Here is a 72,089-nt window from a genome sequence, read left to right on the forward strand (position 1 = left end):
AGCCTTGTAAGAGTTATCTAGACATCTCTCCAAAGGGGTTGGACCAATTTACATTCCCATCATTAATTCAGGAGGGTTTATTTGTCTACACAATCTCTCCAGCATTTGTCATTACTATCCTTTCTGATGTATGGAATTCTTACAAGGGTGAAATGGTATCTCATTGGTGTTTCTATTTGCATTTGTCTGATAATCAATGACACAGAGTACTTATTTATATTTTTATTTATATGATGGACATAGATGCTAAAATACTGAAGAAAACCATTGTCAACTGGATACAGCAGTATATTAAAAATATTGTTCATCTGGGGGCAGAGCCAAGATGGTAACTTGGAAGCAGCGGCTGGTGTGAGCTCCAACAAGCAGCAGCTTGTGACCTGGGATTCTCTGGATAGGGCAGGATACTGGGCTGTAAGCAGAAGGGTGAATAAAAGGTCCTTTAGGGTGACACCAAGGAGGAGTCCTATAGCTAACATTTGGGTTAGAAAATGGAGGCCAGGGGGAAAAGAAAAAAAATCTTTTGATAATTTCTGAAGCTCACCCCTCGCTGCCCACCCCCAAACCAGCCCCCCAAGAATTGGACAGCCAATCCTAGCAGGCTTCCTGCTGAGCTATTTTTTTACCAAGATTCCTGGCTCACCAGGAATGTCATTCCAAGTCTTTTCTATTTTGTTTTCTCTCTCTATTTCTCTCTTTCTCTCTCTCTTTCTTCTCTCTCTCTCTCTCTCTCTCTCTTTCTCTCTCTTTCTTTTATTTCTCTCTCTCTCTCTTTCTCTCTCTCTTTCAAAGTGGCTGAAGCTCTATTTGAGTGACAAAATACCTTACCAATGGAAACCTCAATTCTGTCTAGGAAAGAATACCTGGAGTTTTCTTTTTTTTTTTTTTTCTTTCTGAATAATTCTTACAATTGGTTGTCTTTGTGCAGGCTGCCCACAGCCAATCTGGAGTGGTCGAAGCTGCAGACTGACTGTTAGAATTGTTTTACTCTATTCTATTATTACACACTAGTGCCCCTTTTCCCTATCCTTCTTCAAGTTGACCAAAATTAACTGTTGTTGTTTTTTTCCACTGCTAGGTGACTAGGTGTCCTATCCATTGTGAAAGAAACTTGTTTTTCTCTACCTCTCCTTTTTCCCTTCTCCTAGCTAATTAAAAAAAAAAACAAAAAACTTTCCTTTCACTGCTTTTTTTTTTCTTATTCTTGTCTTCTTTTCTTCCATCCTCCTTCTTTTGCTTTCTGAATTCACTGATAGTCATTTGTGAATTATTTTGGGAAAGAAATATGACTCAGAGTGGACTCTATGTGTCTCTCTTCTCTACTTCCCTTGCTCTTCTTGATGTCCCTAGAATTTACAGTACACAGTATATTTGAATAACTGTCTACTCTTGTTTCCATTTTTTCCCCTTCTCTTTCTTTTTCTTTTAGATATGTATATATTTTTTCTTGGACTGGAGTTGTTGTTTGGATAACTGGTAGTGGTTGAACTGCATGAATCCTTGCTGCAGTAACTATTGTTGTAATTTCAAAAGTTAGTGACTGTATTTGTCATAAAGGTATCTATAGTGTAGCTTGTACTCAAAACACAACAATTGAAGAACGACAGAACAGAAAAATTTAAAAAAATCAATAAAAAATGGTTAAATCAAGAGCAAATAAAACTGCTACCACAATGAATCAGCACATGAACCCAGAAGAAACTCCAAATCAGCCAGAAATAACCATAGATAAAAAAACTATGCAAGCTATAATAAACCTAATAATCACATAAATGAAGATAACTATGGAGGAAAGGGCTATCAGAATTAAAGAAAAAACAGATGAGACCCTCAAGGAAAACACAAGCTATCTCAAGGTAATTAGGAAACTAAAAGCTGAAATAGTTGAATTAAAAGGTCAATTAGCAGAACAAGCTAATTCTATAACTGACCTGAAGAAAGAAGCTGAGGGTAGGGAAAACAGGCTAACAGAATTAGCCAGACAGAGGGTGAGCTAGAGAAAAATAAAAAAGAGGTAAAAAAGCTGAAAAAGAGATTGAGAGACACTAAAAAAACAACAGAGGCATATAGGGTGATCTCAAAAGAAGTAACATTTGTATAATTGGCCAACCAGAGGAAGAAATAGAGGAAGGGGAAGTAAACATACTAGAGGAAATAATAGAAGAAAACTTTCCAGACCTAAACAACAAAAAGTACATTAAGATTCATGAGGCTCAGAGAGTCCCAAACAGAATCAGCCCAGACCTGAGGATACCAAGACACATCATAATTGCAATGAAAAGAAGTAAGGGAAAGAATCCTAAAGCTGCAAGAGAAAAAAAAAGTCACATACAGGGGAAAACTTATAACACAATCAGCAGAATTCTCTACTGAAACTCTAAACACCAGAAGAGAATGGTAAGTTATCTGTTGAGCCCTGAATGAAAAAGGTTTTCAGCCAAGGATAATATATCCTGCTATAATTTCATTCAAACTAGATGAAGGGATCAAAACCTTCTCAGACAGACTATAGTTAAAGGAGGCAACCATCACCAAGCCTGCCCAGAAAGAGTTTCTAAAAGACCTCTTATAAACAAGAACATCACCGTAATACTTGCCATATATCAGAGCAAATTAAAAATTGTTTAATAATGGCATTATAATACATTAAATTCATAATATTAATAAATTTCAATGGATTAAACACACCTATTAAAAGCCACAGAGTGGGAGGATTGATCAGAAAACAGAAACCAACCTTATGCTGCTTGCATGAATCCCACCTGAGCCAACAAGACAAACACAGGCTTAAAGTGAAGAGATGGAAAACTATCATACAAGCTAAGGGACCACAAAAAAGGCAGGAACAGCTATTCTCATATCTGAAAAAATAGACTTTAAATTAAACAAAGTAATAAAAGATAGGTAAGGCCATTACATAATGATTTGAGGATCAATCAACCAAGAAGATTTAATAATTATTAACATCTATGCACACAATGAGGAACCATCTAAATACATCAAACATCTACTGAACGAACTACAAGCATATACCAATAGTAATACAATTATAGTGGGAGATCTTAAGTCCCTACACTCACACTTAGACATAACAACGAAGCAGAGAATCAACATAGAAACAGGATAAACAGACAGACTAGACTTGCTGGACATTTTAAGAATTATTCACCCCAACAGACTAGAATACACATTTTTTTCCAATCTACACAGTACATCCTCAAGGACACCACATGTTAGGCCACAAATACAGTATCAACCAATTGAAGAGCACTGAAATCATCCCAAGTGTCTTCTCAGACCACAGTGGAATATAGCTAATATTCAACAACAAACAAACAACAACAACAAAAATACTAAAAGTCACAGAATTTGGAAACTAAACAACATACAGTTTAAGAACCTCTGAGTCAAAGAGGCACTCATGCAAGAAGTTCAAATGTTCCTGAAAACAAATGAAAATGAAGACACAAGCTAAAGCAGTACTGAGAGGGAAACTCATAGCCATACAATCACATATTGGAGAACAAGAAAAAGCTCAAATAAATGACCTTACTGCACACTTTAAGGACCTAGAGGAAGAGGAACAAAGGAAACCTAAAGCAACCAGAAGGACAGATACCACTAAAATTAGATCAGAAATAATCAACATCAAAAATAAGAGAAATATAAAAAAGATCAAAGAAGCCAAATGTTGGTTCTTTGAAAAATAAAACAAGATTGAAAATACCCTAGCCAGACTCACAAAAAATAAAAAGAGATTCAAATAAAAAGAATTGTAAACTATAGAAGAGATATCACAACTGACCACACAGAAATACAGAAAATCATGGGAAACATTTATGAAGAACTAAATGCACCAAGGTAGAGAATCTGGGAGAAATGGATGAATTCCTAGAAATATATACCCTTCTAAAACTGCACCAAGAAGAACTACAATACCTAAATGCACCAATCACAGACAAAGAAATTAAAACAGTTGTTAAGAATTTCACCAACAACAAAAGTCCTGTACCAGATGGCTTCACAAACGAAATTTACAAATCCTTCAGGAAACAGTTAATACATTTACTTCTGAAGATTTTCCACAAGATTGAAGAAACAGGAACACTCCTCTCCACCTTCTATGAAGCCAACATCACCCTGATACCAAAAGCTGACAGGGACAAAACAAAAAAAGAAATCAACAAACCAATATCTCTGATGAACATAGATGCCAAAGTATAAATGAGAACCTGGCCAACTGGAGACAGCAGTATATCAAAAAGACTGTTCATCATGACAAAGTGGGATTTATCCCAGGAATGCAAGACTGATTCAACAAATGGAATTCAATCAGTGTCATTCACCACACCAGTAAAAGCAAAACCAATACCACATGACTATCTCAATAGATGTAGAGAAAGCCTTTGACAAAATCCAATACGCATTCATCCTCAAAACACTACAAAAAATTGGAATAGAAGAGAAATTCCTCAAGATCATGGAGGCTATACACAGCAAACCTACAGCCAACATCATACTCAATGGACAAAAGCTAAAAGCATTCCTTCTCAAATCAGGGACTAGACCAGGCTGCCCACTATCACCATTACTCTTCAACATAGTATTGGAAGTTCTTTCCATAGCAATCAGGCAAGAGAAAGAAATCAAATGAATACAGATTGGAAGGGAAAAAGTCAAGCTCTCACTATTTGCAGATGACATGATAGTATATGTAGAAAAACCTAAAGAGCCCAGCAGAAAATTACTGGAAGCTATTAAGCAATATAGCAAAGTGTAAAGCTACAAAATCAATGTACAAAAATTGGTGGTGTTTCTTTATGCAAACAATAAATCTGAAGAAGAAAAAAATCCAGAAATCAATGTTAACTGTTGTTGTAAAATCAATAAAATACCTAGGAATAAACCTGTCCAAAGAAGTGAAAGACATCTATAATGGAAACTATGAGTCACTATTCAAGAAAATAGAAAATGATACCAAGAAATGGAAAGACATCCCATGCTCATTGATTGGAATAATAAACATCATCAATCAGTATGAATATTCTCCCCAGGGCCATACGTGAACTTAGTATGATACCCACTGAAGTTCCACCAGGCTTCTTTAAGAGAATAGAACAAAATTTACAGTCATTTATCTGGACACAGAAAACACCTAGAATTGCCAAAATAATATTGAGGAACAGAAACAGAAATGGAGGCATCACATTTTGAGATCTCAAACTATACATTAAGGCCATATTCATCAAAACAGCCTGGTAATGGAACAAAAATAGGCACACAGACCAGTGAAACAGTACTGAAAGCCCAGAACTAAAATCTCACACCTATAGATACCTAAGCTTTGATAAGGGGGGCCCAAGTATTCAATGAAGGAAGGTGGCTCTTTTCAATAAATGGTGCTGGGAAAACTGGGTGGAAGCATGAAAAAGAATGTAACTGAACCACCTTATCTCACCAGAAATAAAAATCAACTCCAAGTGGATCAAGGACATGGATATTACTTGGAGGAAAACATTGGTGGAACACTTTCCCACCTAAACCTCAAGGACATCTTTGATGAAACAAACCAAACTGCAAGGAAGACTAAAGCAGAAACAAACCAATAGGACTACATCAAATTTAAGAGCTTCTGCACAGCCAAAGAAACTGTCACACAAACAAAGAGACCCCTCAAAGAATGGGAGAAGATCTTCACATGCCATACATCAGACAAGAGACTAATCACCAAAATATACAAAGAGCTCAGCAAACTTAGCAACAAAAAAGCAAATGCCCCCATCCAATAGTGGGCAGAGGAAATGAACATAACATTCACTACAGAGGGGATCCAAAAAGCTAGCAAACACATGAAAAATTGTTCCAGGTCGCTGATTGTCAGAGAAATGCCAATACAGACAACACTGAAATACCACCTCACCCATGTGAAAATGATATACATCAAAAAGGACACCAGCAACAAATTATGGAGAGACTGCGGGGACAGAGGAACCATTCTACACTGTTGGTGGGAATGTACATTGGTCCAGCCTCTGTGGAGAGCAGTCTGGAGAACTCTCACAAGGCTAGACATGGACCTTCCATATGACTCAGTAATTCCTCACCTGGGGATATACCCCAAGGACCCCATAACACTCAACCAAAAAGATGTGTGTACTCCTATGTTCATAGCAGCACAATTCATAATAGCTAAAACCTGGAAGCAACCTAGGTACCCAATAACTTATGAGAAAGCTGTGTATATATACACAATGGAATATTACACAGCTATTATGAACAATGAACCCACCTTCTCTGATCCATCTTGGATGAAGCTAGAAGGAGTTATTTTAAGTGAGGGAAGTCAGAAAGACAAAGATCACTATGGGATGATCCCTCTTATCAACAGAAGTTGAGAAAGAAGAACAGAACAGGAAACTAAAAGCAGGATTTGACTAAATCTGGAGCAGGTCACCAAAATAAAAACCCTGGGTTAAGGGTGAGGGTAGATGTTCAGCTTCAGGGCATGGAGGAAAGGGAAGCAGAGATAGGATGATACACAGTCTTTTTGTGGTGGGAGTGGTGTTTATGTACACTCCTATTAATTTCTAGGAGTGTAAAACACTAATTAATAGAAGAAGGTAAAAATTGATTGAATATCTCAAACTTTTTAAATCACTGACTGAGTCTTTTTAAAACATAGGCTCAGTCATTGATATGTTGACTCTCTTAAAAACTTAGACCAGGGAAAACAGAAGCAACCTATGTCATAGCTATATACAAATGATGTCAAAAGACATAAATTATTCTGGTATTATGTATGATAGAGAAATCCCATCAAAAAGATATTTTAAAGCTAACCCAATTGCCAAATAATGTGATTATAGCAATAACAATCTATTGTTTTCTTAAACCCTAAGACAGCAGGAACCTCCCACTTCCTCTATTGAGCCTATATTACCCCAAGCCCTGAAACCTCTGGGGTAGGGCTCACTTCACTGCATGCTTCCTTCAAGTCAGGCCAAACAATTTCATCTGCTGATTCCAAGCAAATCAATGCAACGAGTACCATGTCAGAATGTTTCAACTCAGACTGTGTACAGAGACATCAGGTATGGATTGACAACCCTTCCCCCTCATCACTCAGGTGAAAACTTTCCTTTCATTGTATTCTGTAAGTCCATTCGAGGAGTTTCACTTCCTAACAAAATCTCAAAACCTAGATATAGTCCAGGTCCCATAAGATAGAGCATATGTTCACATGTATCCATAAATTAGGGCAAAACATATACCTGAAAGCAAAAATACACAATATTTTGTGGTGAGTCAGTATAAACTTTATAATGAAATAGTGTCTACTTAGACTTAGATACCCTTCTCACCTACGTCCTATTACAGTTCTCTCATTCCAAAGCTAACCTTAGCAAAGCAAGGACTGCAAAAGCTAAATAAGGACAAAAGACAGGAATACTTTAGGATGACTATTTTGTCACTAACAGGACACCCCATCAGCTGGGGCTCTAATCCTGAGCTCCCAAACAGACATGATGGGCCTAGACCTCCAATAAATCCCTCTCTCCTTTGTAACTGGTCATTTCTATCAGGAACAATACAATAGACGCCTTTGTGGGTCTATGCTACACCTGAGGAAGATGTTGCTACTCATGACCACAGAATGTGAGCTCAGATCTACAGGGATGCATAGGTCACATAGGTTCCTAAGCTGAATATGGGCCCCAGATCACATCAAATCAATGGGGTTTATAGTCAACATTATTTATTACCCTTTCCCATATTAGGGAGCTACTCTCTTCCCTGACCCAGCTTTCTGGTCCTTTTTCCAACCATGGCATCATCTCCCCAGACAATAACTTGGATTCACCTGCATATCAGATTTCAGGCTCAGGGGAAAAAACAAAAATACAATAAAACTAGTATAGCCACAGACCCTCTGTAATATAACTAAAATATGCCTACTAGATATCTACAAAATGGACAACCCCTAAACTCTTCATCTGCACTATTCCAGCCTTAGGTCCGTAATTGGTCATCAATTTGTTTGGCTTTGCATGTTAACTCTCTTTTCAACCACCAGATGCTAGCATGATTCCAACCAGACTTCCTTGGACAGACCACCCCACCAATGTGTCCTGGAGCTCAGCTTCCTCAGAGCCCTTCCCCACTAGGGAAAGAGAGAGACTGGCTGGGAGGATGCATTGATCTGTCATCGCCCATGTTCAGAGGGGAAGAAATTACAGAAGCCAGACCTTCCGCCTTCTTAATGTGTTTTTTTTTTTTTATCTTCTGTTCCTCAGTTGTTGTGTTTTGTGTACAAGCCATGCTATACTAAATACCTTTATGAAAAATGCAATCACCACCCTCGGAAATTATAATAATAACTGAAGCTAGGATTGAAGCAGTGTAACCAATACCAGTTAGCCCAATAATGTCTCCAGTTCAAGAAAAATAGCAACCAAATCCAAAGGAAAAATAAAGAGAAAGTTTAAAAAGGGATAGCAGGAATACACAATTATGCAAATATACTGTCCACTGTAAATTCTAGGGGTAGCAAGAGGAGAAAGGTAAGTAGAGCAGAGACACACACAAAAAGAGTTGACTCTGAGTCAGATTTCTTCCCTGAAATAATTCACAAACGAGTATCAGTGAATTCAGAAATCTGAGGGAGGAGGAAGGAAGAAAGGAAGACAGAAGGAAAAAGAGAGAAAAGACAAAAGAAGAAAACAGTAAAAAAAAAAAGGAGAGTTTTTTTAAAAAAAAATTTTTATTATTATTTTTTTTTAGCTAGGAGGAGGGAGAAGGGGGAGAGTGGATAGAGGAGGTATGAAGAGTGAGACAAGTTCCTCTCACAATGGGTAAGATACCCAGTCACCTAGCCTTGGAAAGTATAATAAGAATTAATTTTGGTCAACCTGGGGGGGGGGGGCAAAGGGGTATGTGTATATATAATAGTAATAATAAAATAGAACATAATAAAAAGCCCTAGCAGTGGGTCTGCAGCTTGGACAGCTCCCAGTTAGCTCATGCACATTGAACCTAGACAACTAATTGAAAAAGCAAAAAAAAAAAAAAAAAATCCAGGTGGGGTGAGGCTTTGCTCGATCAGATAATTGTCACTCCAATTGGGCCTAAGTCCCTTACTCAGAGAAAAAAATATAGCCAAGGTATCTAGAAAGGAGCAGGATTGGAATGGCAACCCTGGTGAGCCAGGAATCTTGGTAAAGAAAGAAGGTCAGCGGGGATCCTGCTAGCAGAGGCTCCCTACACCCAGGGTCTGGCTATGGGGAGAGAGGGGGAGAGAAATAATAAAAAAATTTCCTTTCTTTCTGCTTTATTTTCTAACCCAAATTGAGCTATAGTTACCTCCTTGATGTCATACTTAGAACACCTCCTGAAGGCCAAGATCCTAACACTTTCTAGCAGTTGCTGTCAGAGCTCATGCCAGCAGCTGCTTTCAAGTTGTTATCTTGCCTCCGCCACGACCTTCTACCTTCTGCACCCCATAATGACGCTGGGCCCATACTCCCAGAAGGATAAAGAATAGGAAAGCTATCAAGGGAGGGGATGGAATATGGAATTCTGGTTATGGGAATTTATGTAATTGTATCCACTTTATCCCATGGCCTTGTAACTGTTTCCATTTTATAAATAAAAATTTAAAGAAAGGGAACAGATGAAAAAGTTCTTAAGATAGTGGAGTCCATATACAACAAAACCACAGCCCAAATCATACTCAAGTATTTTCTACTTATGCCTCGATATGTTCCCCACCTAATTCCTATTTCACTTCCCTCAATCACTCTATGTCTAACCCTGTTAGACAAAGTAAGAACTACAAAGGCTGGATAAGAGCAAAAGACCAGAACTCTTTAATGGAATATATATATATTCCATTTTGTTACCCTTGTTGATTTTATTGTTGTTGTAGTTATTGATGTCATCACTGATGGATAGGACAGAGAGAAATGGAGAGACTAGGGGAGACAGAGAGTTGGAAAGAAAGATAGACACCTGCAGACCTGCTTCACCACTTGTAAAGTGACTCCCCAGCAGATGGGGAGCTGGAGGCTGGAGCCAGGGTCCTTACACTGGTCCTTGTGTTCCACACCCCATGTACTAAACCCACTGCGCTACTGCATGATCCTCAATAGCCCTTTTGAATGCTACCAGGCTACCCCATCATCACCGTCCCAAGTCAGGGAATCCTGGGATTCCCACACAAATAAGGCCTTATATTTCTAACATCCCTCTCTCCTCCATTGTAGGGAAATCGTGAGGATGTGGTTGATCTTGGCAGGGCTCACAAAGCACCCTGCATTCCTGATACTGTGGCCTATCTACATAACCATTGTTTTGCCTGAATGATCCCCACTCATTCCATTCCTTTGATCTATCTTCTTTCTTCCTTCAAAACCCTCCCTGCCTCCAGGGTATTATTAATCCTACCAGTTAAAACCTTTGCAACAGTTGCTAAGGAAATTCTTACCTTTCCAGCCACATTTAGCCTTTCTTTGCCCCTTTCCTAGCCATTTTCTGTTTCGACTTGCCACTTCCAGGTCTGTCTTTTAAAAGCCGTGGCTCTCTGATCAATAAAAACATTGCATTGGTTCACCACCATGTCTTTGGTTCCTGAGTCATCTCTCTCATGTTGCTGAGTGAGTAGCAGCCCAGGCTGGCTCTGGTTGAGTTCTCTCCAACTCAGAGAGTACGCACCTGGGAAGAGGCACCCCGCGCTAGTCCAGCACACTATCTCTGGTCATCTCCATCAGGAACATCATAAGCCCTGTTGTGGCCTCTCTAGGACCTTGCTCTGAATGTAGAACAACAATGGTAGGGACTGCACCACTCCCAAAAGGGAGGCTGGGTTACCATACTCTGCCACTCAAGGAAGACTGTCCTGAAATGTGTGCAAACCTAGAATGTTCCTAGCTGTGACCAAGGAATGCAAGCGCAGACTGACAGGGATGCAGAGGTTACACAGCCTTCTGTGTTAAATGTGAATTGATATGAGGCCCAAGTCAGACTGATGGGGTATATTGTTTATGATATTTATATATTTTCCCCATATTTGGGATCTACTCTCTGCCATGATTCAGCTTTCTAGTTCTATTCTCAACTCTGACACCATATTTCTAAACAATTCTTTTAGTCCACCTGTCTGTTGGGGCAGATGTTAGTTGTCTTTAGTGGGCAGGCAAAAATTAGTAAAGTCATGGGCCCCTTGGAATATACCTAAAATAGATTTACTAGCTTATTCCCACATAAAGACCCTTAGTACTATCTACTCTATCCTTACTTTTAGGTTCCTGATTATTAAACAATTTGTTCTGCTTTATAGCTTAATGCTTTTCAGCCACCAAGTTGCATATGCTACCATGACACCATCCTGACTTCCCTGGTCAGATGACCTCCCCTATGTGTCCTGGAACCCCACCTCCCCAGAGTTCTGCCCTACTAGGGAAAGATAGAAACAAATTGGGTTTATGGATAAACATGCTAACATCCATGTAAAGTGGAAAAGTAACTATAGAAGCCAGAACTCCCACCTTTTGCACCCCATAAAGTTCTTTGGTCCAGGCTTCCAGAGGAATAAAGAATAGTGAAACTTTCCATGGGGGGGATAGAATATGGAACTATGGTGGTAGAAATTGTACCCCTCTTATCCTTCAATATTGTCAATCATTATTGAATCACTTATAATAATTTTAAAAAGGTACTAAAAAGATAATACACATAGAAATTGAGCAAATGGGGATATAGTGACAAGAAAGAGAGATAGCAGCAAACCTGCTTCTCAGTTCATGAAGCATTACCCTGCAAGTGTATATAGGGGCTTGAACGCAGGTCTCTGTGCATGGTAACCAGGTATACTACCACCTGGCTCCTGAAAGCTTCTCTTTTTTTTAATTTATTTTTTTTATTTTTATTATTTTTTTAAAGAAAGGATTAATTAACAAAACCATAGGGTAGGAGGGGTACAACTCCACACAATTCCCACCACCCAATCTCCATAACCCACTCCCTCCCCTGATATCTTTCCCATTCTCTATCCCTCTGGGAGCATGGACCCAGGGTCATTGAGGGTTGCAGGAGGTGGAAGGTCTGGCTTCTGTAATTGCTTCCCCGCTGAACATGGGCGTTGACTGATCTGTCCATACTCCCAGTCTGCCTCTCTCTTTCCCTAGTAGGGTGTGTCTCTGGGGAAGCTGAGCTCCAGGACACATTGGTGGGGTCTTCAATCCAGGAAAGCCTGGCCAGAATCCTGATGGCATCTGGAACCTGGTGATTGAAAAGAGAGTTAACATACGAAGCCAAACAAATTGTTGAGCAATCATGGACCCAAAGCTTGGAATAATGGAGAGGAACTGTTAGGGAGGTACTCACTGCAAACTCTAGTGTACTTCTGCTTTCAGGTATATATTTTGCAGTAGTTTATGGATACGTGTGAATATAAGCGCTCTCTCACAGAAACTGGTGTATATCTAGGTTTTGGGACTTTGTTAGAAAGTGAACCACCTGAGATGAAATTAGAGTGTACTATAAAAGGAAAGGTCTCACCCGAGTAATGAAGCTGAAGGATTGACATCCCACACGTGAAGTCTCTGGACACAGTCTCAGGTAAAGCATGTTGAGGTGGCAATCGTTATGTTGGTTAGGTTGTGATCGGCGGATGCAATATTATTTGGTATGGATTGGGAGAGACATACGGGAAAGTGGGCCCTATCCAAGGGTTCCAGGACTGGGGAAGTAGGGGCTCTATAGTGGAGATGTGAGGTTCCTGCTGTCTTAGGGTTCAAAAAGACAATTGATAGTTAATGTTATCATCACATTATTTGGCAATTGGGTTAACTTTGAAAAGTCCAGAAAGCTTCTCTTACCTGACTTAAAAATATTTATTCTGGAGCAAAATATTTATGGGTAATATACTCCTAGAAATCAGGACACAAATAACACTTACCCCCAACTCTCTTCTCTAAGAGACTTTTTATTTAATTTTTTAATTTATAAAATAGAAACATTGACAATACCATAGGATAAGAGGGCTACATTTCCACACATTGCCCACCCCCAGAGCTCTATATCCAATCCCTTCCCTTGATAGTTTCCCTATTCTTTATCCCTCTTGGAGTATGGACCCCATATCATTGTGGGGTACACAAGGTGGAAGGCCTGGCTTTTTTAACTGTTTCTCAGCTGAAGATGGGTGTTGGCAGGTCATTCCATACCCCCCAGCCTGTCTCTCTCTCTCTCTTTCCCTAGTGGGGCAAGGATCTGGGGAGGCGGGGCTCCAAGACACATGGTGGGGTCCTCTGCCCAAGGAAGTCGGATTGGCATCATGGTATCATCAGGGACCTGGTGGCTCAAAAAGAGTTAAGATGTAATCTGCATTATATCTAAGATACTTTTATGACCCTCATTTCTCTTGCAGAAATGTTGAGTCACAGTGCAGATTTAAATACATGTGAAATTGTTAGAGAGTTTTGTAAAGGGTTCGTACTATTTTGCATTCCATCTAGCAATCTATAAGAGTTCTTATAATTGGCCAAGTGTAAATTTCATCCCTTTAAGGAGTGGTTATATTAATAGACATTGAATTGGGACTTTTATTAAAACTTAGTGAACTCTAAGTGAATTCAGATCTCACAGACTCTCCAGAAGAGCTATGTACTCAAATGTTGTGTTTCTATTAGATTGCACTGCAGTAAACTCTCAGGTCTGCTAGTACTTGAGGCTGCTGGTTGGTGAGATGACTAGATCATTAATCTACTGGTCCAAGTATTGTAAAACCACAATGCAACAGTGCTGCAAGTCTTTAACATCATGAGGACTCAATACCACAAGAGGGTGAGATGGCAATTCACAATTGTGAACTGTTTCTCTTGCTGTGGTTAGATCTTTAATTTCCCCAGAAAAATTTTCATGAAAGAATATAATTAAAGAGAAACAATATAGTCTACTATTTGGCAAGTTGCCAAATTCAAGTCCATCAATCTATCCATAGGTTTCACAGCATTTGGTTATTTCTCTTCAGTTGGGTAAAGGTCACCCCATGTTTTTCTGAGACTTCCCACATCCACTTCTAACCTTGATTAACCAATTATGGAAGTTAGGGATATGTTTTCAGAGGAAGGCACCATCATTAGTAGAAAGTATCCAGAAGAGAAATGGGGGCAAGATTTCCAACTAAGTACATCCCGATTGGTCAGGAGAGACTATATTTCAAAAAGGCTATGAAAAAGTTGAGTCTTGTGGGCAAGGAAATGTTTAAAGTGGGTACTCAGATCTATCAGCTCCACCAAGCTGCCACTAAACACCTAAACTGAAAGGATGAATGAATGAGGTACATATGAGTTGTGTACATATGTGTGTTGGTTTGTGTTTGTCTTGAATGTCATCACTGGTGTTGGGGGAAGGTTAAGCTAGGACAGAGGCTGTGAGAGAAGGGTTTCCAGAATAGGATATCAGCACCCTGTTTGGGATAAAACTGACTATTATGGGTACATAATACTCTTGTATAGTACATAGAGTACAATACAAGAGTACAATAGACTCTTATGCTAATGACCGTATGGAATGACCAGTTACTGCTGGATGACTTCATAGGCCAATAGCAGAAGGGACTGGAGTTACTGTCTGTGGTTTCCTACATGAGCATGCATCTCTGCATGTCTTCTGTTTTTTTCTCTGTAAATAAAGGTTGATTTACCTGGTTCGATGGATTCTTCTAGACAGACCCAGTGCTAAGAAGCTCACTGGGGTTTCCCTAAGACCTTTAGCACTCTGCAAGATCTGAATACTTGCATTCTAGTGCCCAAAAGTCCATCAGGGCTTCCTTAAGAAATTGGGTGCCTACTTCCCTTAAATACACAGAGATTCAGTGCCTGCAGAACTTTACATTCCCAGCAGCCATTTTTAAAATTTTTTCATTTATATGATGAACAGTGTGCACATACACACACACTCACATGCACACACACACACACACACACACACACAGAAATAAAAGAGTGAAAGATATAAAAAGAGAAAAGAAATACCTGCAACATTGCCCCACTGTTCTAGATGTGTTTCTCTAAAGAAGAGAACTGGTGGCTTGAACCCATGACCATGTTAACATATGTGCTCTACTAGGTCATGCACCACCCATCCCCCCCACTACAATTGTATATTAAAGAATATAAACTAATCATTTAGTGTTGAACACAACATAATAGAAAGAGGTGTTGATTTATAATGCTGTATACCTGAAATGTGTATAATTTTAGAAATTAGCATCACTTCAGTATATTTTTTAAAAAGTGAATGTAAACTCTCTCATTAATAACTTATATACTGATAAAATTTTCAGATTATAATATTTCAGGGATATTAAGTTAAATGAAATATATTGTTAACATTGATTTCACCTGCTACTTTAAAACTTTTTTCTCAAATCAGCTGCCAGAAAATTTAGTCATCTTTGTGGTTTGCATTCTATTTTTATTGGATAGTTCTGGGCTGCAGTGATGCAGTGTCAGAACATGAATGGCCCTAAAAGTCATCATGAGGTGTGTGAAATAGGAATATGCCCAGGTTGGTGTGCCGGGATTTTAGAAGGTTAATAAATATCTTCAGCTTTCCTGACTTCAGAATCCATTGAGAATCAGAGGCAAAAGTCAGACGGATGAAAATAAATAAGCTTGTTTATTACTCATAAAAGTGGGGTAGGAGAATGAAACTTACGATCTATAGTTGCAATGAGCTTGCCAACCATTCACCAGAGTTAAGTTCACCCACTTAGAAACTGGAAGAGATGTGACAGCTGCAGGGCAGGTTCCTCTCATTATACATAGTGGAAATGCATGTTCTCTGCAGACAGAATGTGTCCGGACAAAGGGTCCCTGGCCTCACACTCCCGCCCTGGGGCTTTAGGTAGAGCTGCCTGCTGTGGGAGGCCAAGAGGAAGTACACAAAGTACAGAGGCTTGCTGAGAACAGCCTGACCTCTTGGAGGCCCACGCTTCCTGGCAGAGCCAACCGCAAGTTCCGCATTCCCATGCCCTGAAACAGTATAAGTAGCTGGGACAAGAGAAAAATAAAGGCTTGCTTACTTGCTCCATGAAGTGACTCTGCTGTTCTGTTAATCCCGACGCCCTTCTCCTGTCTCGCCGTCACCGTCGGGCTGGACGCGACAAGAATGACCTCAAAGAATAGAGGGGTAAGACTTTCCAGGTCGTATGTTCTTGTCTTTTTGGGGAGGAGAGAGATGGAGAAATATGGAGCGAAGTATAGATCCATGCATGTTGCATAGCTTCTTGATGGTTTTGCACTAATGGTTAGTTGATCCTGAAATATGTATATATATCCAGTGCAAATCACAAAGCATATCTGTGATCTCAAAGTTGGTGAGGTAAGAACTTTCAGGTTGGTACCATCGATCTTTGGATTTGAAGACTGAGATATGGCTGGCAACTAGACAAAGCTTTTCTCTTGGAAGCATAGGAAGGATTTATGTCCAAGTTCAGTTGTCTTATGAACAGTATCCAGTTTCTGGTGGTGTGGAATTGGGGTGTTTTCTGGATATTTGTCTCTGGGTCAACATATCTTCTCAGAAGTTTCTCTACTTTAGAGCTAGCAGTTGTGCTGCTACTCTTGTTGGAATCTATGAGTTCCATTTTGGCCAAACCTGTTTTTTTTTTCTCTTCTTTCTTTTTTTCTTTGTGTGTTTTTAAGATAGAAAGATTTGTTTTAAGGTAAAGCAGGAAAGGAGTGAAAAAGACCCTCTGAAGGTCATCACATTGACACTACAATATATATATGTATGCATATGTATATGCATATGTATATATTCCTATACAACAACATCAATAACAACAACAATAATAATTACAACATGCAAAAAAGGGGAATAAATAAATATACAAATATTTATTTATTCCCTTTTGTTGCCCTGGTTGTTTTATTGTTGTAGTTATTATTGTTGTTGTTATTGAAGTTGTTGTTGGATAGGACAGAGAGATGGAGAGAGGAGGGAAAGACAGAGAGTGGGAGAGAAAGACAGACACTTACGGATGTGGTTCACCACTTGTGAAGCGACTCCCCTGCGTAGGGGAGTCGGGTGCTCAAACCAAGATCCTTACTCAGGTCCTTGTGATTTGTGTCACATGCACTTAACCCGCTGCACTACTGCCCCACTCCCTAGTTCTGTATATTTATGTTTCCAGTGGGTTGGCTGACTATATTTTTATCTAGCTACTATAACCTGGTTTAGACTATATGGACATAGAGACACCTGCACATCTGTCGCTCAAGAACTAGTGGGCTTGAAATAAAATTTGTGTTCTCTGATGGATATGTAAGTTTGAACAGAGAGAGGAAATAGAATTTCCCATCTAGGGTCAATGCCAACAGAAGTGAGTGAAAGTGGCATTTTGGGGGAAAAGTGAGTGTTCCTAGCACACAGTTCTGCTTAAGGGAAGCTAAGTAGGAGCAGTCATTCACCTAGAAAGGTGAGGTTTGGGTTTTGGTGAGGCAGGCTCTGTGGATGCACAGAAACCACAAATCTCAGACATCTAGCTGCAGTTGGGAGATTGAGAAGAAGGCAGAATTGTGGAGGCAGCTCTCAGAAAAGAGTGATAGCAGGCAGCACTTGGGATTGAAGCTGAAAACAATATGTCAACAGCTGTATTTACTGTAAAACATTAATCCTCCCAATAATAATAAAAGCTGAGAACAAAGAGTGAGTCCAATGAACCTTACTAAAATGAAATCTATTCAACTGTATTTAACTGTTTATGAGGGCCAGTAAGATAGCTCACCTAGGAGGGCATATGTATTCCCATGTGCTCAGCCTAGGTTTCAGATCAGCTCCCACACCCACTAGAGGAAATTTTATCCTTCCCTCTGCCCCTCAGTCTTTCTTTCTATCTGAAAAAAAAGAGAGAGAGAACACTGAAACCCTGGCATTGACAAAACAAATTAAGACAAGGAGTTAAAAATTGTTTAAAAAACAAGTATTGGATTAAATAGGGATTTAAGTCCTTGATAAGGAAGATAGAGAATATATATATATATATATATATATATATATATATATATATGTATATTCAGAGAGTTTTCAGAGAGGTTAACTTCAACCTGGTTAACAAGAAAGTTTCTATCTGTGAGTTAAGAGACATGAAGAAAGGGAGAGAGGATATGGATGGCTTTGTGGAAGTGAATAATAAGTAAGGGACTTTTATTCATTGAATCACTCCACATGTAATTACTAGTCATCTGTTTGATGCACAAGCTTTTAAAATATATTGTTATTTAATATTGATTTACAAAATTATAAAATAACAGAAGTATAATTACACACTTTTCCTACCACCGGAGAAACACTTCCTCATTCCCTCCATTGGAACCTGCAGTAGTTCTCCACCATCAAAGATATGTATTGAATACTATTTCTATATCTATCTATCATCTATCTATCTATCTGTCATCTATATATCTATCATCATCTATATCATCTATCATCAACTATCTTCATCATCATCTATATTATCTATCTATATCTGTCATCTCTATCATGTGTCATCTATATTTTTGCCCATTTTTATATGGTTCTGCCCTTTCTTCTTTTCTATGTCACACCTACACCTACTGCTACTTCTTAATGCCCTTCCTTTTTTTCTCTTTTCTCTCAAAGCACTCTAGTCACCTTTCCCTAACATTTTACCCCTTCTGGGAGTATGGACTAAAATTATTTTGAGGGTGCAGAAGGTGGGAGTTATGGCTTCTGTAACTGAGTCTCCATTGCATATGGATGTTGGCAAATCAATCCATTCTTCTAGTCTGTTTCTGTCTTTCCCTAGTGGGGTAAGGCTTTGGACAGGTAAAGTTCTGGGATACACTGTTGAGGTTCTCTGCCCAGGAAAGTCAGAATGGAATCATAGTAGCATCTGCAACTTGGTGTCAGAAAGACAGTAAGATATATAGCAGGACAAAGTGTTTAAGAAAAAGGATCCAAAAAGGAATAGAACAAATTAGAATAGGGATCTTAGGGTGGAAAGAAGCTAAGAAGTTTAGAGGTCAAGGTCCATCATATTTATGGGGGACACAAAGGATTACCTGACTATGGCACCAGATGATGGGGTATGGCAGAAACATTTTTGATGAGGAGGTGGGAGAGACTATTAGGGAGGTGTTAAGGGTGGGAGAAAGACTGATTATTTATTTATAAAATGGAAAGACCGACAAAACCATAGGATAAGAGGGGTATAATTCCCACCACCAGAGCTTTGTATCCCCTCCCCTCCCTGATAGCTTTCCTATTCTTTAACTCTCTGAGTGTATGGACCCGGGTCATTATGGAGTTCAAGAGGTGGAAGGTCTGGCTTCTGTAATTGCTTCCCTGATGAACATGGGCATTGACAGGTTGATTCATACTCCCATCCTGCCTCTCTCTCCCCCTAGTGGTGCAGGGCTCTGAGGAAGCAGAGCTCCAGGGCACATTGTTGGGGTCATCTATCCACAGAAGTCCGGTTGGCGTCATGGTAGCATGTGGAACCTAGTGACTGAAAAAAATTAACAAATTGTTAATTAATCATGAACCTAAAGGCTGGAGTATTGCAGACGAATATTAGGGGTCTCCATTTTGGAAATAGCTAATAGGTCTATTTTAGGTATATTTCAAAGGGCCCATTCCTTTTTTTTTTTTTTATAACCAGAAAGAGACTTCTCAACAACAAACTGAGCAGCATTGTGATCTCAGTTTTTTATTTTTTGGAAATGTGTGGAATAAGTATCTATTATCTCACTCACACAGTCTATGGTATTTTCTGTTGTTGCTATGGTAACTTGAACTGTGTATACTATAGTTTAAACATGTTTGTGAACATCTAATGTTTGACCCTACTCCCAACTGAGCTGGGATATCAGTACTGTGATGTCTTCTTTTTCTCCCTCTGTGTCTCTAGCCTTACCTTTCACTATCTGAAAAACTTGACTTGGAGCAATGAAGTCCTAATGATGATAATAATAATAATAAATAATAATGACTACTATTATTATTCCATGTGCTCATATGATATATACTGTTTTTTAGAAATTTTTTGCTCAAGAAAGAGAGAGAGAACAGAAAACTATATCAACACATGCAGAACTTGCAATTAAACTGGGAACCTCAGGCAAACAATTCTCTCTACCATTTGAGATATTTTCCCAACTGTTTTATTATTTTTTTATATTTTATTTTATCTGAGCCAAGAACTCATGTATGCACAATTTCATTGCTACAAATCACTTTTTTTTACTATGATCAGATATAAGATACATGATAGATATATGATAGAGAAAAATTAGAGTGATAGATGATAGATAGATGATAGATAGAGGATATATGGCTAGATGATAGACAATAGGTATTGTTATATAAGCTATCGCACCACAGCTCTCTTCAATATCACATCACCTCCCAGGTGGTTCTAGAACTCCTACCTGGACTGCAGACATGGCAAGGAATACACTTTATCCAGTAAGCTATAACTCCAACTCTATCTTTATTAATTCATTATTATCAGTTGTATTTGGGCCATGATGCTAGTAATATTATTTTCCCTTAATTTTATTTTTTAGATGTCCTGCAAATATTCTACCACAAACATGCATTGTTAAATAAAGAGAAATAAAGATTTTTCATACACTTATAAGCCAGAAAGTTTTATCAATATCAGTAAATTCAGGTTGGATGCTTTTGAAACTGAGCACTAATTTTAAGGTCCAGTGCTAAAAAGACTAAATCAAAAGGAAATATTTTTTTCTGCAGCAAAGATTTTCTGATCAAGGAATGCAGAAAATAATAGCAATAACTTTGCTGCTAGAAAAAAACTTGATGGCACCTCTAGAAAAAAAAATCCACATAAATCTTGATGTAAGAGACAAGGACTAACACAACAGGTTATTGCTGTGGAATGGAAATAAAAATGTTTTCAAATGGGCATTGCTTATAGTTTCCTTAGATAAAAGTTGAGTAAGTTGTGTTATAGTATGCTAAATATCAGGACATTTTGCAGAATTTATAAATGTGTTTATGAGTTAAGAGGGAAAAATGTTTTCTGAAGGTTTAGCTCTATCCACAGAGGACTGCAAGAAAATAGAAGAATGAGCAGTCAACACAGATGATCTCTGAAAACAGTGAAATCCTCAAGTGAGTAATTTTTAGAATGAATCTCTTATCTATTGCAGGCAGAAATTTCTGGAAATTGACCAAATAGAAAAGAAGATCCCTCCTCCAGACTCTATGTGAATAAAACTGGACAAGTCTTCTCAATTTGTTCCTAGTATCTGCTACAAGGTTTCTATGGCAGAAAACCACAGCTTTGGTCACCTCCCAGAACATTTCATGTTTTAATTCTAACCAGGATTTCTTAGATGTTGACCCTCCAGTAGGAAGGAAAAGAGAGGAGCGGAAGACAGATAGGAGGAGAAAAAGATAGACACCTGCAGACCTGCTTCACTGCTTGTTAAGCGACCCCTGCAGGGGGGTAGCTGGGGGTTCCATCTATCTCTATCTCTCTTTCTTTTTTCAATAGGTTTTCTTCTGGGGCTCCATGCCTACATGAAAAATCTACTGCTCTCACTTGTTATTTCTTTTCTTTCTTCCTTTCTCTCTCTCTCTCTCTCTCTCTCTCTCTCTCTCTCTCGGACAAAGGCAGAGAAAAATTGAGAGGGTGGAAGGATATAGAAAGGGAGAGAGACCCTCTCTGTCTCCTCTCTTCCTCTCAATTTGTCCCTGTCTCTATCCAACGATAAAAAACTATTTTTTAATTATTTTTTATCTTTATTTGTTGGATAGACAGTCAGAAATTGGGAGGGAGCAGGGTGATAGAGGAGGATGGAGATGGAAGGACACCAGCACTGCTTCACCACTTGTGGGGCTTTCCCACTGCAGGTGGGGACCAGGGGCTCGAAGCTGGGTCCTTTTGTACTGTAACATGTGCGCTTGGACAGGTGCACCATAGCCTGGCCCTCAAAAAAACAAACTTAAATAGGGAGCTGAGCAGTGGCGCAGCGGGTTGAGTGCACGTGGCGCAAAGCACAGGGACTGGTGTAAGGATCCCGATTACAGCCCGGCTCCCCACCTGCAGGGAGTCGCGTGAAGCAGGTCTGCAGGTATCTATATTTCTCTCCCCATCTCTGTATTCCCCTTCTCTCTCCATTTCTCTCTGTCCTATCCAGCAACAATAATAACTACAACAATGAAAAAAACAAGTGCAACAAAAAGAGAATAAATAAATAAAACATTAAAAAGAAAAGGAGAGAGAAAATGACACCTGCAGATCTGCTCCATCTATCTTGAAGCTTCTCCCATTGTAAGGAGATTAGGGGCTTGAGCCTAGAAGTCCACAATCAGCTCAGTATTTACCCAAATCATTTTCCAGAAAAAAGACTAAACTCAAGTTCACCCCTCAGTCTGTTTCCCCTTCCTTCCTTCCTTCCTTCCTTCCTTCCTTCCTTCCTTCCTTCCTTCCTCCCTCCCTCCCTCCCTCCTTCCCTCCCTCTCTCTTTTCTTTCTTCTTTTCTTTCTTCCCCTTCCTTTTTTCTTCCTTCTTTCCTTTCTTTTTTTTATTTCATATTTTTTTCTCTTCTTTCCACCAGAAAAAATTTCATCTTGGTTATAGTGATGCCTAGGATTCAGTTTGATACCCTTGAGCCTTAGACATGAAAGTGTTTTACTTATCTGTGCTACTCTTCCCTTCTCCACCTCCCCACCCAGGCCCTGAGTTTAAAAATATGTGTGTATCGGGGGAAGTAAACTCAGGGAGTTTTAGCCTTCAGTTCTTTGTGTTCAAGGCCTCTTCTTGCTATAGTTTCTTTCTAATACCAAATGACACGTACTACTGGGTAGTTTTACTCTTATGTGCAATATAAAGAACAGAAATTCATGAAGTTGTAAAAAAAAACTAAACTTTCCATAAGCCTTTGTGAAAAGAATGGAATTATTCTGTGTGTATATAGGGGGGAGGGGGGCACAGAACTTTGGTAGTAGTGGAAACTGTATACCTAAAATATCATAATCTTGCAAACTATTATTAACTAATAACTAATAAAGATAAATTTAGAAAAAGATGAGATAGAACTCAGGATATGACATAATTATAGTATGGTGCTCTCAAACAATAAGAGGGAAATCAGTCTGGAAATTTGATGGCTAGTAAGATGTGAACACATGTTTATATGCAAAGCTATGCTCTTGATACCATATAATTTTGTAAACTAATATATATATCTTAGACTGTTAGGAATGTTATTTCCTCAATGATATTCAAAGTTTAAAGATATGAGTTCCCAGAGAGGAACCCTTCTTTTCCTCCAGGCCAAGTGAGGCAGCTGCCATAGTGAAAAGCAGATTTGGGACTCATCAGTATTTCGTCATTCATTGCAATTTTTTTAAGCTTTATCTTTCCTTTATTACATGTGAGAGAATTTCACAAGAGACAGAATCCAAAGCAGCACTCTAGTACATGTGGTGCCAAGAATCAGACCAGGAACCCCAGACATGTATGTCCAAAGCTCTACCAGTTGAGCTATTTCCATGACTGCAATTAGTGTAAGACTATGATAACATGCGCTTTACCTGGTGGAACAATACCTGGCCAGTGTGAGATGATCTGAAAGTATTTCCATAGGTCTTTTCTTCAATTTCCTCAAATGCAAAAAACTTATGACAATGCAACAATGAGAAATACTGGCAAAGTATCTACAGAAAAGTATGCCATAATTAGCACATTTTTTATTGAGGTACAGAAAGTGAGAAATCCAGCAATGGAAACAGGGGTAGGAGCTTATCTTCCATCAAAGTTGATCTGAGAATATCTAGAGAATAAATAGGTGAAATGTAAATCTGTATAAGTTCAGAAGAAGTTTGAGGATCCAAAGAGCTAGTTCACTGGGTCAAGTATATGCTTTATCAAGCACATAGCCCAGATATGAATCCCAGCACAGTATGTGAGGTATCATGGAACTGGAAGAAGATCTAGTGCTCTTCTCTCTCTGAACAAAAGAATGTTCTGGGGACAGTAAAATTGTATACTCACAAGTTTATAACTTCTCCCAAAACAAAACAGATAAGGTTTTAGAGAAAAAGGGCATTATTTGAAGATTTGGTGCAGAGGAAGCTTGAACTGCCCTTTGAGAATCTGCGTTTAAGTTGTGGTGATAATGACACTAGAAAAGACCTTCAGAAGCTCTCTTAGAGCTGTGAAACAATTTTCCTTCCCTGATGACCCACAGATAGGTAGACCAGACACCCATTTAAATCCTAAAGTTACAGAATACTGAGAAACAGTCAACACTCCAGGCAGCTCCAAGCTTCTTCACCAAATTGATACACTAATTGGAGTAAGCAAAGCCAGTAGAGTTTATTTCTCTCCCACTGCCAGCCATGAAGGTTAGGCAAGGGTGACAAACTGGAGGAAAATGAGATAAGAGAGTGAATTCTTTTCTGACAGAATGGAAAAAGAAAGCTGTGCATGGATAAAAATTTATTTATCCAAGTAAACACAACCCAGGGTATTTTTCTTATAGATCATATTCATTTAACAGTGCTGAGAAAAATCACTTTTTGTCACTGTTCCCATACCATAGGTCACTTTCACAATCTCTTTATCAAGAAGAAAATCTTTATCAGGAAAAATGAGCTGGGGATAACCCAGGAAACTTGCCAGCTCTCTACATGGTGGACGCTCTGATGGAGGGGGGCAAATCCTCCGCAGCAACTCCATTTTCTGCCATGTCCAGCCTATGATAGTGAACTTCTTGTATAGGTTGCATCTTTATGGCATCCATCTGTTGTCACAAAAAGGCCATGAACTTGTTAAGAATTATAGGACCTACTGTGAGCAGAAGAAGTAAAACAAGCAAGGGTCCCACACTGAGGGTAGCCAGGTAAGGAAGGGGGGATTTATCCATTGGTGTGAATAGGTGGGATCATATCTCAAGTCTAAGGGAAGCAGTCAGTGGATGTGATGTCTAGGGGAAGAAACACAGCACGTCTGGTCCTCTGGTGGTCATCAGCGCCAACTGATAAAATTTTTCTTCTTCATAGAGGGTCAGCTGTGGAACAAGCAAAACTAGGAGGCAAGGACCAGGTAGAGAAGAATTGGCATGAAAATATAGGGTGCTGTTGTACCAAAACACAGAGGAGGTGCATACACATTAGAAGTCAAGGTGAGGTTCTTTGAACATGAGGAATATTGGGAGAAAAGTGAGAGGTCAATAAACATGTAAGGATGAAGTCAGAGCCAATGGATTCTGTATAAAGAGGAATTGAAGTCAGCAGTGGTAGGTCAGAAAGAGAAGACTTGGATAGGCTGGTGAGGTTGGCTGGAGTATATGATGCCATGGCGTCCTTTATGGTAAGGACTTGTCAACAGGGACTCTATGGATTTTGCAAGAGATGTAATGTCATCCACCATAATAAAAGGAAAACAAACATGGACATCTAGTGTTGAAAAAAAGAAAAAAGAAAAAAATATATGTCTCTATGACTGGAAGAGTGTGTGGCTTTGCCAATGAGATATAATAAATGGACAATACAAAATTTTGTAAATATTAAGAAGGTTTAGTATAGTTACTTCATTGACACTTTAGCCAACTGAATATTGGGGGGTGCATTCCCCTTCTTTTTTTTATTAATTGAGCTTAAGGGTTATAGTGTAGGGAATTCTGTAATGAGTGTAATGTTCTAAGGGAAACAAAAATACATGGATTGGATGTCTATTGAAGCAATAGGAGAGCATATGGCTCATAAGGTTTTTGAGCTTTTTATTGTTTGAGCTGTAGCCCAAATAAATTTGGAAAAAGTACCAATTGAGAAAAAAAAGTGTTTTTATTTACTAAACATGGGCAGGTGAGTTACATCAATCTGCCAGAGAGCATTGGCTTTTATCAATGGGGATTAATCTTAAAAGTCTGATAGCAGGATCTTAATTAAGCAATGCAGGAGCCAGTAAAGTGCTCTCACTATGGCAACTCAAGTGTTAAAATTTAAGAGGCTTGTAAAAAATGAGAAAAATTTTAGGATATGAGTGACTTTAGGAGTCATCACACACCCATAAATAAAAAAGAAAAATTTTTAGTTTTGAATCTTACCATATGAGCAGTCGGTCATTTACTTAGGAAGAAAACTTGTACCAAGTTAGAAGTTTACTACAATTGATGATCTAATGGTTAGAATTGGCTTGAGTTCCTTCATATGATTTTAGAAGGCTCTTTATTAAAATATACCAGTATGTTATAGAAAGTCAATACCTAATGTGTTGACATGATAAAATGTTTACCATTTTTTAGCATTATTTTAAACTGCTTAGACAGTTTAAGCACACTATTATAACTTAGTTTACTAAGATCTTTACTCATCACAAAGCTATCATGAGAAAGCGTAGGTATAAAACTCTTAATAGATTTTGTCCCTTATAACTCTAATATGGCAACTTAAAAGGCTAAAATAAAACCTCATAGCTTAAATGTTCAAAATAATAATTTTGTTAAATCAGGATTTGCCAAAACAGATCTATCAGACCAGAAACACCATGTATTAACTTAATTTATCAAGAATAAAGCTCTGACAGTGTCTTAAAACAAGCCAGATAATTTTTTACTCTCTAAAAGAACTAATTAAAGTTTGACATGTAGAATCTGTACTCTCAAAAGCCAATTATTTGATAATAATTTTTGTAGTCTTTCTAAATAGGGGAGTTATCTCAGTAACAACTTTATCAGAAGGAGTAAGTTACTGTAAAAGCACAAGTAACTAACTCATGAGTAAGATAAAAATCTCTTAACAGGTTTCAAAGTAAAAAGTTTTAACCAGAACATTTTTATCTATATCATACATAAAACTCTCTTAACTTTTTACCTAGTCTCTCTTATGTTTTAATATCTAGAGTTCTTTATCTGGGAAACCAGGGGCACACTTTTTGAATAAAATGTAATAAAAGGTTATCTATATAGCTCTACAGTTAGACAGCTCTATATATATTTGGTAAGTTTTATTAAAAAAATTTTACACATCTCATTTATATTAAACTTCATTTATCAGAGCAGCATCTTCAGGCACAAACATAACCATTGTGTTATCTTTCACTCACCCAGGTCAGTTTTGCCTCTTTAGTTGAGAAGGTATTTGAAAACTTTTACATATCAATAGCCTTTCTGCCATTTGCCACACAAAAGACATATCTTTAATGTGTGACACTTAATTTAAAGAGGCTCTGTTTGAAAGAGCATAAATTTAAAAGTTATCTTTCTAACCTCCTGTAGCAATTCCTATAACCAGGATCTTTAAACCAAATTCAGTTTAACTAAATGTTTCTTTAAACTTTAAACTAACTCTAATTACTTAGAGAGTTAATGCACATTAGTGACAATGTTTCTCAAAACATCTCCAGTGTCAGACAAATGCCAAATTTGCTGTAGACCAATATCCACAAAACAATTCACAGGGCATTTTGGGGGCCCTCCAAAATGTACCAGAACTTTTTCAGTTAAATACATATGAGATGAAGAATTGTCATGTTAAATACGTAAGACTTTTACTTTAAATCTTTAGCTGCCTTAGCAAATGAATTTTTACCTTTATGTTACCACATAAGAACTGTGTTGGAAACTGTTTTTTTTTTTAAATCGCTTAAACAATTTTAAGTAAAATATTAAACTTTTTTTTTAATTTATTTTTTAATTTTTTTTTCCCACCGCCCAATCTCCATATCCCACCCCCTCCCCCGATAGCTTTCCCATTCTCTATCCCTCTGGGAGCATGGACCCAGGGTCATTGTGGGTTGCAGAAGGTAGAAGGTCTGGCTTCTGTAATTGCTTCCCCGCTGAACATGGGCGTTGACTGGTCGGTCCATACTCCCAGTCTGCCTCTCTCTTTCCCTAGTAGGGAAATATTAAACTTTTTTTTCTAAAATATTAAACTTTTTTTGTTAGGATCTTTGCTTATCAAAGCTTATCACACCCTTAGGGCAGCTATGAACAAGGGTGGGTACAAAACTTAATTGATCTTTTACTTTGATTTAGATAGGTAACTTAAAAGGCTAAGATAAACCTTATAGCTGAAATGTTCAAAATAAATTTTAACTGTTACATTTCTTTTAGATGACAATTTTACACTAAATAATTTTGTTGAATCACATCTGCCAAATAAAAAAAATTTTATCAGGCCAGGAATATCACGTTTAACCCTTTTTTCCTGGAAAGGCCACTGCTCTACCCAGACTGGGTTATTAGAAAGCCAGTCCAAACATGGAATTTGTTACAAACAGTGGCAGTTGTTATTGGCGTGCTGGTAAGATTTAGAGTTCTCACAAGAGTGAGAGAGACTGCAGAGGCATCTTACCATGCCTAGAGATCTCAGAAAATCTTTACAAATGAATTGATGCTGATATTAGCTATCAGAAGAACGAAACTGTCCTATATTCTAGTCTGGTAAAGGTGTGCCAACTCTATGAGTCAGGATCTTTAAAACCACATTTAGCTTAACTAAATCTTATTTAAGACTTAAAACAAACTTTAGTTATCTAGGGGTTAACACACATTAATGAAAACAGGTCAAAACAGACATTTTTTGGTGAAAATAAACTTTTCTCTTTGAAAAGCGGTTTTTGGATTTCTAGCTCACAGTCACTCCCCGGAGGTGGGGTGGGTGTGGCTAGGGGAATGATTGACTGAAGTCTCTGCCAATCTGTGGAGCAGTAGCTCTGTGACATGATTGGCTGCATGGACAGAACAGGAGGGCTTAGTTGACTGCAGTGTGCAGAGAAAAATCTTTGGAAGTTATTTTCTGAGCTAAGGTACATTTTAGATATTTAAAGAAACAAATCATTAAATTTCTATCAAAAGTATGTGCTGGTTCTCTGATTAATAGCTTTTAAGTTAGAATGTCTTGTTTGATTTCTTTCTTTCTTTCTTTAAAGAATAGCTTGCTGGCCAGATAAGATCTCACTCAGAATTGGTTTAATACCTTCTGAGAGCTCTGGCTGCCACTGAGCAGAGGAAAAAACCTGGATGTTTTTGGCTGGCTAGTTTTAAGATTATTAAGCTGAGTGACTAACTCTTGGGTGTTCAGTCTCTAATTTTTTTATCTGTTCTTTTAATAAATTTATCTTTGCCAATAAATCTTTGTTGTTATTGGTGGGTTGAGAAATGGGGAGGGAGCTGAAGGAGGTGGTCCTTAAGGGGGTGGTCAGGTTTTTGTTTCTAGAAGAGGTGGCCAGTAAGGATTATGCTAGCGTACTGCCTGATCATCTAGTGTTGCCCAGTCCTCATCAGAGAGTTCACTATCTGATTTAACATGGTAGATTTTACTTGTCCTGGGCCGGGTAGTTTTTGTGGGTGTTGCAGGGGGAATGGCTTTGGTGGGTTTTTTATATTTAGGAGTAGCTTTTATGTCAGAATCAAAATTGGAATTAATCCAGGCCTCCTCAGTAATAGGGGGTTTTTAAGTATGTTTTGTGTTAGATTTAACAAATTGTCTTCACTATTTAAGGAAATTAAATCTGGGGCAGGGGGGTCATTGGGAAGTTTATGGACATTTTCTATGGCTCCCTGTGAAGGAGTAGGAGGTAAGCCCATATCTATAGCTGGCAGATCTTTAGAAAGAAGGACTCTCCCTTATTAATAAGTTCTGTAATCTCTCGGGGTCGGTGTCTGACTCTAACTACTTCATTTATAAGATTCCAATAAGAAAAGGTAGTAACAGACTTTTTCCAGTCCCAAAAGGTCATAGTAATCTTTTATTGCATCTCCTACTCTTTTACACCTTTTTTCATCAATAGGTCCCTCTTGGGGAAACCAGGGGAAGACATCAGAGAGAAATGTCCCATATTAGAGTTAGTGGGGGAGGAAGAAAATATAGATGAGAAAGGATATTGAAAAAGAACTGGCACCCCAAAGGGTGACAGACAATCACCTGCGCTCACCTGGCCGGGCCCCTCGCAGGACCTTAAGGAGTTTTAGCTTAGGAGTGGCCATATAAATCCAGACCTCGGTCTCAACAGGTTTGAGAATCTCCACTGAGCTGAGACGACTCCACCGACACACAGGTTGGGAGCCCAATCATGCCCCGTAGTCCTGTGACCATGAGGCACACAACACACATAAAGGCATTCATAATGAGGCATTCATTCAGTCAAGAGGGGGTGATTGCCTGTCTGGCTACTGAAATGTCACAAGTCAGGCCTTCAGGAATCACCAGAGAGTAGCTCTGGCCAGAATCCATCAGTTGCACTGACAAAGTCAATTTTTTAGCGAATCGCCAAAGTGGAGAGAGAAAGAAAGTGTCTGTTAGTCTTAATACTCACCGCCTGAGTCCTGGACTGAAATCAGCCATCTCATTGAGTTCCTGGAGCACCCTGCCTTCGTGCCCATCTCCTTGAGTTCCTGGAGCACCTTGAATTCATGCCTATCTCCTTGAGTTCGCTAGCTAGCAATTTCCGTGGTGGTTTTCTAATGAAGTCCTTCACGGGGGTCCCTCGTTCCTTGGGACATGTTGCGGTGCCATCTGTCCTGTCCCATGGGACCTTCAACGTGGGTTAACCTAGGAGAGGGAGTGAGGACAAGGACAAGAGGGAGAGGACAGAGGACAAGAGATGCAAGAGAAATGAGACAAGATTCTGATCAAGTCTGTTTATTAGCACCAAAGGTGCTGTTTTTAAGGCTGGGGCAAGGGGGGAGTTAGTAGCTGGGGGGACTATTGATTGAACTGGTGTGTTGTCATGGTAATCAGCTGTTATCTGGAAGGCCCTGGGTGATTCATGGGGAAATGGATTTGGGAGCCTGTGAACAAAGACTCTAAGGAGTAGAGAAGTAGGAATTTATCTTTTAAGCAAGGCCATCTGTGGTCATGCCAATAGCAACCTTGAGGGCACATGTGGCTCCCCACAGTAAAGATGATATGGTACCAGTGGGAGTTACCTCTTCATTTCCCCAAGAATTAAGTCATTCTTTGGTCTTCAGTTCCTGTCTTGAATAGTCTTAGATACCGGCTCTTACATTTACTAGCCTATGATTTTCCCAAATCCTACAGGTCAATGGAATAAAATCTGGCCAAGGTGAAGTCTATGATTTTCTGTCTGAATGAGTTGCTGCCCATACAGCTTAGCGTCCTATAACTTCTGGGGTTCTATTCTAGGGCTTCCTATTGAAAGCTGAAAAGAGGGTACCTAGAATAACTCAAAATTATTTTGATGAAAAAGTATGCATCTACATCTACAACTACATTATTTAAATGATTACTTGGTAGAAACATGATCTCTTCACCGCCTTACTCTCCTGCCCCCCCACCCCCCTGCTGCATCATAATTATTGCATTCCATACATAGTTACCTCTTCAAAGTGATGTTCATGGTACCTCTATTGTTTAGAGAACTGTCAGAGAACTCTGTGACTCAAAGTGTGTTATTCTTTAAGTCTCCAAATTTCACCCAGTTAACCTTTATCCTGATAGTTATATTAATTTGAATTTCTCTGGATAAGGCAAGTAAAAAGAGTCATTACATTCTGTCAACCTAGCCCATTATATCCTTCAGGATTGGTCTGACATCAACAATGGAATAAACCTCCGCTATTCGTTTCCTTCATTTTCATCTTTGATCAGTTTTTATTCACTCCCACCCTCCTCACTGAATATGAATGCTTAGATCAGGAATTCACAATTTCCATTCTCATTTAAATTGCCTAAGGACTTGAAATACATATGAACCTGGATCAAGCTTAAGGACTGTGACATAAGTGGTAGAGATAAAACCTAGGAGTCAGTATATGTTAAACTTTCCAGGAGATCCCATTGCCTGGCAGTGACAGAAACTCCCATTATGTGTGTGCTAAACCCTAGTACCACCATTTTGAAAGATTTGGTTCACTTTCTCTGAGGTGGGACTATGATTTGGGATGCCATGAATAGTCATAGAAAAATCACCATGTGATTCTGGTCCAAATGTTGTGAGAGAGCTGCTGACTTGGATGCTAACAATAGAATCGCAGGTGTTAATAGAACATGTGGTATTGTGAACGAGCTTGACCTCTCTTTCCTAAGAAGGTTGAGTTATGAAGGCAACAAAGACTTGAAATTAAATGGAAGAAACTTGATTTTTATCCATGTTCTTAGGATTTTCAGCTGACATTCTATAAATCAGACTAAAAAATGACAGGGTAACAAGAGAAAAATTAACTGAAGCTTATTAATATGCATGATATCTTACAAATAGGGGCTTTCAGAGGTCAGTAAAGAGGCACAGTAGTTATAGAACATGTCTGCAAAAGAATAGTATATTTGTAGTGAAATGACAAAACAAAGTTATCTGAGATTCTGGAGTGGAAGTAAATTGTGGAAGTAAGCCTATAGAGAATAAAAGAAGATAAGCATTAATGAGTAATATGGCTCTGTAGATGCCTCTGGCACTGACCAGAGTCTAGGATCCTCTAAATGATTAATGTCTGTCCTTCCTGGTAGAGACAAGAGAAGAACTCTTGCAATTTTATGTATTTCTCTTAGGTATATAAGTTATTTCTTCTGTTTCTCAGTTGTCTTTAGCTCAAACTCACCCCTACATTGAAGTGGGATATTCTAGACTGGAAAGTTCTATTTCCTTCAACACCTTTACTAGGTCACCTTTATCCTCCCCTAACTCACAACACTGCATATAGCTTGCCACAATATCCATATCCTTAGGGTAAGATCCATGATTATGAGGCTCATACTCAAAGTAGAAAGAGGTCCTCTTGAAAAACAAACATTCTGCACTGTAGATAGACATTTCTATTTAGCAGTGGCATTGTGGCTCTGTACTCCAGATACATTAACTCCCTGGGGTTTCAGGATTCTGGTGAGTGGTTCACCCGATGGTGTGCACATGTTACCATGCTCAAGGAACCAAATTTAAGCCATCCCATGTGCAATGAGGGATGAGGAATGGGGATACATGAACAGTAGAGCAGTGCTGCAAGTACTTCTTATTCTCTGTCTCTTTCACTCTCACTCATTTTCTCTCTCACCCTCCATCAAAAGTAAAAAGAAAAAAATCTTAGATTTATTTAATTTATAACTTTTTAATTCAGTTATATTCTATATAGAGAGAGAGATAAAGCAAGAGGGAAGGAGGAAAAAGAGACATCTACATCACTGCTTCACTGCTTACAAAGCTTTCCCTCTATAGGGCCTGAACCTAGGTCCTTGTACATTATAATTTGTGAGCTTAACCAGGTGTGCCATTGCCTTACCCCAGGTTTTAGACTGCTCTTGAATAAGGCAGTCATCAGTTTAACTGATTATTCTCCAGATGACCTCTATTTCAGTACAGGCCCTATTTCTTAATTATAGAGAGTCTGGTGATAATTTAATGACAGTTTGTCATCCCTCAGATAGTAACCATGGGTCTTTGGTCTAGTTCCTTAGCTATAAATGCAGATAGTAATGATGCCCAATTTGTGGTGGTTAAATAAGATGATCTTTCAAACACTTGGTGCAGTGCTTTGTTTTTTTATAATCCTCTATTTAATAAAGGCAACTTCTATTGCTTTTGTTAATGGTCAACTCTTATTAAAAAAAAGATGAGATCAAATGATTCTAATTAATTCACAACATTTTCTTACCTTTCCTGTCCTTTGAGTTCACAGAAGACATTTTTGCAGTGAATTCATTTTTAGTTAGGGTATTAACAGCATGATTATACCTTCCACTCACCTGGAAGAATGCCAAAGTAACAAGTAAACTTGAGACTCCCTAGGAGAGAGGCATGGGTAATGACCACTAGAAGAATTAAACTAAAATAGATTATAGTGTTGTCTACAACGAGCCCACAAGCAAGCAATCCCCTGACTCGACTCACTGTTTAATTAGGGGAAGGCGGCCAACACACCTCAGTACAAACTAACCCACTTCTAATGAGAGATCACAGCAAAATTGTTATTGTCAGGTAACGAAGTCTCTCTATTTGTCTTTCTTTGGTATAGACAACATCAGATATGAAAGTAGGACAAAGACCAGAGTTAACAGGGGCAATAATCACTAGGCTTTGGTCTCTTAGTGAGGCCCCCAGTATCCTGAATCCCCATCACTATTCTGGGATGACTGCCAGACCCTCTTCACTCAAATGGATTGTCAGGACTCTGTGGTGGATGACTTTGCCTTGAATAAGAATATTTGCTTCTGTTAGTTAGTACCAGACCTCTTCTTGCTGCTGAGAACATGGGATGGGGGTACAGGCATCATATAAATGTGTCCATCAGGTAGTTATGTACACCACAAATAAGTGTCTCTTATTAGAAGATCAATGTGTTCTCCTTTACCCCAGTCAATTCCCCTATCCCAGTAACTTTCCTAGATGTTGTTTCCTCAAATGTGTGACTCTCATGTTTCAGAAATAAGATGTAGAGGCACATTCACACTCCAAACATCAAGAAGTCTTGCATTGTGCTAAAAGGAGATCCCCTCATCCCCCCCCCCCCCCGCAGCCCCATTGGAAGAAGGCATTTGCTCTTTCTAGTTTGCTAATCTGTCTCTTCTCATATGTGGGAACAGTTAATGTAATGCTTAAAGCTCAGACAGTTGGGAAGTCTTTGAACACAACAAATTTTATTATGATATTTTTGGAGTTCTCACATATTTATTACCTAGCCACAAACTAGGTACAGAAGCACGAAAACAAATAGAGAAATTATTGCCTAATCAAACATGTTCATTCTGTGGTGATGTATTCAGCTTAATAAAGCAAAAATGTAATGACAGCATAAACAAGTGCCATTTCAAGTGTAATTCTGCACAGACCTAGCTGGGTTCCCCTTCAGTGTCTCCTCTTGGATTTGTCCTGATTTTGCTCCTTATTTTCATGTGAATCCAGTGTGGGATGGAGGTTATCCTGTTATGTTTTTTTGTTTGTTTGCTTGCTTGTTTTTTTTTTCCTGGTTAGGAATCATTTAGATCTTAAATCTTTGTGGAGACCTGGCAAAAGTAGATTCAACTGCACACCACGTATTGGTGGAGAAAGGGGATGAAAAATTAACTTGATTTTATTTTTTATTTTTCATTCACTTTGAGACTTTATTTTGCTAGATTCCACTTAATCTTGAAGTACAATTTATTTTTCAAAGGTGTCATTGATGTAGAAAAGGTGACTGGATACAAACGCAACACAAATTTCTCTTCAGAGCAGGTGTGGGAGGAATACTATCCCTGGGTCAACACTGCCCTCAGTGATTTAGGGACTGGATGTTTGGCTGTAGAGAACAGTGGGCAAGAATAGTCATCAGGTTTCAAAGCATCCTTCCTCCTGCTCTTTTGCACATTTCCTTGGAAGAAAGGACTCCTGCTGCTGACACTGAACTCAGAGAGCTGTACTGATTATCTTATGAAAGGATGAGTTGAACCAGCTCTGGTCCTTCCAAAGGACAGTGTTCTTTGGGCACTGTCCAAAGTAGAGATAGGTCTCTACTTTTGGAGCTTGAAATATAACAGTCTCCAGAGGAAGTCAAGTTTAGCCTGGATAGCAGAGAGGAAAGCAAGAAAAATGCCACCTGGTAGATTGGTACTCTGTCTCAAGAGCCATAGCAGCTTGTGGGAAATCAATGTTTGTATATAACTTTGAAATTGTAGCACCCTGAATTTACCTTTTTTTTGATACTCAAGGTCACTACCTGACCTTGTACTCAGACAGCTATTGGCTTTAAATATAGTAACTAAACAATAAAAGATAAAAGACTTCAGGTGTGGCTTTGGTTTGGGGTCAAGACAAGTGGGGAATTTATTATATCGTGGTACAGTAGTATAGTACTGCATTATTTAGGTACAGAAAAATAGGCAGTGTAGCAGAAATGTCAGCTTGTTATAAGGCCAAAGAGCCATGAGTCTTTTAATCTACTTTTACCAGAGGTGAGCTCCATGTGTTCAGGTCTCAGAGGTTCAGAGAGGAGAGCAAACACCAAGAATGTGCAGGAAACTAGCTGTAGCTGAATTCATAAGAACACAGAGGGCATATACAGAATATACATGCTTAAATAAGTTTGTTTAAAATAATTACTATCTTTATTTGTTTCCTGGACAGAAACTGAGAGGGAAAGGTGAGATAGAGAGGAAAAGAAACAGAAATACACCTGCAGCCCTGCTTCATCACTTTTCCCGTGCAGGTGAGGACCACAGGCTTGAACCTAGGGCCTTATGCATTGTAACATTTGTACTCAACCAGGTGTGTCACCACCTGGCCCCTTAAATAAGTTCTGATGCACCCACAATCCCTTGTGGATTTGCATAAGTTCTTATTATGCTCAACCCAACTGCTCATGTCAGTCATGTGCTAAAACTATATTTGTCAGCCATATTCTAATTATAGCCCAAAGTCCTATCATGAACAATGCAATATGTATTCCAACATGTCCCCACTTCTAGTATAAATATGGACAAGATACTCAGAGTCTTAGTGTTCATGTCCCAACACTAAGCATGATTGTCATAATTTTCAGAGTGGGATAAAATTTCCTCAACTCACCAGAGTCCTATACCTGGTAGGAAAGATAGAAATAGGTTAGGGGAATGGATCGACCTCTCAATGCCCCTGTCCAGAGGAAAAGCAATTACAGAAGACAGAATTCCCACCTTCTGTACCCCATAAAAATCTTTGATCCATACTCTTATAATGATAAAGATTAGGGACCCTTCCAATGGAGGGGAAAATATATGGAACTTTGGTAGTGGGAATTGTATGGAATTGTACCACTCTTATTCCAGAATGTTGTTGATCATTATTAAATCACAAAAAAAAATTAAAAAGAAATTCCATTTGATAATACAGCAAAAACTTTTTCTTCAATGTGCAAAGTCATTTTATGAGTGATTAATTCTGCCCTAGGTAAATATACACTTTGGGGAGGACTAGTAGTAGAAATAGTTGTTTCTATGATTAGGCTGCATATGAAGTCCAGCTCCTTGACTCTGGAGTTTCTTAACAGGCATAAGTTTCAAGAGCATCCTTAACTGAGTCTGATTTCCAACAGTGAGACAAAACTATTGCTTCCTAGACAACCTGTTTCTCTCCAGAAGAAACTAAACCAATTGTGCAGTGGTTCATTGAAATTTCACTGTGTATATTCAATTGCAAGTCCCTGCGACAGCATTTTCTTTCATTGTGTGTGTTTAGTGGAATCTGTGTTCATTAAGTGTGTTGTCATCACCTGTCATTTGAAGCTGATTCAGCCCTTAGCAGCTTATCTACATTTCTATAAATATTTAGGGCACTGATACTCGGTAATCACCTTGATATAAAATTAGGAAGGATTAGAGAACATTGATTCACCCTGGTTATTAAAAGTCACTTTAGTCTCTAGCATGAAAATGATTGTGCTTTTAGGAGATGAAATGTGAGTTATCAGATCTGAATGTACAGAGAAGGTTTCATTTTTGTTTAGTCTCCAGTCACATTTATCTTGTGAAAGCTTATGGCTCTGGCAATTTTTTCTGTGTCTTCTTTGTGGATGGGTGGGTGAACTCTTCCAGCTGAACTTGAAGAAATTTTTCACTTCATTTCTTGTTTCACTATAACTACATCCGTGTAGTTATAGTGAAACTCTCACATTGTCTCTAACTCTCACATTGTCTCTAACTCTCACATTGTCTCTAACTCTCACATTGTCACTAACTCTCACATTGTCTTGATGTCCTCTATGAAAGCATATGCTCCAGGTAATTTGTTTACAAAGACATATCCCTGGTTCTCCATACTGAACATTCTGGGGAAATAACATCCTTTTTGGAAATTACAGCCATATCTTACTAGGTGATCCTAGTATGTTTCAGGCTCATCAAAAAAAAAAAAAAAAGGGTATTTTTTTTCTTCTTTGTAGTAGTCCAGCCCTGACATCTAGCACCTAGCACCCATGACAGAGAAGACTAGCCAGCTTCAGTCCTGTTTCCTGTGGATCAAAAATTTAATCTCAAAAACACATTCCAGGCAATCACCACTAGGTGACAGGATAAGAGACAAAATATGTTTGCAGTACTGGGCCATTATTAATTCCTTTAATTAATAAAAGGAGGGTGCCTTTTCTCTTTAAAGGAGAGCTCCTTCTATAGCTAACTGAGAAATTATCATAAATTTTAAATCTACATTTACATTAACTTTCTAGAGTCTATGCTATCTTTTGAAAGTCTCTGGAACCGGGTGGTGGCGCACCTGGTTGAGCACACATGTTACAGTGCACAAGGACCTGGGTTCAAGCCCCCATTCTCCACCTGCAGAGAGGAAGCTTCATGAGTGGTAAGCAAGGTTGCAGGTGTTTCTCTGTCTCTCTCCCTCTTTATCACCCCCTTCCCTCTCAATTTCTGGCTGTCTCTATCCAATAAATAAATAAAGATAACAAAAAAAATTAAAAAAAAGAAATTCTTTAAGGCTGACAGGTATTGGGACCAACATCTAACTTGGTTCACACCAGATGTTCCAGCCAAATGTAGGGACTGACTCCTCAGTGTTATGGTGATTGCAGAAAGAATTTCTTTCTTTCTTTTTTTTTTGCCTACAGAGTTATCATTAGGGTTCTGTGCTGACACTACAAATTCACTGCTCCTAGCAGTCATTTTTTCCCATTTTATTGAATAAGACACAGATGAATTGAAAAGGGAGGGGAAGGGAGGATAAGGGAGGGGGAGAGAAAGATAGACACTGCAGACCTGCTTCATTGCTGGAGAAGCAAACCCCCTGAAGGTTGGGAGTGGGGGCTTGAACCTGCATCCTTGTGCATGCCCTTGAGCTTAGTACTAGGTTCACTTAACTACACCAACACCCAGCCTCCCAGAAAGAGCCTGACTAGTACTGCACCTTCTACATCTTTACCTGATGGTCATAACACTTGCCCAAGAGTACATTCCAATTCTTATTGATACAAAATGGTTCCATCTGCATGGAGAAGATAATTATGTGAAGGCACTTGTGAATATCCTAGAATCCCTGTGTACATTTTTTCCTTATACTCATCAAAGCACCATGCACGTGGCAGAGTCCTATGAGTGATGAATGTCATTACTTCTGCTTTCCTTGAGTTTGCTTATTAATTGGATAGCATGCCACTTGGCAATGTATGAGTATCCTAGGTTCAAACCTTGTAGCCATGCCATTGAAAGAAGCTTCAAAGGCGTGGTCTTTCTCTCTAAAAACAAACAAACAAAGAAAACAAACAGGCAAAAACTTCAGGTTTTTCATACCCCAGATACAACCAAGCTCTCTAGCTAGACAAAGGCCACATACTCCTTAAGCATCCACATTCTGTAATCTCTGCATTCATTCCCTTATTTAACTTCTGGTTGTAGAATAAATAATTTATCTAACACTTTGAGCTCTGCTTTTCACCACAAATTGGACATTTATTTACAAGATGTTAATGAGACTGGGAGACCTGGGGTGCCTGGATAGCCAGATACTGCTCATGACCAATTTTCCCTTGTAACTTCCACCCCACTGTGTTTCTCCCAGGGCTGTTTTTGCACAAGTGCAGAATGGTCAGGCTTCCTTCAGAAAATAGGGGAAGAAGCCAATGAAAAGCCTCAATCCCTTGAAAATATAGAATATTCCCACTGTTTTCAAGAAAGATACATCTTGTTCTCGAGAGAGAGTGAGAAAGGAAAGTTTTGTGTGGGTTACCCTGCTGGGAATACTGTAAGAACTAGGTTGAGCATGGCGAGGCTTTTCCCATTAAAAAATAGGGAACTGAGGAAACACATCTCCCTGTCAGACTCTCTCTTGCTAATGTTGAGTGCTGGGAAATTGTGCAGATGCAGTCACAGCTGCCATGTTGTCCCCTCAGGGCATTGTCAATTCCCTGCTATAGTTGGAGTGCTTTGTTTACTCCTCCCTCTCTTCCCATCCCTGTGAAAGCTATTAAACTACCCTGGAGTGCTTTGTTTACTCCTCCCCCTTCCTATCCCCATGAGAGCTATTATCCTATCCTGGAGTGCTTTGTTTACTCCGCCCTTGCCATTATCCTATCCCTGAGTGCCTTGTTTCCTAGCCAATCAAGTCCCAACTTTCTCCCATAAAAGCCCTTCTTCTTCCACCCCTAGCTCTCTTGCCTGCTTTTCACCTCAGTGAATGGAAGGGTGCTGCGTGTAGCAGAAGGCAGCCATTTTTGTTAGCTCCACGTGGCCCGAACTGCTGTGCTCTCACCCAACTCTGAGGTGCCCGCATGAATAAAGAATTGTGTTCCCTCTCTGCTCCGGATCTCCTCTCTCTCTCCTCCACATCGCAGCCCGACAGTTGAGCTGGGGAGAGGTATGCACCTGTTTTTGTTTCCCTGTCAGTTACTCCCTGTCTCTGGAAACCCTGCATTTTTCTGCCTCCAGGGGCTTGGCATGCCTTAAAACATTAAGTCAGCTCTGCATTCCTTGATACAATGGCCCACTCTCTTATTATCTACATATCAGTGTTCTGCTTTGTCTAAAAAATGACAAGGTCTCCTCCCTATTTCCCCACCCAGTCTGCTCATTTGATATATTGTTTTCCTACCCTCAAGACCCTCCCTGCCTGCAGGGTATTATTAATCCTACCAGTTAGACCCCTAGAAACAGTTGCTAAGGAAGTTTCTACCTTTCCCAGCTCCCTTTTACCTTTCTTCGCCCCTTTACTAGCCATATATGATATTGTCAAGCCACTTCCATTTCCGACTTATGACTTCTGTATTCCAGCCTCAAAGAGTGCACACGCTCAGACCAGGATCCCTATGCTGGCCCTTGCACTTTGCACCATGTGCACTTAACCCACTGTGCTACCACACGACTTGGGGGCACTCGAATGAATAAAGATTTGAATCACCTCGCCACCACCAGCTCAGTTCCTGAGTCATCTCTCTCGCATCACTAGCCTGACATTACCCTACAGTGTTGGGGAGGTTTCCTATTCCCTTTGTTGGGGTCCTGCAGAGTGCAGGTTTGCCTGCCACACTGAATTGTTAGGAAACAGGCAGACTGTAGTCCCAAGAATTGAGGATCAAGTGGTGGTAGCTGCTGACCCTCAGAACCCTCAGATGCCTGCCTCAGAGACTGACTGCACTTCAGGACAAAGGTGTCCCTCTAGGCACATGACACTCTGCAAATACAGAGCCAGTGTTGCAGTGAATGAATGGCCAAGCTAGAGCAGAGAGTTTCCAGTTCATTTCCTGCATTATCCCTGGTTTGTGCATGAGCAGAAAAGCAATGATAGCTCTTGTGGTGTTTTAATTGGCATCAACTGTGTTTTAATTAATGAAAAAGAGAGGAGGAGGGCTGGAAGAGGGACTTTGTCTAACTCCTACCTTTTCTTCAGTATTCATGTGTTTATATGCTTACCAGGAGAAAGGTTGTGGCCCTGTGTTCTTTCTGTAGAGTCACCTCAGGATTATTCATTCACTACTAGTGTCTCTTCTAGAATCTAATTCAGGGCATCAGTGGCCAGGAGAAATAGCTTAACTGCTACAGTATACGACTTGTATGTCCAAGGCTCTCAGTTCAATATCTGGCTCCACAAGAAAGTAGCACTCTCCTCTCTCTCTCTCTCTCTCTTCTTCATGTGAATATCTGCCATATATCTCTTCTTCATGTGAATATCTGCCATATACAAAGTAACTAAAAATATTTGTCAAGTAGGATGTTTTCAAGTAAAATCTTCCAGGAAAATAGTACTTGTTAACTTATTAAATGTCAAAACTGGTTTGATTAGTACCATCCAGAAATCCAGGGAGGGTTATTTACAAATTTCAAATCAGTTTCTGTCTGACAAGAATCAGTCAGAAGGTCATGGGTAACAGATCCCCCTCAACTCCCAAATCCACCTGGGCTAGGCAACTGTAATTCGGGGGCATGCCACTCCCTGATGGACAGATTTCTTCTCTGAAGTATGCATTCTAGAGTCCCAGGACAGGGAGGGATGATCCATTAATATCATCAGAATTGGGGAAAGGATCTCTATGATAAAATATATATATATATATATATATATATATGTATACATATATATATTTAAGAGATCTCTAAAATTTCAAAAGTCTATTTATTTTTCCCTCTCTTTTGCCCCACTCCTGTCTCCTTTCTTTCCCTCTTTCTTTCTTTCATTTCCTTCTTCCTTTTCTATTTTAATTATTGTCTTTACTTGTGTTTAATAAAAGGAAACTCAGGTTCCCATGGTGATACACCTGGCTGAATGTAAATGTTAAAATACATGTGAGCTTTAGATCCCTGACTATAGGAGGCAAGCTTCATGAATCATGAAGCAGTTCTGCATGTTCGTTTCTTTATCTCTCTTTTTCTATTTCCACTTTCTTTGTCTATATCCAATAAATAAAGTAATTAGAATTTACAAGGGAAAAAAAACTCAGTGGTGGGAGTGATTTTAATATTCCCATTACATAGATGTACTTTTAGACGACTTTAGATATGCTTGAGTATGACAGCAATAAAGACCATAACTTAACTTTTTTATGTCTAGTACAAACTGGCAGAGTTAAAAATTAAAAAAAAAGAAGAGTCTCCTCAACTCTTAAGATTTCATGGAAAGACCACCCCCCCATACACATTGAAATAATACCCACCCATACACATTGAAATAGTAAAGTAATGGGCATGATTTACAATAGTATTTGAATAATTTGAAGAATTTCCAAGCAGTGTATGTTTAACTCAGTATGCATTAAGAACCTAGATCAGCACAATACACAGCACTGCAGTCCACAGAAAAGTAAGGTGGGATTTGGCAAAGAAGACATCAAATCTGATTATTTTCCATTTGAAACACCCCTACATCTGCTATGTTGGGAATAAGACTTCATCTATTATTATTGAAAAAGCTTCTCACCCCAAGATTCCAAAAGTAGGGTTACTGGTTTTCTAGGGAAAGATTACACAGTTGAGTTTGGGTGAGTTGGGGCTGGGGCTACAGAAGAGCTGACATACTAAATTTAAAGGTGGATAAAATCTTTTCTAAAAATATTTTATTATTTTTATTTATTTATTGCACTAGCACATGTTGGTCACTATGCCAGGTCTGCTGCATTGCTTGATGCTATGGTCTATTTACATACTCACTATTTTGTCTGAGACCCACCCTGCCTGCAGGGCATTGGTTTAATCACCACTGGTTAGATGGAAGCTTGCTACTTTTGTGCTCTGCCCCATCTCCTAGTAACTTCCTTTATCTGACCTGCCACTTCCATCGCAGGAGGTATAATGGCAGATTCTTTTCTGATCAATAAGAAAAACATTGGATTGCGTTTCCTCTCAGCTGTGAGCTCCTAGTCGTCTCTCTCCCACCCTTGAAGCTAGCCCGGCAAGCATAGCCAGAAATTGAGAAGGAAGGGAAGACAGAGAGGGAGAGATAGAGACACCTGCAGCACTGCTTTACCACTTGCAAAGCTTTCCCCTTGGAGGTGGGGGCCCAGGGCTTGAATCTACACTCAACCAGGTGCGCCACCACCTGGCTCCCAAGGTGGATAAATTTTTTAAAAAGGGAATGATGTGGAGGGGTGGCAGACTTTGAGGAAAATTTGCAATCTATTGGCTCATAGAAGACTAAAATATGAGGTACATCTATAGAATAAAAGCTGTTTCAGATGACACTTCTGATAAACCAGAATATATATCTTGTGAAGCTTTAACAAAATACAAGTAGAATCTCTCCAGAAACTCACTAAGCCACAGATGAGTACAGATTCATGTGGTCATTGGGTGGAAAAGGGGTGAGGAAGAAATTTTTCTAACTCAAAAGCCTTACTTGGTTATGAACTAGAAGTGAACATTACTCAGGGTAGAAGAGTACTAAGGATAGAATTCTCTTTTCTCATTGGAGCTCAACTCCTTGAGATGATTGGCTGTCAATCCAATGCTTGGTAGAATCTAGATTTACTGAACAGTAGAGGACAGAGTTTGGGGTCTACCCCTCAATCTTTTGCTTCCTGTTTTGTGACCAAAACATTTTCCTTTCTGAGTCACTGTTTCCCCTTTTCTCTTATCTCTTACATATTTTACCTTATCTTTGTATTTTCAATAAGGAGTGATTAAGTCTACATATAGTAAAAAAGCCTTCAAGGCCTGTGGGGAATATAAATCATAGCAAAATTACCTGCAGCATACCAAGGATCTACCAGTTGCTTGCTTCACTCAAGGGACTGAAGTGAAGGGGGGGTGGCTGTTAAAATTTACAACTGGGAACTCTTAAGTAACTCATTTAGAACAAGACAATTCAGGAAAATGTTATCAGTAGATGGAAAATAAGTGACAAGGTAACCCTTCAAGACTCAAGAAACCTTAGTTATCTAATTCTCAATTTGCATACATGAGCCCCTACTTCTCATCTTCCAAAGACAGAGGTGCCATCAATTAGAATAATAACTCCACCTATTCCTGAGACCCACCAAAGGAGACTGATGTCAGAGGTCCAGGAAACAAATACCAGAGTCTGCCTCATACAATATCTGGCAGCAGCCCCGAGGAAACAAATTTCAAAAGAAACAAAATACAATGGTCAAATAATAAAGAAAAATAGCAGAAATGAACCAGAACAGAAACACAGAATCCTAACAAGCCAAAAGCATATAAGGAGCAAAACTTCCATTTCCTCAAGATTCTCTAGCTTGGTGGTGTATAGTTCTTCTAAAATTTTCACATGATTTTCTGGATTTCTGTGGTCACTTGTGATATCTCCTCTATCAATTACAATTCTATTTATTTGAGTCTTCTCCCCCCCTCTTTTAGTGAGTCTGGCTAGGGGCTTGTCAATTTTGTTTATTTTTTCAAAGAACCAACATTTGGCTTCATTGATCTTTTCTATGGTTCTCTTGTAAAAACAAATCAATGGAACTACATTAAATTTAAAAGCTACTGCACAGCTAAAGTAACCATCACCCCAAAAGACCCATCACAGAATGGGAGATGATCTTCACATGCCATACATCAGACAAGAGATCTAATAGCCAAAATATTCAAAGAGCTCAGCAAACTTAGCAACAGAAAAACAAATGACCCAATAAAAAAATGGGCAGAGGATATAAACATAACATTCACTATAGAAGATATCCAAAAGTTTTACAAACACATGAAAAATTGTTCCAGGTCACTGATTGTCAGAAAGATGCAAATAAAGACAACATTGAGATACCACCTCACGGTGAGGCTTTTTCCATTGAAAAATGGGGAACTGAGGAAAGGAATCGCCCTGTCAGATCACCCCTGTGAGAATGGCATATATCAAGAAGGACAGCAGCAACAAATGCTGAAGAGGTTGTGGGGACAAAGGAACCCTTCTGTACTACTGGTGGAAATGTAAATTGGGCCAACCTCTGTGGAAATCAGTCTGGAGAACTCTCATTAGTCTAGACATGGACCTTCCATATTACCCAGTAATTCCTCTCCTAGGGATATACTACAAGGATTCCATGTGTATGCCTATGTTCATAGCAGCACAATTCATAATAGCTAAAATCTGGAAGGCATCCAGGTGCCCAAAAAAAGATGAGTGGCTGAGAAAGCTGTGGTATATATATATGCAATGGAATACTACACAGCTATCAAGAACAATGAATCCACATTCTCTGACCCAACCTGGATGGAGATAGAAGGAATTATGTTAAGTGAGCTATATCAGAAAGACAAAGATGACTATGGGATAATCCCACTGATCAACAGAAGTTGATAAAGAAGAACAGAAAGGGAAACTTAAAGCACAACTTGACTGAGTTTGGAGTAGGGCACCAAAGTAAAAATCTCTGAGTTGAGGGTGAGGGTGGACATTCAGCTTCACAGGGTGGCAGGTATGTGATAAGACATAGTCTTTTGTTGATAGGAATGGTGTTGATGTACACTCCTATAACTTGTAGTCATATAAATCACTATTTAATTAATATGAGAGGGGAAAAATTGATTGAGGGTGTTGGGCCGTAGTGCACTGGGTTAAGCACTCTTGGTGCAAAGTGCAAGGACTGGCATAAGAATACAGGTTCAAGCACCTGGGGCCCTATCTGCAGAGGAGTCACTTCATAGGTGGTGAAGAAAGTCTGCAGGTGTCTATCTTTCTCTCCCCCTCTCTGTCTTCACCTCCTCTCCCCATTTCTCTCTATCCTATCCTACAATGAAGACATCAATAACAACAATAATAATAATTACAACAGCAATAAAAAGACAAGGGCAACAAAAGGGAAAATAAATCAATTAATTTAAAAAATGATTGAAAGTCTTAAACTTTTTAATGCAGAGACCATAGGCTGAGTCTTTGACTCTCTTAAAAGATTAGACTAGGGAGAACAGAAGCAACCGGTGGCATTAGTCTTTAAAACAAAGCTATATATAAACAATGTCAAAGGACATGAATTATGCTGATGCTGTGTATGATACAGCAGATCCTAACAAAGATATTTTCAATGTTAACCCAATTGCCAAATAATTTGATTACAGCAATAACTATCTATTGTCTTCTTAAACCCTAAGACAACAGGAACCTCCCGCTTCCTCTGTAGAGCCTGTATTTCCCCCAGTCCTGGAACCTCTAGGGTGGGGCTCACTTTCCTGCATGCTTGTCTCAGTTCATAACTGCTGATCCCAACCTAATCAATGCAAGGAGTGCCATGTCAGCATGCTTAACTTCAGACTGTGTCCAGAAACATCAGACTTGTAATATCAACCCTTCAGCATAGGGTGAGACCTTTCCTTTCATAGGATTCTCTAATTCCATTTTAGGTGGTTCACTTCCTAACAAAATCCCAAAACCTAGATATAGACCAGGTCCCAGGAGATAGGGCATATGCTCACATGCATTCATAAATTAGGGCAAAATACATATCTGAAAGTATAAGTGCCCAACAGTCTACACTAAGTCAATATGTACAGCAGGCAAGTAGAAAGACCTAAAAAGACACCATAAAGTTCATAGCGAAATAGTGTCCACTTACACTAGATACCCTCTTCACCTACTTCCTCTTATACTTCCCTTACTCACTCCAAAGCTAAACTTATCAAAGCAAGGACTACAAAAGCTCAATAAGGGCAAGAGACTGGCATGCCTTAATAATGACATTTTAGTCACTATCGGGCCACTCCATCAGCTGGTGCCCTATTCACTGAGTCCTAAGATTCCCAGACAGAGGCAATGGGCCTAGATCTTGAATAAATCCCTCTCTCCATTGTTACTGGTCATCTATATCAGGTACAACACAATAGACTCCTTCGTGGGCCCCCAATGTGGATCAACAACGGCAGAGAATGAATGTTCCATCCTTCGAAGGGAGGCTGGACAACAAACTCTATGTTCCAAGTGAGGAAGATGAGTTCTGAAATTGGGGCAGCTTGGACTGTTCCTACTCACGACTGCAGAATGTGAGCTCAGATCTACAGGGATGCAGAGGTCACATAGACTCTTAAGATGAATATGGGCTCCAGATCACATCAGATTGATGGGGTTTATAGTCAACAATATTTATACTCCTTGCCCATACTTGGGAGCTACTCTCTTCCATGACTCAGCTTCCTGGTCCCTTTTTCAGCCATGACATCATCTCCCCAGACGATATCTTGGATCCACCTGCATATCAGATGCCAGGCTAAAAAAAAAAAAATGTACAGGCATCTTCAATGATATAAGTCCAAATGCAAGAATGACAAAAACAGAGATAAATTAATGGGACTACATCAAATTGAAAAGCTTCTGTACAGCAGAAGAAACCATCACCCAAACAAAGATACTCCTTACAGAATGGCAGAACATCTTTACATGTCTGTCATACACCAGACAAAAGACTAATAACCAAAATATATAAACAGATCGCCAAACTCAACAAGAAAAAAAAAATGATCCCATTCAAAAGTGAGGAGAGAGAATAGGAACCAAAGAAGACATCCAAAAAAGCCAGCAGACATATGAAAAAAATACTCCAAATCACTATCAGAAAAATGAAAATAAAGACAACAATGAGATATTACTTCACCCCTGAGAGAATATCATACCTCAGAAATGATAGCAAGAAGAAATGTTGGAAAGTATTTGTGGGCAAAGCAAATTGCTGCACGACTAATGGGAATGTAAATTGGTCTAATCCCTATGGAAAATAGTCTAGAGAAAACTCAGCAAGCTAGAAATGGGCCTATTTTATGACCCAAGAATTCCCTTCCTAAGAACATATCCTAAGGAATTAAACACATACAAGAAGATCTGTGCATAGCTAGGTTCATAGCAGCACAATTTGTAATAAACAGAATCTATAAGCAACCTATGTGCCCAACAACAATTGATCAGCAGAGAAGGTAGTGGTATAAATACACAATGGAACATTACTCAGGTATTAAGAATAATGAATCCACATTCTGTGACACATCTTGGATGGAGCTTGAAGGAATTATGGTAAGTGAGATAAACTAGAAAGAGAAAGATGAATATGGGATTATCTCACTCATAGACAGAAACTGAGAAATAAAAACAGAAAGGAGAAACACCTTATAGTAGTTGGACTGGGTTTGGTGCATTGCACTCAAATGAAGAACTCTGGGGGAAGGAATCTTTCAGGTTCAACAAATGGGGGTTAGAGTAGGGGAACAGTCCTTGGGTGGTAGGAGCAGTGTGAAATTATACTCTTATTTAACTTACAGTTTCATAAATCACTTCTAATTCAATAAGACAGGGAAAATACATTGAATATTTCAAGTTGTAAAAAATAAATGAAAAGACCACAATCTCTATATGCTAAAGGTTTGTTGCCCTCCCCTACATCATACTTATCCCCAAGGTGTGCCATTTGTAAAACTGTCTTTATGTCTCCCTTGACAGTGCTCTACTAAGAGAGTTTATTCTATAACTAAAATAGACCTACTAGCTATTTACAAAACAAAGATCCCAAATCTTCATCTGTAATATTCCAGCCTTTAGGTTCATGATTAGTCAACAATTTGTTTGGCTTTATATCTTAACTTTTTTCAGCCACCAGATTCCAGATGCTATCATGATGCCAACTGGACATCCCAGGGCAGATGACCCCACTAATGTGTCCTGGAGCCCTGTTTCCCCAGAGCCCTGCCCCACTAAGGAAAGAGAGGCACAGGCTGGAAGTATGGATTGACCTGCTAATGCCCGTTCAGCAGGGAAGTAATTACAAAAGCTTTCCACCTTCTGCACCTCACAAGGACCCCGGGTCCATACTCCCAGAGGGATAAAGAATAGGAAAGCTATCAGGGGAGGGGATGGGATATGAAGTACTTGTGGTGGGAATTATTGTTGTGTGGAATTGTACACCTCTTATCCTATGGTCTTGTCAGTGTTTCCATTTTATAAATAAATTATAAAAATAAAACATGACAATGAGGGGGAAAAAAAAGAGACAAGTTATTCTGGTTTCAGGCAATGGTGCGTCCATCATAGCTCACACATTGTACTGTGCAAGGAAACCATTTCAAGCCCCCAGTCTCCACCTGTAGAGATGAAGCTACACAGGTGGTGAAGCAGTGCTGCAGGTGTCTCTTTCTCTCCCTCCCACTCTCCCTACTTTCTCTGTCTCTAAAAAAGAAAAGAAACTGTTACCTGGAAAACTGGATTCATCTTGCAGGCTCTGAGCTCCAGAGATGGCCCTGGTGACAAAATAAAACCAATATTAACAATATTATTACTGTAATTGTAATTACAATAGTTATAATTATCATCCTTATTCCTGTTCAGGTAGTTGTGAAAGTATATTTCTGAAATTTACATATGTTGTTTATTTACATATGTTGTTGCCAGTAAAGTTCTTCTCCGGGTTAATACCTGATCATCATCTACTGATTTGTTGCCTTGATAATCATTGTTAAGAGATCTTGCTCCCCATGTAAAATTCTGCAAGATTGACTGATTCATTCATTTTTTAACCATGTACATCTCAGTTCCAGGAATGTTAGGCCCACATTTGTATCATAATCACCCAGCATAGCATCTGGTCTTTGGTGCATGTGGAGTAAATATTGTTGAAGAGATTAAGAAATGCTAGAATTAATGAATCAACACATTCAAATACAGTTTGTGTTCCTTTGTGTACAATTGCAGAAAACAAGATTCTAAGTCAGGAATGCAAGGCAAAAACAAGACTTGGCTTTTGCATATGGAAGTTCTGCCAACCTCATAGCCTGACAGAAGTGCAAGAACACGTGCTTTAGAGTGGGACAAGACCGCCAATAATGAAAACCAGGATTGATTGTGGAATGTTGACAAAGCAATAACAAAGTATGTTCTGTGAAGCATTAAGATTAAACACAGATGAAACTCTCATCTTGCCAAACTACTTTCAACATTTCACAATACTCATCAGAAAACAGGATTTCTTCTCACCTTGGGGACATTCAGGAGTGATCCTTTCTCAGGGATTTTGAAACACCAAGCAAGAAATGATACTTTTCTGGTGTCTTCCATTTGCAAGAAGAGTTCCAATATAATGCTCTTTGTCCTCAGACTGCCTTTCTGGTAAGCAACAAAATGTTTGATTTTCTTCTAATAGATTTGTCATTTTACTTCAAGTATCCAGTACTATTGACCCAGAGAACCTCAATTTCAAAGCCATTAAAATCTAATTTTCCACACTGTGCCCCCAGGAGATTGACTAACTTTCAAAGAATAATTCATTTTCTTTAAGAAAAAAATGCATATCTCTCTATATATTTTATTTTTATTCCTTAAAGTAAGTCAAGGAACATTGCTGTCAGCACCTCCATTATTACTCTCCCCAGTGTCTTTCTTGCAAAAGAACATAAATGCTCCTTTGACAAAGTAAGATTTGGTCACTGTGGAGAAAGGCTGTATTTATGTGGGGGAACTACCATTTACAGATATAATTTAAAAGACCCACTGTCATGTTTTACCATCAGGAAAGCGGGACAGAGGGCTCAAGGTTATTTGTTTTGAAAAATAACAGATGTGTCAAAGACTAAGCAGAAAAAAAATGCTTCTAAGGAAAGACCATCTTCTTGAAAATTTCAGAGAGTTCAAGAACTCCAAAGGCTAAGATTTTTTTTTGTTTCCTCTTCCTCCCTCTCTCTATTTCTCCCTCTCCCCCTCCTATTTCTTTCCTTTTTTCACTTTCACATCTACCAGAGAACTATTAAATGCCTGCTTTAGGTGATAACATGGATTGAACTTGGAACCACAGAGCCTCAGACAAAAAAAAGTCTATTTCTATGGCCTTATGTTACTTTTGTAAAATGTTATGCTAAGCATCTCCATTTAAATTTCTGCAATCAGACACCACTTGAGCAGGCGTATATAATGCCATATACAGAGAACTCAGTGAATCATAAGAGCATGTAACTGCCATCATGGAAAATCTATTATGCTCACAGATTCACAACTGAATACATGTGGAATCTGAAGCTGGGAAGGATATTAGTGCACAAAATGGAGCAACTCAGTAAGATCTAAAGTTGAGGTACTAGTATTTTGTCAGTGTTAACTTCTTAATTTAGGTACTTCTACTCTAGTAATATAAAATAATATTTGGTATATGGGTGAGTAATATAATATGAATGATCTCCTCTATGCTTGTAACTCTTCTTTATTTTAAAACTATGCCAAGTCAAACTTTTAGAAGGGATATGTGTTACATTTCTTTAGGAAAGCTGGGAAGTAAGAGAAAGAAAGCCACACATACAACTCATACTGGATACCAGACAGAGGCTGAATCATCTTAAAACATATTTGGTAGGATGTCTTCAAGCCAGTGACAAAAAAATACTAGAATTATAGCACTGGATCATACCTGAATGAAAATAAATAAGTAACCAAGCTACAACTACTGTGTGTCATAACCCTTGAGAAGTCTATGAATGAAAATTCATCCCATCTGGTAGATGTAATAAGTCACTGCAGTGAATTGCAGCACCAGCTGTACAGTCCTCGATCCACAAAAGGTTCCCAGTATATGAGGTTCCCAGTATATGAGGTTGACACCAGCAAGAAAAGGAATGACCAATAAACACACAAGCCTTATGATTTCAAGAAGTTTCACTCAGTTAAATAAGTAAAGAGGTGAAGGATGACTACCAGATGGTTTTACTCACATGTGGAATCCAGAGAACTGAAACAGAAAAAACAAGCAAACAATGGGGATGGGTGGCAAACCGGGTTAAACACAAATAATATGAAGGCAAGGCCCCTGAACAAATATCCTGGTTTGAGCCTCTTACTCCCAACCTGCAGGGAGTGGGGTAATTCACAAGTGGTGAAGCAGTTCTGCAGATGTCCATCTTTCTCTCTCCCTGTCTGTCTCCCCTACCCTCTCAATTTATCTCTGTCCTATCAAATAAAATGGGGGAAAAATGGTGACCAGGAACAGTGTAGGCACCAAGTCCAGAGAAAAACCTGGAGTAAAAAAAAAAAATCCGAAAAGTACACAGTTTCTAAGACTTTGTGAGAAGTATGGTTACCTGTTAGGAGGGTGAAGACACAGACCTTTGGTGGCAGATGTAGTGAGGAACTATACCCTGCAAGCTTATAATCTTGTAAACCACTATTAAGTCACAAATAAAATAAATTTGATAGAATTAAATTTCAGATAAGATAGCCATTCTGTCTAAATAGGCTGTTTTAATTGATTATATAAGATCATTGTCATAACGGAGTGTAATTTCCCTGACACCTAGATGATATACAAGGAGGAACTAGATTCAAAATCTATGTCTGGGGGGCAAAGGATCAGTGAAATTATCAGAAAGCATGGGGTCATATCTCATTTAGTAGGCATGTGTTTTGCCAAGCAAGTGACACTCACTAGAGTCTTGTCACCACAAAGAGCACCAAGACCCTAGGAGAAGCCTCAGTACAATGGTATCTGTCCTGCTTTTTCTGTCTCTGTCCTTTATACTCTTTTTTTTAAATCTTAAATGGAATAAAAATCAACTTGAGAGTGGTAGAATTACACATGTGTGAGACCCTTGTACTGTAGATAAAGAAATAAAGTAGGCAGGTAGGCAGGTAGGTAAATAAGTAAGATCAGGGATGTAAATCATAGAGGGTTTATCTCCCAGTGGTTTGTTATGCAATGGGCCAGTGCATTCAAGGGGTCACAAGTCACCCTGCATTGTTCATCCACTTCTCTAATGCCCCAAGAAATGGGATTTTTACTTACTTTTATATCCTTTAAAAAGTTTGATAAGCTTGAATTTCTCTGAGCACTGCATTCAGCACTCCTAGAGTAGAAATTTTTCTAAATCCACTGGCTCTGAGAGGATCCATAGGAGACCCTGGTTAGGAGTTGAAATGTAGAGGAGCCTGGGAAGAAAAGAAAATTCTGTTCTGCTGCCTCTTCATGCACAGCTGGGTAAGTGACCTCCCCATAGCTAACATGGTTGAAAACCCTGTGCAATGCTGGCTATTGTGGGGACTAAAAATGATGCTGTGCTGAAGCACCAACCTTCCTGGAGGATGCAGGAGTACTCTGGGTCAGGGCCATTATTACAATTATTACTGATTCTGATATAACCAGCACGAACACAATGTCTCATGGTATAGTCAGCCACTGGCAGAGACCTCTGAGCAAAAAGAAAACCAATGCTGAGTCTATCCAAAGGTTTCTTTTTCTTTTTCTTTTTTTAAGGCAGTGAGAAATAGGCTAGACTATTCTCAAGGACAAAGAAGCCAATGAGGTAGGTCTTGGGGAGGGCAATCATGAAGGAATAGGCAGGGATTGTCTTAATGAATCAGTAAGATGAAGTCCTGCAACCATTCCATTCAGAGATGCACACAGCCTACCACCAGCTGCCCCATTCTTTCTTCCCCCACTTATTTTATTCATGTTTTTTGCATCCCCTACCTCCTGTTGCCTCCTCTGAAGACCCTATACATTTATTCCACAAATGTGAAGGGCAGCAGCATTATTGAGATTCACAGACCTCCTTCCAAATGATTTCAGGAGGCATGAGCTAATAAAACAGAAAAATAAGACAACTTGGAACAAAGACATAAAGAAGTACTTTGAAATTGCTTCTGAATGCTTCTGGAAACTAATTTCAGCAAATACTGAATGTCTCTGCCCTGAAAGCATATCTTTCCTCTGTGTTTGTGCTCCTGCAAACTGGGGCTGGTTTTAGTAAAGTTTTACTCTGTGTCTGTCATGTAACTGCTTGTTTTCTACTTACAGGTCACCAACTGAGTCCTCACCAATGTCTGATGGTTGTGTCCATTGCATGGATGTGCACATGAAGGTTCACTGAGAATAACTGACTCAAGGTTTCAAGTGGCAGATGTGCCCAAGACAAATTCCTCTGGCCCCTGCTGTTCTATAAGTCAAAAAATTATCTTTATTTATTTGATAGAGACAGACAAAAATCAAGAAGAAAAGAGAGACAGATATGAAGAGAGACAAAGAGACGCCTTCAGCCCTGCCTCACTGCACATGAAGCTTTCTCCTTGTAGGTGGGGATTGCAGGCTTAAAGCAGGTGTACCATTAACCAGCCCTAGAGATTTATGTTCTTCTTTATTATTTTTTTTACCATACTGCTGATCATCTCTGGCTTATGGTGGTACCAGGATTGAACCTGGGATTTCAGAGCCTCAGTTATGAGAGTCTATTTGCATAATCATTATGCTATCCACTCCCATCCTCAAGACAATAGGAAGTCTATTCCCTGGACTTCATTTCGTTGTACACTGGAGATACTCAGTAAACATTTTTGGACCCAGAAAGCTTCATTGGATTCTGAATTAGAAAACTATGATTGCATCAGGGTCACTATCACTGTCCTGGTGGGTGAACTTTGCATCTCTTGGGTCCAATAGGCACAGAGGAGTCAGGTATCCAGCCAATTCTTCTTAAAGCCAAGTGCTTTGAAGTGAGTATCACACTGAGACTGCAGGCTCACCTCTCAAAGTTGAAAATTTAAATTCTCATTAGGCAGAAGAGTCTATTCCATACTTATTTCATCTGGGTAAGAAGGGCTGGAGAGAGTGTAATCAGACAGAATTTTCTTAAGTGTCTTCGGAGGCAGCTGAGCTGGATGGGCTCCTGATCCAACTCCATGCCTCAAGGCCATCTGTTTCCACACAGGGATGTTTCCCTGTATCATTCTATACATACCTCCTCCCAGTCTCTCCAATACACAGGGACACACACTCAACACACAGTCTCCTCCCAAATCAGAATCCTTGCAGATAGTTACATATTCATGTGGCCAAGTATTTCTGAATATAATCTTATCTAATATCTAATTTTAGTCCAAAGAAAACCCCAGGTCTTGGATAGCACCTATACACAAATGCATATCTCATCCCTGCTGAATACCCAAATGTTTGCAGAGGGAATGCTGCTCTGTGCACAGAGTGACTAGGAGCACTATTTATCCTCATTTATTAGGCCTGACAACCCCTTTCTGGAAGATAAAGAGAAGGAGCTTCTGTATTGCTTTCAGCTTACATGAAGGACTTACATGGTCACCTCAAGGACAAGACTGTCTAAGTATAGGCCAAGCCCATTGGCTAGGCTTTCTTTCTCTCTTGCCAGGCTAGCACTGTGGGTGATTCTTCCTGGGCACGTGCTTTCTGGGTTGGAGAGAACTCTACCGGATATAACCTGGGTTGCTGCTTACTCAGCAACATAGGAGAGGAACCAGGAACTTGTGGTGGAGAGGGAACACAATGCAATGCCTTTATTGATCAGACACAACACCTTTATATGTATCTTTAACCAGAAGTGGCAAATGGGAAAAGGAAATGGCTAAGAGATGGGGTGGAGAAAAGAGCACAAAGGGAGAAAACTTCCATAGCAGCTGTTCAAACCAGTGAGATTAACCAATGCCCTGCAGCAGGGTAGGTCTCAGGCAAAACAATGATTATGTAAATAGACCACAGTATCATCAATGGAGCAGAGCAGCTGTCCAACCCTTCCTTCCTTCCTTCCTTCCTTCCTTCCTTTCTTTCCTTCTTTCTTTTAATTGCCACCAGACTTATTCCTGGGGCTAGGTGTCTGCAAGATGGATTCACTGTTCCTGGTGGCCGTTTTCTCCTTTTCCTTTTTATTTCTCATATTTAATAAGGATAAAAAGGAATAGAGAAGGGAGAAGGAGAAATAGAGACACCTGCAGCACTATTTCACCACTTATATAGCTTCTCCCGTGCAAGAAGTCAGGTTCTGGAAATGTGTATGCTCAGCTGGGTGCTCCAAAACCTGATCATTTCCCCTAGCCAGCTTTTCTTCACACAGACCACGTCTTCTCTGCCATCCTCTTGAGCTTGTGTTCATCTGTCATCTTGAACCTCCAACCCTTGCCCATAACCCTGCCTCCACTACAGTTCAAGGCCCCTCCTCCCAATGTGTGTTTTCACATCATTTCTCTTTTTTTGGCCCCATACCTTAGCTATTCTGCAAGATCCCATGGACAGGCACCACCCCCTGTGATAAGAGCTTTGGGTAAAAAGGCAGAGTGACTTTGTTCAAGTTCAAGGCTGCTTTAGATAAGTCTTCCTTTAGCAACACCTGGATAAAGCAAGGGTTTCAGCAAGCAGGGCCCATGCAAAGGCTGTTTTACAGGAGATATTGGTGGAGATTCAGAAGTGAGAACATGTTTACTCCCAAGCTCTGGGAATGTGCTGAACAGAATAACTGATGGTATCCAGGCATAAAATCAGAGAGTACACTCACCATGGTGACCCTAGGAGAGCCACCCTCTAGCCTCAAGCTATTCCCATAGGGCTGATTTCACATTTAGTTGACCTCTGCCCTCTTTGGACAAATGGCTGGTAAAAGAAGCAACATTTTCCAAGTGACCAGCCTGTCAGACGTGAGCTCCTATCACAGCCCAATGTCCACTGAGAAGCAGCCAAAGGCCCAGACACAGATATTTTCAAGTGGCCCTGATATGGCCAGAAAGGGGCACCCAATCTCCTGCATTCAGGGCCCAGCTTCTCTCACTGCCTTGACCTTGGAAATAGACATTAGCTGCTAAAGGATAGCAAGTGGTGCCAGAGTGGATAATGAGGAAATGTGTTCATTAAATAGGTGCACTTCCCCAAAGTGTGTGTGTGTGTGTGTGTGTGTGTGTGTGTGTGTGATGGGGGGAGGGGCTTGTTTATGGGAGAGAGCAACCTTCCAGAGGGGGAAACAATTAGCATTACCTCTGAGATACTGATTTGTATTCCAGAAAAATTATGAAGCAACTATGAGTGGATAGATGTTCTGCTTAATATTTTTGGTAATGATAACACTTTGTAGGATGAGTGTTTTCTAATGCTCAGAGATGGGGGATCTGGAGTGGTATTTAAAACTAGAGCTGTTCTACAAGACTCACGGCTGCCCTGGAAAATGTCAAACATTTTATCTACTGGGTAATGCAGCATGTTAGACATGTTTCCCCCAAACCTGATTAAAATGAATGTGCCTTTTGAATATTCGTCTCCTGTCTACATTATGTTGGATAAGAGGGAGAGAAGCAAAGAGAAAGAAGTGGGGAGCGAAGGGCTAGTCAAGAGGAAGAGGAGCTTGGGGCTTGGAAGCACCAGTCAGGTGTGCACACAGAGGAAAATGTGGCTGGAGGCCTGGAGGGGACATGTGTTTAGGGAGCAGAATGTAAAATTTTGAGGGACTGCAGTCAAGGCTGATATACATATAAGCAGGAGTGGGGTACTTGTTTCTTATTGGCTGTGGCTCTCAGTAGAGTGGTTACAGTCCTCATGGGAGACTACATTTACATTGTAGAAAAGTTCACTCAACTCACAGAACACACGTGGTATCAGATGGCATCCGAGTGGCTTTTGTCCCGGCTCTGCACCTGGATAATGAGGCTGTGCTGTGCCCTGGACACATTCATAGCAAACCAGCGGGGACTCATCTGAAAGCTCCCACCCCCAGATGGTCCCTAACGATAGATGAGGGACATTTGTAATAGGAACAAACCAGAAATCAGTCCCAAGTTTGCATCTGTTGGTTAATTTCTTTTATTTTTTTTTTCCTGCAAGAAATGAATGATACTGGCATGTGGCCTGAACTAACTGTGACTTTGGTTTTATTAAGTCACAAGAGCCTCAAAACTATATCTAGCAATATGAGCAGTGATGGAGATTTGTTTTAAATGTTGAGTGCTAAATCTAACTTAACCTGTGCAGAAACCAGGCTGCTTGGGGACTTGGACATGAAGTGTTCATGATTCCCCAGGCACATAGTCTGCTTCCTTTTCCCTGACCATCCTAAGAAGCCTAGCCCCTGTCTGCTGGGAAGCAGAGTACTTAAATGGAAGGGACTCCTTCTCTAAGAAGTAGAAGTTTTGATGCCAGTCCCTAACCCCCATGGGCAGGAATAAGTGGCCCCACTCCATGGTGCTAGCAACAATGGCCAGAAAAGGGCTGGGACATGGGAAGGCTGCAGGCAGCTTCCTTGGGCCAGACAGAAATGGAGATCTATGAGGATATCAATGAGCTACAACAGAATTTGGATGCGGTAGGTGACCTCAGGGACCTGGGAGAACAGGAAAGCCTGAGGTTCACCCCAAGGAGAGGTTGGAGTTCCCTTTTTCTTGGTGGAGGTGGTGGGAGGGGTGGTGTTGATGGTCAGAGTTCACTGTCTCTTGATTCCCCTTAATTCTCACCCACCCCCAAATGAGTTCCTCAGTATGGTGACAGATCCATACCCACAATACTCCGGACCCCAGGCAGCTCTGCAGACCATTCTCATCACTGGCACATGAGCTACTAGGCACAGTCATGCTCTAGCCTTTGCCTCATTGGCCAGCAAGAAGATATGCCCCAAGAAGGTATTTATGCAATCTACTATAGTGACCATGAAAAGTTCCACAGACCAGTAGTTTAGTCAGCAGAAATTTATTTCTCTCAGACCTAGATTCCAGAATGTCAGATGCAGTTGTCAGCAAGGCTGGTACCTCTAAGGTCCCTGTCCTTGTGTGTAAATGCTATCTTCTTATGCCTTCACATGAACAACCTTCTCTGTGTGTCTGTATTCTGACTTTGTCTTCTTATAATGCTACAGACATTTAGCTCAGGGTCCACCCTAATCATCTTAACCTGGTGACACCTGTAAAGACCTATATCCAAGTATAATTATGTTAAAAGCCCTGAGGATTATGACCCCAGCAGATGAATTCTTTGAGGCACAATCAAGCTTATGACAGTGTTCAGTAAAGTCACTAAGAACTAGGCTGATCTTAGGACTGCAGCTGGCAAGCTTAGAATTCAAGCAATGCAGCTAGACCCCTTCTGTAAAAACCCACCCCTTCTCTTTCAGGAGCTTTGCACCTGCTTCCCAAAAGTCAGCTGCTTTCTTATGCCACCTTGAGGGTCTCCTCCTGACAAGGGGACCTGATCCCAGAAACATAAGTGGTCACACTTTGATTGTGGCTTGGTTTGGGGTGTGGGCAGGAGGATCTTCCTGGGACCTTGTAATAAAAACATGTAATAAAAACAGAAACAGACATTCTCTTGCAAATACAAACTCACAAGTAAGCACACCTACTACAAACATGTTTGCAAACATTATGGATAGTGACTGCAATATTGTATCAGCTCAGACATGAAAAGGCTGATTTTCTCACTCCTATAGAATCTCAGTGTGGACGAAGTCTGCACATAGACATAGGCCATTCACAAATACAGTGTTAGGAAAATAGCCTTCATGAATATAATTCTCTGAACTGCCAAAAGAAAGATAGGGAGGGAAGCAGCAGCCATATAGGATGGTGCAAACTGTTGGAAGCCCAGGAATGAGTTGTACTGCCAGGGAAAAAGCTGTTCGTGAAGTTCCCATCATATAAATGACTTCTTGAATTTCCTCTGAAACAGCTGAGTATTTTTCTGATCCATATAGTTTGTGATGTGGAAATTGTCCACTGCTTTCATGTCATATTAAGTGATAAAATGGTATGCCAGGTTACAACAGATCTAATCTGAATAAGAGAGAGACAAGTGGAAATATAGCTGGGTTCCTTCTGAATCATATTCTAGAACACTAACTCATATTTTTCAAATGAGCTTTTGAACCTAAATTTAAGATGGGTTTTCTTGTACACTATCTGAATACATTAGATTTAACAGGAAGTTTCCTTGTTTCTATGTTTCCAACTAGGATGCCAGATGACTCTCCCCACCCCCCAACTACATCAGCCCCAGGTTGGTTCTTTATCTTCTTGGGATTATTGGCTATGCCTTTTTGAGGTAATGGTTATTTAAAGAGTTTGCTTTCATATGCCTCCTGCATTTCCCTGACTGTGTTGTTGCTTTTCCTCTTCTGGTTCCACCAATGGCACAATAGATGGAGTGATAAGTCAGGGTTCATCTAAGAAGTTTCCTCTCCAGGTGTGTGCATTTGTCAACATAATAAGACACAGACAGATTAGGGAGCCAGTTTCTGTGATCAGTTATAGAGAAAGTAAGCCAAAATAATATTTAAACAAATTTAGCACTTAGAAAATGTGTGGTTTCAGGGTTGCCACTCATCTTCAGGCAGGAAGAGAGGCTCCTCCCAAAGGCTACTGAATGGATGGAGCATTTGTGGCCTATTTGTTGTAGCCCCCAACCCTCCCCATGGTGGAAGGGGAAAGCAGAAGAATCTAAGCCTGCATTACTCAGACAAAAGATAAGTCCAGAGGACTTGGGAATCTGTACTTCTGGACTTTCACTTTCAATCTCTCTGCTGATTCACAGTCACCCTGTCCCATCTGGATGTTCCCGAGTAACCATGTCTGAAAGTCTGTCTCCTTCAACCCCTAGTCAAAGGAGCAGGAAAAAAAAGTATCTTAACTCTTATCCTTATCCCCTCCCCCACTACTTACAACTAGTGAGTTAGTTTCCTTGTTCTCTAATGCTATATACACCTAAGTGTCCTACCTTTTCCATCCATACAACCACCACCACACAGGTTGTAACACTCCCTCTAGTCATCTCTTCTCTTTACCCATCTCATCAGACCTACTTGTTCACATACCAGGCACATCTGGGTCATTTATAAGACTTAGGCCTGATTGTATGGTTACAGCTTTGATGACACAGTATTACAGTTCACTACATAATTTCCATGATGCTTGCCATGCTGGGTACCTTCCCCTCTCCCCAAAAAAGAAATGACTCATAAATGGAACTGAAAGAGTAAGCCACTGTGAATGATTAACTTTATGGCAATTGATTGGGCACAAGGGAACTTTCTGCCCATCATGATTCTTGGTGTTGGCAGTGATAATGATGGTGGTTATGTGGATGGAAAGGGTTGGACAGTTAGCTGTACATAGCAGTGGAGACCAAGACTGCCTACAGTATGCCTTTAAAATGGATGCCTACCACTGCATGGAAATTATAGTCCAATGGCATTAATTTTTTGAAAAGATGATCAGGATAATTTCACGGGCCCCACCTAACATCACACTCACTCATTTAATGCTTGCACATTCACAATATTTGAAGTGACAATTGCACTAGCTACAGTCACAAAGAAACCCAGGACTCAGCAGCTGTCACCAAAATGCTTTGTACTTCACTCACACCCTGCTGAGTATTAAAAGAGCTTCCAAGCATTGATTCAGGAAACAAGTCCTTGCTAATTTAATGCTATAAAACAACTTAAAATCCTTCATGTTCTGCCAACAGGCTTCAAAAGAAACACAGCCGTATGGATATCACTTTCATACACACCATGAGAATCATCATGAGTCACATGGGCATGCCCAGAGGTCAGGGATTTATAGACTTCTATGTCACAAGAAGTACTTTCTATGGTCTCAGTCAGGTGGCAATGTGTAGAGTTAAGGGATTTTCCTCAGGTTAATTTTGTATCCTGCTCCTTTTTCAAATGTATTTATGTTTTCTAGTAATTGTATTAGTGGAGTTCTTGGAATTTTCTATGTATAATATCATCTTATATTGCAAATAATTATATTTTAATTCCTTCCTTTCCAACTTGGCTTCCTGTGATATATCTTTCTTAACTGATTATACTGGCAAGAACTTAGATGTATGTTTAACAGTAGTGTTCAGAGGGAACATCCTTGTCTAATTTCAAGTTTTAGGGGCAAAACTTTCAGTTTTTTCCCTTTGAGTATGATGCCAACTGTGGGTTGGGCACATATGATCATTATTATGTTGAATAATTGTCTTTCTGCTCCCAATTTCTTAAGTGACTTTATGATAAATGGAGATTGAGTCTTGTCATATGCCTTTTCGGCATCTATTGGTTAACCACACCAATTTTTATCTTTCCTATTATTGATGTAGTGCATTACGTCAATGTGTTTGCCTGTATTGAACCATCCTTCATCCCTGGGATGAGTTCCACTTGGCTTTACAAGTCACCCACATTTACAAGTTACAATTTGCCCACCCTCTGAGTTATATATGTCTTTAAAATGTAGGTTTATGATCCATTAGAAAATAAGTTCCTCCTAATCATTTGGTACATGAACTAACCCTAAGTGTATTGGGTCCAGGGATACATGGCACACACATGAATACTAAATGCCATAGCATAATGGTGGGGCTGAGAATTTCCACCTGTAATTCTAAGATTATCCCCAGAACCATCAACTTAAAAAGTCTGGTTGCCTTTGTGGGTTTAGTACTGCAGGATCCAAAAGCAGAAGCAAGTGGCCCAGGAATGCCAGGTAACCGAAAATCAGTGTTCCCTGGGTAGAGACACTTAGTGGGAGACTTGGCCTTAAAAAACACTATACTGGATCCAATACAATGTGATATCTCCCTTTTGGAATGTAAGCAGTACATCTTCATCAAAGGCAGAACTTCCTCCAGGACAGCTCTAGGTCACCTAAACTACATAGTTGAAGGGACATATTGAATAGTCAGTTGGTCTTTTCTGAAGTTCTAGTTCCATCTTTGGTTTGGGGGTATAAAGTTGTACATTTTTGCTCTGCCTACCTCCCAAAGCCTGGGTCATACATATCATTTCCCAAGAAATTTTGCTCACCCTGTATTTACCACTACTTGTTTGATGTAATCTTAACTTTTAGCTTACATACATGCAATGTTGGAGCTACCACACCACTTCTAGACAGCTTGGATATCATACTCATTTTTGGATGCAATATCAGTGAGACAAGAACAGCCAGCAGCACATTGCATTATTAATCAGTGTACCAATTCCACTGTACATCTGTGGAGCTCTTGATACTTTCAGAATGATGTTGCAGCCTCTTATGTGGTCCTAAGAGCACCCCTGTGGGTGAGCAGAGCAGCCACAGTTATTTGTCTGACTTATGAGAAAATAAAAAGCATAGGGGGATCTGGCTGCTCCAAGGAAAGACATCTGGTCCATAATTGTTCCAAGAGCTGAATCTGTCACAACTTCCACCATACAGTGCCCCATTCACCTTATCTTGAACTTGATCCTTGGTTGTATCCAGATTGATATACATATATCTCTATATGAAGGATTATGAACAGAAGCTGAAGATTTTCATGCAGCCACAGCTTGTCTTGCCAGATGAAACTTCAGCTTTGCTTTCTAGGGGGGTTTAGCATAGGAAATCTTTTTGGCTTCTAAAATGCCAGGCATTTCAGTGCATAGAGAACTGAATACCAGAACTCTCAAATCTCACAACTTCATAAGGGTGTTAGATGTCACCACATAGTACTCTCATAAATAATCAGAACTAGGTAGGTAATATGCTACAAAGACCAGTGCTGCATCCAGGAGCAGGAATGCCCTGTGTGGAGAACATTGGGGAAGACATATCTTGGTAAGTAGTATGTCCACAGAGGCTAAAAGGTGAGGATGAGTTACAGATCAAGAACATGACAAGAACAGTGAAGGAGAACAGGATTCCAACAAAAGGACAAGGTTCAAAAGTCCTCATAGAAAGAAGACAAGTCAGAAGTCACTGCAATGGAGAAAAAGGTAGTGATGGAGGGGCATATGACTAGAAGGATAGGTGGGATTGTCCAGCAGGAGTCTGGGAGTACTTTCCAATGGTTTCTGGGATGATTTCAAGCAAGTAGGATGATCTATTAGCATTTGAATTTTGAAAAGTGCCTTGTTTCTCTCAGTGGAAATGGGTGGAGAAAGCAGGAGTGAAAAATAAAGGCATCCACTAGAAGACCAAGGCCAGCATTCATGTCACTGATATGATGGCAGTTTAGTTCAGACAACCTAGAAACCATGCAAGGACTATGTGGAACCCTGACTTTGAAGTCAGGTCCTCCCAGGAGTCCCTTGATCCCCCTTTAAACATATGACAGCTACTCCATTAACATTCCAGGGTGCCACGCCTCCAGCTGCCCCTGCACATGTGCAGGGGCCTCCAACAGCTAAACAATTCTGTGGGTAATGGATCTTTCTGGAAGAAAACCGATGTTCCAGATGGAGATGGTCAGTTTAATTTGCAGCTTCTAATTCTGTACAGATACAACATTCTGTCATTAAAGATTCATTTAGACTTATCTTAATAGGAAACAATATAACTCAGCCAGACCTATAAATGACAAATCGTCCTCCCTCAAGAGAAATTTTTAAGTCAATGATGTGAGTCTCAATCATGTGATTGGGTAGTTAATTTCTGTGCAGCTGACAGAACTCTTCTGCATTCTGAATGATGTGCATCTCTTGCTGTCCTGTTCTACACATTACAACTGGCAGCATGAGTTTTAGCTTTTTAAAACCAAAGACTGGACCATCAGTACCAGCTAGAAATGACTGGTCAGCCAGCAAGTCCTAGAATCAAGGGAGTTTATAGCTTAAATACCAGTTATCCTCAATTTTAAGAATACATGGAACAAAGCAAATGGAAGAATGATAGAAATGCTTTCTCCAAGTTTTGTAGCTACAAATATGTTTAAAAGAGTGTCCTGCTGTGGAGAAAAAATGGTGGCTTCATCCTTGGGAAGCCTGAAAGTGCCTGCTTTTCAACTCCTCCAACTAAGTTACTTAGGATGAAATAAATTAGAATACTTTAGGGTAAAAGATACACAATTTAGAGTCCTACAGACTGACTGATTTCTAGCTTGTTAGACTCACTACAGTAATATGGGAATGCATATTAAGCAGTCAAGTTGTGCTTGAGAGACAACTGCTATAAAAATTTAGACAGATGAACAAATTTACTTATTTATTTATTCCACTGATTTAATTAAGTACTGTGAGGGCTTTGCACATGTGCAATTCCACTGCTCCAGATGCACATTTTTCCCAAGTGGAGGGTGAGAGGAAGAGATACCAGAGACCTGCCCCACTGCTCATGAAGCTTCTCCTTTGCATGGTACTCTTATGTAGTAGCCTGAGGCTTGAACCCAGTTTCTAATACCCAGTAAAGTATAAACTTAACCAGTTGTAGTATCTCCCACTCTGTGGAATAACAAACTTCTTCTTAATTATATTTATTCATTTTATGGCTCATATTTGCTTGAATATAAGCTTAATTATTATCCTTAGGGATAGCCTAATGTTTATCTTAGAGAGAGATAGAGAAAGACCAAAGCACTGCCTTGTTCTGGCTTATGGTGTTGCTGGGGACTGAACCTCAGAGAAGGCACAGGCGTAAGAGTCTTTTGTATAAACATTATGCTGTCTTCTCAGCCCTGAATAAACTTTTAAGCCTCATTTTATTCTCTATCAAATGGCAGGCCTTGTCAGTCCCTATGCCTGTGGTTAGAATTAATAAAATGACTCATGTAAAACATAGTGAGAAATATCTAAAGCTAACTAATAGAACTGATGACAGTTTACCATGATCAGCCATGGTACAACACGTAAATATCCAGGTTGGACTTCTCACCTTGCCTTGGGCTGCATTAAATGAAAATGTGTAAACAATGCCTATCTCAGTATAGCCACTGTAGAACCTGCAACATGAGTTTCACTCCTTACTTTGCACTGAAGCTGACTGCACTTCAATCTGTGTTGGGAACATGTGTGAGCCTGATAGAGCTTAGGGAGAACCACCCCCATCTTTGGATGGAGGTCTGAGAAGATAACCTTTTGGTAAGTCTCTCTCAACCGAGGTGAGCATAAGGGGGGGAAACTCAGACTTGGTTCTTTCCTTCTTGACTCTCAGGCCCACAGTTACCCCAGTACTTCCCTCCATTAACTGCAGGCCACATGGCTGCAGATTCATTCATTCAAAGTCACCTTCTGATCACAAAAGAACACACTTTATCACACACTTAATCACACACCTCAGACCCCAGACGAGAAATTCCAAACTATATGGCCTTTTGATATCCATCTTCTCTCTGTCTCACCCTACGGGTTTAACCCCTATGCTTCTCTCAAATACCTTTGGATAATTAAGTTGCTTGTGTTATGGAAAATAACTGTCTTGTATCTCATCAATTCCTGTCATACCAACCCCCTACCTTAGGGGCATGCTGACTGTTAAGAAACCTGTAATTTCTGTCATATTGCAACAATAATTACCTCCATTGCTTTTCTATTTAACTCATGTCCACTTTGCTAATAAACGGACTCTAGGATTCTGGGACTCTAAGGACTCAGATTCTAGATTCACGCTAAGAGTCCCCTGGTGTCTTTTACTTCGTGTCACCCCTGTCATGAGCGAGAAAGAACCAGCCCATTACCTTTCCCCTGGAGGACACCCTGCCGGAGAAGGAGAGAGACACCCCGAAAAAATCTGTAATCATATAATTCTTCCACAGACAGTGCTTCCAACCACGGGATAAAACCACTACTTTATTTATCAAATAACCATTACTCAAGGTCCCAGTACAAATACAGTGTAGTAATATGAAAGCCTCACCTCCATGTCAGTGGTGGGACTCCAGATCTGGAAGCTGGAGCTCTACAGTAGATCAAAGTAACTTGGTGCCTTGTTGTTTAGATGGGATGACTAACACCCATTTGGTTATCTCATACACACCTAAACCTGGCTTAAGAATACAAGAAAGAAAAAATAAAATGACTAATATCAAATGATCTCACTCACAGGTGGAACTTAAAATAAAAAGGACAATAATGACAGACCAGGTGGTGGTGTACCTAGTTTAAACACACACATTACAGTGTGCAGGGATTTGGGTTCAAGCTCCTGTTCCCCACCTGGAGAGGGGAAGCTTCATAAGTGATGAAGCAGGGCTGCAGCTGTCTCTCTCTCTCTCTCTCCATCCCCCTCTCTTCTCAATTTCTCTGTCTCTGTCCAATAATATTTTTAATGAAAATAATGGAAAATATAAAGTGAATATTGGGCTGGGTGTGGTGTATTACACCAAATCAAAGGACTCTAGGGAATGAGGTAAAAGGCTGGGATAGAGGAATAAAAAAAAAAAAAAAGACCAAGAAGTAAAACACAAAGGGAAATATAAACTGGGTTTGGTGTATTGCATTAAAGCAAAACACTCTGGGGGAAAAGGAGCTGGGAGAGCTTAAAGAAGGTCTTGGAGTCATCTGTCCACAACCATATAGTAAACAAATGGTAAACCATATAGTAAACCAATAGTAAATTATCCCCTAATAAGATAGGAGGAGGAAGAGGAGTACGAGGATGAGGAGGATGGGGAGGAGAAAAAGAAGACAAGAAATAACCAGACATGGTCTCAAACCATCTCAGTCCCAGTTCGTGTGTTTGTGTGTGTGTGTGTGTGTGTGTGTGTGTGTGTGTGTGTGTGTGTAAGGAAGTGAAAAAGGTATTACCTGGAGCCATACAAGAATGCTGGTATCAAAGGGCTCTAGAGATGGAGCATAAGCAAGAATAGAGATAAGGCTAAGTCAAAGGAGAAAATTATGATATTTCTGTTGTTGTTTATCCAGTATAAATCTCTTAATATAATGCATCTGCCTGGACTTCTGATGTAAAAAAATATTCTTAGGCAGTGGGGCTGTCTTTGCCCTTGAGTTCTCCTGTCCTCCATCCCGACAAATGTATATTCTCACAGGAGTCAGTATTTTTTTTAAATATTTTATTTTATTTATTTATTCCCTTTTGTTGCCCTTGTTGTTTTATTGTTGTAGTTATTATTGTTGTTGTCATCATTGTTGGATAGGACAGAGAGAAATGGAGAAAGGAGGGGAAGACAGAGAGGAGGAGAGAAAGATAAACACCTGCAGACCTGCTTCACTGCCTGTGAAGCGACTCCCCTGCAGGTGGGGAGCCGGGGTTCGAACCGGGATCCTTCTGCTGGTCCTTGTGCTTTGCGCCACCTACGCTTAACCCGCTGCGCTACAGCCCGACTCCCCTGGAGTCAGTATTTTCTATGATAATGATGGTCATCTGTCCAGCTGCTTCTCACCTTGATGGTCCTGTGCAGATAGGAAAGAAGACTGAGGCAGCTGACAGCATAAAACATACAGCTTACACAGAGCTCAGTGAAAAACTGCAGCACTTCCAGACCCTAGGATTTTGGGGGGAATTTTTTTTTTTGAAAAAGTAATTGTCACAGACTTCAGCAGCAGATGCTGGTCTGCACAGCTAAGGAGAGAAGGGGGAATTTTCTGATAAAGCTGTAACTATCATGAATACAAGGGGCTTTCTAGAGCATGTGAGCATCTCTCCTGAGAGTCCTCGCCTGGCTAGAGTCCATCTTCTCGGTCCAGGATCTTGATTAGCACTGCTGTGAGGTGCCTCCTCCATCTGTCAGGTCCAGAAGCACTCAGGCATATGATCCTGAAGACTAGGATGCAGTTGGAACCCCAGAATCTACAAATAAATTTCTGTCCTTCAGAAGAGAGGACTCAAGAGAGAAAACATTACTGAAAGACTCCTGGTATGTCCCTTAACCACCTAGTCCTGTAAGAGGAGCAGGGGCTGGTGAACTTAGGTGTACTGCACATAACCTCTTTCTGTTGACCTTCATAGGAGGCTCAGGGAGTCTTGAGAACAGGAGTTTTTGCTTAATTCAAAATTTACAAAGTATATTTTGTTCCCAGGACTTCGGTGGTTGATTAGTATTAAAAAGCACTAACATTTCACTAAGCAGATGTGGTTCAGAGTGCTATGTCACACTGATACACTCATAGGCTCATCCTTTAGCAGGTATTCACTGGTGTCACTCTGCGTTCTGTGCCAGGCTCTAAGTCATAAAAAGGACAGATAATAGTCCTTGTGCTTATGGAGCTCCACTCCATGAAGAGGTATAGAGAAGACATTTAGTAAGACACAAAAGATATCAGGAGGGGCAGCGGTGGAGGTGACTTTGAAAAAGAAAAACAGAGAAACAGAAGAGCAGAGTGGGAGATGGAAAGTATACTTATAAATTTTACTATTTTGTATTGTTTTATTGGATGTTCATAATTTACAGTGCAGTTGTGGAAACACAAGTAATTTCTCTTCTACCATGACAGCTGTCTGCAGAACACTCTCACCCCCAGTTTAGGTCCTTTCCACTATCATGTACCAGAGTCCAGTGCCCTCGCTATATCTTTACTTCAGAGGCCTGTGCTCTGGTGTAACATACCACACCCAGTTTCACTTGGTGTTTTTCTCTTTCTGTCCTTGTCTCTTAAGTGCCATCTATAGTGAGACCATCCAGTATTTAACCACTTTTTGGCTTGCCTCACCTCGCATGATCCCTTAAAGTGAGATAGGAACTCACTGGACACCTCACCAGAAGACTAGTTTAGTCAGTATTTGAAGGGATTGGATGCTTGACATCCTGGGAAACAGTATTACAAGTGAAAACAGTCTTCACTCTCCCTAGAAAACTAGGAAAAACAATGAAACTCACCTGAAACCTCAACAAAATACAACCAGATTTCCTCAGAAAATCAGCAAGTGAAAGGTGAATGCAGACACACATGGCTCATGGACATAAAAGGGGTGAGAGAGAGATTCCCAGGACTAAAAAGCCATACTCAGGAACTGCTGGAACAAAATTGGTAGATTAGCATTTGAGGCATAACAATTACAGGTATGAATTAAAGTACAACAATTGTTAAAAAGAAAAAAATCACCTAAAAACTCATCAATTTACAACCATGAATTCATTTATTTTATCTTATATTATCTTATTTTATTTTATTTGCCTCCAGAGTTATTGCTGGGACTCGGTGCCTGAACTATGAATCCACTGTTCCTGGAATCCATTTCTTCCCATTTTTGTTGCCTTGGTGTTGTCATTATTGTTATTGTTGCCACTGACATTGTTGCTGTTGGATAGGACAGAAAGAAATGGAGAGCTTTCAGTTTGGTTTTCAAGGGCATTGGTGCAACCAATGCCCAGAAAATAAACCGCAACCCCGCCTCCAGTCAAAGTGACCCCGACTCCAGTTAGGGAGCCGGTGACCCTGAATGACTTGTCCTAGATGCCAGAAAGGGTTTCATTGGAGTAGAGATTGTTGGTCAAGGTTTCATAGAAATGGCACGCCCCTGTCAAATATAGACTTAAGTAGGGATTTAAACTAGGCCTGGGGCATGCCTCAGCCCCACCTTCAAGAGGGAGTCAAGCTGGTTGCCCACTCAGTGCCACACCCTTCTTCCATAAACAAAAGCCCAGCCTGGGATGCAACCCGTCACTCACCCACCATGCCATGTAGCAATAGAGCGGAAGGAGGAGCGTGAGGTGTGTGGGAAATCTCAGCATAGAAATAACCGGCTGGAGCAAGTGAACAGCTCGGATTCAGAGCCTGAGATTTTGTGGACCACCCCTGTGTTAGAGGTCACCCAACTATGACGGTAAGGATTGGTAATATTCCCTTTAAGTGTTTGATTGACACACAAGACAGTCTTAAGACAAGCAGAGGTTCCCCAGAATTGGGAACACCTCCCAGGACCACATTTACATGGTGTTGGAGGGTTGACTCAAACCTTCCTCACACAAGATTTGCTTGTGTGGGAAGATCCAGAAGGGACTACCAGACATTTTCATCCTTTAATAGCTGATATAAGTACCAACTTATTGGGCAGAGACTTGCTGTAATCTCTGGATGTAGTAATATCCTCAGACACCTCTGCAGGGCACCACACTCACTCCTGCAAGACTACTAGACCTGACCAGCACCCCCAATACTAACTGCCACTGTTTGTAACAGAACTCCCCACTTAGATTGGCTTTCTAATGAGCCTCTCTGGGTGTAACAATGGCCTTTTCCTAGGAAGAAGCTAGAAATTTTAAAAGAGCGCAAACCTATGGGGATTAAATCAGTAGAGATTAAACCAATGGGGATTAAACCAATGCCCCTGCTGGCAGGGAGGGTCTCAGACAAAACAATGATTATGTAAATAGACCACAGCGTTAAGCAATGCAGAGGAACCTGGCCTGATGACACTGATAGAAACAGAAGTAGAATTAGCCAAAGGAGAAATGATGACCAACAGAGAGGAGGGGAAGACAGAGTGGGCAGGGGAAGAGAAAGACAGACACTTTCAGACCTGCTTCACCACTTGTGAAAGGGCCCCCCTACAGGTGAGGAGTCAGGGGCTCGAAACAGGATCCTTAGGCTGTTCCTTGAGCTTTGCATCATGTGTGCTTAACCCAATGAGCTACTGACTGAACCCCACAAGCATGAATTCTTAAGTTTCTAATGCTGCTACCCCACAAATGCTGGAGCAACAGCAAGGAGCTCATATATTGGCATCAAAGACACTAAACTGACTTGATGACTTAAAAATGTATAATTTTTCCTCTCCCACAGCTGTGACTTCTCAAACAACTCACATAGCCACAAGTGGGTACAGACAAGCCTAATCAAGAGTGAGGGAAAAGGTCTCAAAACTTAGGAAGTCATGCTCAATGAAAGGGTGTCATTTTGGTACTTACAAAACAGAGCATAAGGCTGAAGAAAGGATGTAGTGAATTTTTTGGGCCAGAAATATATCTTTTTTTTACCACTAAGGGAAAAGGAAGTCTCCAAGGCTGTAGCACCTGCACTCCTTCCAGAGGCTAGAACAATAGCAAAGTGACCCTATACTGACATCAAAGACACTAAAAACTACCTTGTGACATCAAAGACATTAAACTTACCTGGTGATAAAATATTCCCTCCCCCACCAAGATATATAAAATGAAAAAATGAATACCTTAGCCACAGGCTTCCTGATGGCACAATGATCAAAACTACACTAAATGTGGAAATGAAGAGATACACAGACCTCAATGACAGAAACCCCAAATGACCAAACAGAACCAGGAAAAATGACAGAAATAGAGTTCAGAAAACTCATTATGAAATCAATTCAAGAAATTAAACATTGAAGAACTCAGGATCATTTTACTAACAAATTACAAAATATAGAAAAAAGA

The 72,089-nt window shown here is 39.9% G+C and overlaps 1 long non-coding RNA gene across 1 annotated transcript; it reads left to right on the forward strand.

Annotated features, from left to right (window-relative positions):
• Window positions 1-15,871: 15,871 nt before the first annotated feature.
• On the forward strand, window positions 15,872-54,417 carry LOC132541322 (uncharacterized). The gene is made up of 3 exons (XR_009552495.1): window positions 15,872-16,194; window positions 50,021-50,434; window positions 54,102-54,417. It is a non-coding gene; the product is annotated as an uncharacterized LOC132541322 (long non-coding RNA).
• Window positions 54,418-72,089: the final 17,672 nt, after the last annotated feature.

The sequence above is a fragment of the Erinaceus europaeus genome, chromosome 11 (genome assembly GCF_950295315.1).
Source record: "Erinaceus europaeus chromosome 11, mEriEur2.1, whole genome shotgun sequence".
Lineage (NCBI taxonomy): Eukaryota > Metazoa > Chordata > Mammalia > Eulipotyphla > Erinaceidae > Erinaceus > Erinaceus europaeus.